At 41.3% G+C, this 72,089-nt stretch overlaps 1 protein-coding gene and 2 pseudogenes across 1 annotated transcript; 2 read left to right on the top strand and 1 right to left on the bottom strand.

The window, feature by feature from the left end:
* Positions 1–21,481: 21,481 nt before the first annotated feature.
* Positions 21,482–22,376, top strand: LOC125367306 (talin-2-like). Its single transcript, XM_048367974.1, has one exon. It carries the CDS (start codon positions 21,482–21,484, stop codon positions 22,241–22,243), a length of 762 nt encoding a protein of 253 aa, XP_048223931.1. The 3' UTR covers positions 22,244–22,376.
* Positions 22,377–46,386: 24,010 nt separating this feature from the next.
* On the bottom strand, positions 46,387–55,231 carry LOC125366924 (annotated as a pseudogene).
* Positions 55,232–55,685: 454 nt separating this feature from the next.
* On the top strand, positions 55,686–60,793 carry LOC125366923 (annotated as a pseudogene).
* The last annotated feature ends 11,296 nt before the right edge of the window (positions 60,794–72,089 follow it).

Here is a 72,089-nt window from a genome sequence, read left to right as displayed (position 1 = left end):
TAGATCTCATAGCAATAAGCAAACTCTACTCCGTAAGGACCAACAACAATGAAATTGAAACCCAAAGCTAACTTTGGTGAAGAACTTTGTGTTCTTTTCCTTGTATTCCTCTTTTCTGGTGTGGAGATTATCTCTGCAGTCTTATGCATGGTAAACACACCCCACACACTAGTACTATGCTACATCTGCTCTCCCCCACTGTACTCATACAGAAGAAATCATTCTTGGAGGTGCTGGAGCTGGATCCCTAGGCGCCTGAACATGCTAGGCAAGTGCTATAGCACTGAAACTTTAATTTCTCCCATCCCTGAGATTTTTATTCCCTAGACATAGAATACTTCAGGTAACTCTTAAGGAGCCCTTGTAGACGGACCTATCTGTACTTGGCCTCTCCCTGCACAAGTCCACTTGCAGGCCACCACTGATAATGGCTACTTTGCAATATAAATGAAGGCTGAGGGGCAGGAGTGAGGACTCTAGGGAAATGGGGAGACTCATGACGCTGGGGGGAAGAGGATGCAATGGAAAGGGCTCGACCATTAAAAAAAAGCCTACCTAAATAAAGGTCTGGGTTTTTATCTTTATAAGGTTGAAATTTTGCTGGATTTTGATGACCTAATCAAGGGATGTACCCCCTTGGTAGACCATGCATTCACCATACCTGGATGCAAGTACGAACAGGAAAAACTTTCAGTGATCAGAAAAGGAGTCTATGTGCAAAAAACCCTCTAACTTGATGTATCTGTCTAGACTATTTTTATCATTTGTATTTTATTTGTTTGCTTTTTTGCCAGTCCTGGGGCTTTGGACTCGGCGTGAGCACCGTCCCTGGCTTCTTTTGCTCAAGGCTAGCACTGTACCTTTTGAGCCACAGCACAACTTCTGGCTTTTTCCATTTTTGTAATGCTAAGAAATCGATCCCAGGGCTTCATGAATGCTAGGCAGCACTCTACTGCTAAGCCACATTCCCAGCCGCTATCTTTTGTATTTTCAAAAAATACAAGCCAGGAGCTAATAGCTCATGCCTGTAATCCTAACTATTCAGGAGACTGAGATCTGAAGATTGCACTGAGATCCAAGCCAGCCCAGGCAGGAAAGTCCGTGAGACTTTTATCTATAATAAACTACTCTGAAAAAGCCAGAAATGGTGCTGTGGCTCAAGTGGTAGAGCACTAACATTGAGCACAGAGAGGCTCAGAAACAGCAACCAGGCCCTGAGTTCAAACCACAGGACCAGCAAAATAATAATAATAAATAAGTCAAGCACTGTTTCTAAAACTTATATTCCTAACTACTCAGGAGTTTGAGATCTAAGGATTTTGATTCAAAGCCAGCTTGGGCAGAAAGGTCCATGAAACTTTTATCTCCAATTAACCAGCAAAAAACTAAAGGTGGGGCTGTGGCTCAAGTGGTAGGACACCAGCCTTATGAGGAAAAGCCAAGGGACAATGCCCACATCCTGAGTTCAAGTCCTAGTTTAAAACACACACACACACACACACACACACACACACACACACACACACACACACACACACCCAAGCTATTTAATTTCAAACCTAAGAAACATTGGGTTTTCTTTTCTATGCTTTTGTGAAACAGAGTTATTTAAGAAGATGTGGGAGACCTTACCTATTGTTCCAGGCACTAAGAAAATGATGGAAACACTGACAGAGTCAAGAGTCCACCTACTCAGGTTGAAATGGATATTTTAGTGACAGGGCTGCCCATGTACACTAGCTGTTGTATTTTGCATTTTGTTCAAACAAATAATTTGTTTTGGAATTTCCAAGGTTGGTTACAAAGTGTTAAGACATAAGAAAAATGTCTCAACTTTCTTGAACATACTTGGAGGGGTTTTCTCTGACTTACTGTACAACTGTCATTGTTGGGACAATTTTAGATCTCCAGAAATGGTGTTTACTGTGAATATAACCATATGGCTAGGTAAAGTGAGTTGGTGAAAACACTGTTTAGGGTAGGAGTCAGGATAGGAGGGGCAGAATTGATTGACTTTCTGTAGTTTCTTGCTGTTTAAGGGTCTTGATATGACTGTGATCAGTCATCTAGTGAAGGAAAGATAGGGAAACATTTTTAAAGACTTAAGACCATCAAAAAAAAATTTTAATGACATATTAGCAGAATGTATGAGTGCTTTAAAAGCTCAAACATTTGCTTACTCGAACTACTTAAAACTATTGCAATCAAAATAAAAACTGTAGCAATGAATATAATTTATGAAAACTGAGGTAAAGTATGACAATATTACAAAGGTATATTCTTGAAGAATTAACTTTATAGAGTAAGGGCAATAATTTTAGTTTAATATATTTGTTAGAAAAATGGAGAAGAAAGGAAAGAAACAGACAGGACTCCATCTTCCATGGGCTGGGACTGCTCATTGAGGAACAGTGGCCGGGGGAGGGGGCGAGGAGGGGGGAAGCACAGCCTTCCTGCCAGCTGCTTGGAGGCTGGTGGATGGGGGGTCAGAGTCAAGGGTTCTATGGAATCTGTGCAAGGTGACAGAGGTCACTTGAGTTTAGAATGGGAGGTGGGGGTGACTGCAGATGTGGTCAGAGAATAGGGTAAGTATTCCCTTATCCGAGGTCCAAGCTTTTTAAATGTTCAAACAGCTCTACATCTGTCTTGCCTAGACAGTTTGACCCTCACAGGGTCCAGTTCTGTCTTCCATCCTATTAACCCTTTCCAGACCTCACAGAAATCTGAAACTTAAAGGAAAGTTGTTACACAATCCTGGCTCCTGCTCTTCAGACTCTCGGCCTATGGCTGTGACTTTGAGGGACCAGTCACCGAGTTTCCTTATGGCATGAAAATTCTGTTGAGACCAAAGTATTTTTTAAAATTTATTTAAGAAATTACTTAAGTAAAATAAATTGATTTAATTTACATAAGTCGGGTAAAGAATAGATTTCTTTTTGGATAATGTCACCCCCTTCTTTTGCTCTGTCTTTTTTTTCCCCCATCCCCACCCACAGTTGTCTAGTTCATTTTCAGCATAGTGTCTAGTAAGTACGATTGCTGCATTTGTTCCTTTGTCCCTCCATTTCTATGTCCTCTCTTATCCTGCCAAAGACAGATAAATGAACAAATAAGACAAAAAGAAAAGAAAACAAAAACAGCAATGAAGAAAAAATCTGTTTCCATTTCCTGGAGTTCATTTTAATAAATATTATTTTATGTGATCAAATGGACATAGGCATTGTGCCTTTGTATTCATAGTCAAAGATTTATAAAGATTTCCAGCAAAGTGACACTTCTGGTTTAAATATAAAAAAAAGACATGGCTGGGGGCTGGGAATATGGTTTGTGGTAAAGTGCTCACATCATATACATGAAGCCCTGGGTTTGATTCCTCAGCACACATATATAGAAAAAGCCAGAAGTGGCGCTATGGCTCAAGTGGTAGAATGCTAGCCTTGAGCACAAGAAGCTCTGGGACAGTACTGAGGCCCTGAGTTCAAGCCCCAGGACTGGCAAAAAAAAAAAAAATTAAAAGCAGTAGAGTAAGTAAGTAACGGATAAAATAGCTGCCTTACAGAAGACCACATTTTGTTGTGGTTGTTTTTTTGTTTTGTTTTTGTTTTTTGGTGTGCCAGTACTGGGGCTTGAATTCAAGTCCTCCTGCTCTTAGCTTTTTCTTCTCCAGCTAGCACTCTACCATTTGAACCACCCCACTCCTGGCTTGTGGTAATTAGAGATGAGAATCTCACAGACTTTTCTGCTCTGGTTGACTTCAAACCTTGATCCTCAATGGAGGTGTGGCTCAAGTGGAAGAGGGCCAGCTGTTAGCATGTCCTCCCGTATTTTGGGTTCACTGCCTCTATCTTAGTTCCTCTGCCTTTTCCCTGAAACCAGATTACCAGGCCCAGCCTGGCCAAAATTGTTAACCACCCCAGTCCCAAAACTACATGTTCCACTACCCTCCAGCTGCATCAACGGAGTGCTGTTTGCACAGGTATGCCCAGCTGCGGAGTACTTCCTGCTTTCAGCAAAAATGCCCACCTCCCTGGCACTGTATAATTAAACCTCCTTCTCAAGGACAGGAAGCTCCTCTACATTTCAAGAGAGCTAGCCTGTCAGCCCCTGTTGACAACAAACACTTTCTGTGTGGTCTTCAGAGATGGGTGCTTACATCAGCCTTGAGCAAAGAAGCTAACGGACAGCATCCAGGCCTTGGTGCAAGCCCTAGGACTGGAACAACAACAAAGAACATCACCTTCACCTAAGTACTTCCCTTTGTTCTGACACTAGCACATTACATTGCTTCATCCATTGGTCTGAGAGATTTCCAGGCTGTCCTGCTAAACTTGGATAATTAATATCTGGACTTCCTTTTAAACTAAGGATGGATTTTGCCACATGCTCCCTTCAAGACAGATGTGTATCCTCCATACATATTATAATCACTTTTTGTGCCCAGTGGAGTCAAGCATCTTTTTAGGACTTCCTGGCTCTTTCCTACACATGCTAATTAGCAAGGCAAGAGGGCAAAGTCAGAGGAGCAGCACAAAATTCTCCTCCACCCCCTTCCTTCCAATTAAATATTGAAGCTTATGAGGGGTCATGAGGCTTAAAACCACAATAGGGCTTATGTGCTTTTAATCCAGATATTTCCCAATGAAGTGTTTGTTTCTAAACTCCTGGCTGCTATTTCCCATAGCTCACATTACTTGATCTGTCCTGCCTTGCTGACACACCAAAGATCACAATTAAAGTAGCTTGTGACCTACAACTGTGCAGAGCCTTGGTTTCCCCATTTGTTAAATGACAAAGAACTAGGCCTGCCTGATGGGTTGCGAGAATTATCTGAGAAATTACTTGTGCATCCCTTGTGAGTCCCAGCATGAGGGACACTGGGCCAGGAAGCGCTGTAGTACATATTTCACACATATGTTTGTGGGAGCTAGCCTGAAAACAAACCTGCTGATAGCACCCTGCACACAAGACCCTCCCAGACAATGCCATTAGCTGCCACCACCAAACTGGCCATGGGCACCTCTCAGCATGGAAGTCTAATGTGGTATCTACCTGATGAGGGGAGAGTAATGGAGGGATAGGATCATCACAGGAAATTTGTGCATGCTAGCCTCTGAGGCAGGATTGGGCTCCCCCATACCACAACTTGGAAATGGAGTTGCCAAAACCCATCCTGGATAATAAGCTGTAGTAGATGTGGGGTTTGAGTCAGGTCTTTCAGATCCAAAGGTACAAGGACCTACCTTCCTCCTGAATTTGTCCAACTTGAAGATTCTAGTATGCTTGGCAGAACGGTGTACATAGGACTGTCCAGTGGCTCCTGCCTATAATCCCAGCTACTCAGGAGGTTGACCTCCTCAGGAGATTGCAATTTGAAATCAGCCCAGACACAAAAGTGTGAGATTCAGTTTCCAAAATAACCAGCAAAAAGTCTGACTAGAGGTGTGGCTCAAGTGGTAGAGTACTTGCCTAGCAAATGTAAGGCTCTTGAGTTCAAATCCTCAAACAAAACAAGAACAATGAAAACTCAATATCAAAACCAAAAATACTGTAGATGGGAACACTTACAATATTCAAATACTACAGAATAATAATTTCGTATTGTTCAAGAAGGTTCTAGAATTCTAATTCTAAGATGCTACTTCTAAACAGAGTGTGACCACAATAATAATAAAAAAAAAAAGATGACAAAGATGACGATGACAACAAAGGAGGAGGAGGAGGCAGAGGAACAGTGGAGCCAGATGCTGGCAGATCATGCCTGTAATCCTAGCTCCTAGGGAGGCTAGGATCTGAGGATCCTGGTTCAAAGCCAGCCTGGGCAAGAAAATCCACGAATCTCTTACCTACAGTTAAGCACCGAAAAGCCAGAAGTGGGGCTGTGGTTCAAATGGGAGAGTGTTAGACTTGGGCACCAAGGTGCAGGGACAGCACCAACACCTGAGGTCAAGCCCCAGGACTGACACACGCACACACACACAAAGTTCAGTGGAAAAAACTCAAGATCACAAACAGAGATTGTCTAGGGGAATGGAAGGGGAGAGAAGTAAGTAAGCTAGGTAACTTTGGAAGAGAGAATTTTGAGAGAACTCACTTCAAATAGGTGTTAAGTGGTAAGCACAGACATAATGCTTCTCAGGGGTTAATAAACCTTATTTTTAACTCCTATTTTTCTTTTCCTGGGCCTTTGAAACCTTGTCATATCAAGCTTGGAACAGGTAGCTCACACCTGTAATCCTAGCTACTAGCTACTTGGAAGGCTGGGAGTTGAGAACCACAGTTCAAAGCCAGTGCAAGCAGGAAAGTTCCTGAGATGCTTATTTCCAAGTAACCAGCAAAAGGCTAGAAGTGGAGCTGTGGCTTAAATGGTAATGAGCCAACCTTGAGCAAAAAAAGCTCAGGCCTACTACTGTGGCCCTGAGTTTAAGCCCCAGTACTGGCACACACAAAAATTGTCACTGGGGGTGTGCCTCAGCAGTAGAGCACTTGCTTAGAATATGTGAAGCTCTGGATTCAGTCCACAACACTGGAAAAATGAATGAACAAGTCAAAAAGAATTGTAATGTCAATCCCCGAAATGCGTGAGACTAAACGTGAACCATTCTTAGTGTGCTTAATAAATCTCTGTGCTTATTGCTCCTCACTGTTCTGCTTACTTATTGTTATTATAAAGGTGATATATAAAGGGGTTACAATTACATAAGTCAGGTAATGAATACATTTCTTTTTGCACAATATTACCCCTTCCCTCACTCTCTCCTAGTTTTTCCCTCCTGTTCCCACCCACAAGTTGTGTACTTCATTTTCAATAAATTGTCTACTGAGTACCACTGCTTCATTTGTTCACCCTTTGTCCCTCCATTCCTGTGACCTCTTTGTTTTTTAATCCAAGCATTGTCTTTCTTTTTGTCAAATTTTAGTAGCCCTTTGGGCTATAATTGATATATATTGACATACTTGATTTGTATATAATATAATATAAAAGGCATTAAACTGTATTTACTTAAAGAAATATCAATATCACTGCTGAAAACGTTTAGTGTTAACATTGTATAACTTTGTAAATTTAAAATTACAAATATCAAAGTGTTAATATATTTAAAAAACACTATAATTGTTAGATGTTTATTAAATATTATTGCTTTAAATTTGCTTCTTTAAAATTTCATGACTTTTCACTACTAGTAGGTTTTTTTAATCCCTGTTAAAGTTTCAATACATAAAATATATTTAAGCTTATAAAACAATAAGGATTTAAATGATATACCATATGAAGTAGCAAGTATAACCTAGACATGAAAACTGTGAAATAAAGGTTACCAAATCCTTAACATAGTTCTTAGAGCATATTAACAGTGATAAATATTACAAAGTTTAAAAGCCAAATTATGTAATTGTTTGACTTCTATCTCTTCGAAGAATATAACTAAGCACACCAAAAACAATAATAGCAATGAAAAATGAAAGCAATAGAAAAATCAACAGGGTTCTGGGAATATGGCCTAGCGGTAAAGTGCTTGCTTCCTATACATGAAGCCCTGGTTCATTCCTCAGCATGACATATATAGACAAGGCCAGAAGGGGCACTGTGGCTCAAGAGATAGAGTGCTAGCCTTGAGCAAAAAGAAGCCAAAGACAATGCTCAAACCCTGAGTCCAAGCCCCAGGACTGGGGGGAAAAAAAAGAAAAGAAAAATCAACAGAAGGGCTGGGAATGTGACTTAGAGGTAGAGTGCTGGCCTAGCATGAAGCCCTGGGTTCAATGTCTCAGTACCATAAACAGAAAAATCTGGAAGTGGTTCTGTGGCTCAAGTGGTAGAGTGCTAGTCTTGAGCAAAAGAAGTTCAGGCCCTGAGTTCAAGTCCCAGGGCTGGCAAAAAAGAGAAAAAGGAAAATCAATAGAAATATGAGATCCAACCTGCTCCTTCCACTTACCAATTATGTGGCCATGGGTGTTACTTAAACTCTGAGCTTCATCTATTAAAACTTAAAGGAACTTCCTGACTCCTTCAGACATGTGGGGGACAAAGACTCAGCCTTGGGTTGAGAAGGTTCCTGACAGACAAGGAAGGAGGCAGAAGCAGAGAAACACAGGAGGGAAAGAGGACAGAGTGGGCACTACTGGCTTCTCTCACCAGACAGGTGCATGGAGGGGAGCCCCAGGTCCTCATTTCCCTTGCAGGACCCAGTGAGGCAACACCTTGTTGGGCTGAAGCAGTGCAGTGGCAGGGTATGGAGACCCAAGGCCTGAGGGGCGGTTTGGGGTGGGGGCGATAGTGGCCAGGTGCAGCTGGTAGATGATAAAGATGGTCTCCAGCAGGCTGGTACCATCAGGGATGGACAGGGCAAAGCAGACACCTGTGGGCAAATTCAGCTCCTAAAGCTTTCCCAAATCAACACTTACCTCAGAAGCCTGCTTGTAAGTGGAACATTCATTCTGAGCAGGAGGATGCTGGGTATTTGTTTTGCCTGTACAAAGGCTTGAATTCAGGGCCTGGGCACTGTCCCTTAGCTTCCAAGGCTGGTGTTTTATCACTTATATCTCAGCTCTATTTCTGGCTTTTTGGTGGTTCACTGGAGAGAAGAGTAAAATGGTCTTTTCTGCCTGGAATAGCTTTGAGATCCTCACATCAAAGCTTCCTGAGTAGTTAGGATTATAGGCATAAGCCACCAGCTGGGATTTCTCCTTCTCAAAGAGCTGTAGATCAAGAGCATCTCAGAGCAAGTGGGGTCAGAGGTCAAACAGGGAGTCCTGGACTCATGTAGAATATGATGACTTCCATAGAATGGGATGTGATCATCCAAGTCGTTGCTGTGGACATCTCATTGATGCCCAGGAGGTCCTGTTTCCAGGGGAGTCTGCCATCTTCCATGTTGGCCCTTGCCATGTCACATCGCACACTGTCCACAGTAAGGGAGGTCCATCAGCTCAGCACAGAAGGATCTCAGTCTCCCTGGGCACAAAACTTGATTCTCCCTCTTACCACTGAGCTTATTCAATCAATTTTCATCTCAGTCATTTAAAAGCAGGGCACTCATGGTTTCTTAGAAGTAGACAGCTGGACTAGAAATTCATATGTGTGTGGGCTGCAGCATTGATTTTTCTGTTGTTGAAAACAAGAGTGAGTCAACATCATTATGGGTATTAGCTATGACTCACACATGAGTCAAGAACAATTGGAGTCATTTCTATTTTCCTTCTCAATACTCCAGATGTATGAGGTTGCTTTAGATGTATGAAGCGTGAGCAGATGGGCATTCTTTGTTGTTGCTGTTGTTGTTTCTTCTGTTCCTGAAGCTTGAACTCCGGGGCTGGGCACTGTCCTTGAGCTTCTTTTGCTCAGAGTTAGTGTTCTACCACTTGAGGCACAGATCCACTTTCACCTTTTTTTTTATGTTTATGGGAAATAGAGTTTCATGGATCTTCTTGCCTGAGCTGGCTTTGAATGGCAATCCTCAGATCTCAGCCTCCTGAGAGCCACTGGAAACTAGCAAGATCAACATTCTTATATGTACTCATTATGATCAGTTTATCCAAATCTGTCATATCACTCCTTGTCATTCAGTTATATTAACTTTCCATTAAAGTTTAAACTCTATCTGTTAGGAAAATGGAGGAGAAAGGAAAGAAACACCTTGGACTCCAGCTTCCAAATGTGAGGGCACTTTATTGATCTGTAACAACAAGGGCACAGCCTTCCTGTGGGCTTGGAGTCTGTGCCAAGGGGTAGGACAGGAGTTGGGATTTATGAGGTCTGAGCAAGGAGGCATAGGTTAATGAAAAAGTCATTAGGTCTAGGGAGGTGGGGGGCTTTTTGGCTGGGCCCACAGTGGAATGTTTATAGCCAGTCTCAGGTAGATTGCCCTGTCTTTGTCAGGCAGTCTGCACATATCTTTGGTGACTTGCCTGATGTCTGTATACACCTTGGAAACTAGGGTGGGTGTTAATGCTTCACTACCAATCATCCATCTATCTATCTATCTATCTATCTATCTATCTATCTATCTATCTATCTATCTATCTATCTATATTTTGTGCCTGCAGTTTGAACTCAGCCTGGGTACTGTTCCTGGTTTGTTTGTTTGTTTGTTTTTTTTTGCCTTGAGTTTTTTTGCTCAAGGCTAGCACTCTACCACTTGAGCCACAACTCTACTTCCAGCTTTTTGGTAGTTTATTGGGGATAAGAATGACATAGACTTTGCTTCCCTTGGATGGCTTCAAACCATGATCCTCAGATCTCAGCCTCCTGAGTAGTTAGGATTACAGATGTAAGCCACTAGCACCTGGCTTCTTGCACTCTGTCATAGCAAGCCAGCTTTTCTACACTCCTCTTTAGGATTTTTCTCTGGAGAGTGAGCAGAAACCCCATACATAATGCCTTGAACATAGAGGAGCTCAGACCATATCTGAATTTGAATTCTGATCAACTTAGCTGGTCACTCTGTAGTGAGAAGCTGTGGTCAGAGAGGTCACAGCAGAGTGGGCTGCTTTGCCCTTAGTGAGCTACATCATCCAGGCTACAGGCAAGCAGACACTTAAACCAAGACTAGGGAAAACAAATTCTATTTGGAAGCTCTGTTTTGAGATCAGTAACAAAATAACTTGTTTTAATGAGAAACTGTCAAGGTTGGAGGTGTGGATCAGTTGGTAGAGTGTTAGCTAGTGAGTGAAAGTGTCAAGTACTGAGTTTAAGTTCTGGTCTCAGACAACAAAAAATTAGGCAGGGTGCTGGTGGCTCATGCCTGTAATCTTAGCTATTCAGGAGGCTGAGACCTGAGGATTGCAGTTTAAAGCCAGCCTGAGCAGAAAAGTCTGTGAGATTCTTTTTTTTTTCTTTTTTTTTTTTTTTTTGGCCAGTCCTGGGCCTTGGACTCAGGGACTGAGCACTGTCCCTGGCTTCCTTTTTGCTCAAGGCTAGCACTCTGCCACTTGAGCCACAGCGCCACTTCTGGCCGTTTTCTGTATATGTGGTGCTGGGGAATCGAACCCAGGGCCTCATGTATAAGAGGCAAGCTCTCTCGCCACTAGGCCATATCCCCAGCCCTCTGTGAGATTATTCTTTCCAATTAACCACCAGAAAACTAGAAGTGGTGCTGTGGATCAAAGTGGTAGAACACTAGCCTTAAGCCAAAAGGCTCAGGGGCAGTGCCCAGGCCCTGAGTTCAATCTCCATGACCAACAACCAAAAGAAGAAGTGTTTGAAGAGAAAAATGAGGTTCATATTTTTCCAAGAGAATCTGCAGATTTGGAAAGGTGATAATATTTGGTCATGGTTATGAATAGGAAAATATAGATTTTATTGGCATTGGGGATTATTATAAATACCAAAATACAAGGCTTGCTTTGTTGTCTATTTTCTGTATTTTTCCAGTAGCTTCTATGTAGATTTTTTCTTTCAAGTTTCTCTGCATTTCTAATTCATTCTCACCCAGCTAATGTTCTCCTTATTTCTTATGCTATGCATAATAAAAGACATAAAATCAAGGAAATAAAGCTGTTTTCTATTGCAGATAATGCCATGTGTTCTCATAAACTAGAAATGTCAACTGATAGCAATATTAGTGGCATTTGTTAGTATTGTGTCACATTTATATTTATGAAAAACCAATAAAACCAAATGGTAAATTTACATCTGTGTTTTGGGGGTTTGGTTGGTGCCAGTCTTGGGGCTGGAATTCAGGGATTGAGCATTGTCCCTAAGCTTTTTGGCTCAAGGCTACTGCTCTGTCACTTAAGCTACACCTCCACTACCAGCTTTTTGGGTAAATTGGAGATAAGAGTCACACAGAGTTTCATGCCCAGGCTGGCTTTGAACTGCAATCATCAGATGTCAGCCTCCTGAGTAGCTAGAATTACAGGCATGAGCCACTGGTGCCTAGCAAATTGCAACTTTTTTTTTTTGGCCGTGCCTGGGTTTGAACTGAGGACCTTGTGCTCAAGTCTAGTGCTTTACCATGTGAGCCACAGCACCAATTCCAGCTTTTTCTCTACCTGAGGAATCAAACCCAGAGCTCCATGCATGCTAGGCAAGCACTCTACCACTAAGCCACATTCCCAGCCCTGGAACATTTTTATATTAAGTATTTACATACAATTCCCAGAAGACTTGAAACTTTTTCCTTGTACAAACAAGAAGAATCGTACCTAGACTATAGAAAATACTTTGTGCAGAATGCATTGTGGCTACTCTAAATAAAGGGTGCTAAGAAAGGCAGGAATGAGACGCTCAAGTAGGAAAGCACAGGAGGGCTTCCCTAGGCTCACTTGAGGTTTGCCCTAGCAAACTACATGCTCTATAATTAATTTCTTCCCTGCTTTGGAACCTGGATAACCTAAGACAAAGGTTGAAGGGAAAGGAAGAAATGGAGAAAGAGACGAAGAAAGGTAGCTAGAAGTACTGGGGTCGGTGAAGAAAGGGGAGGGAGAAAGGAAACTTGGAAAATTTACTCCAAGTTTAAAGCCTGTTTTTGTGATTTGAAAGGGTTTAGCCAAGAAGAAAATTAGCATTTGGCAGCATAAAATAGTGACTGGTACTAGAAAGAAACTCTTTGGAACAACCACCCTGGTTATAGATGCTTTTCCAATCTGGGACGCCAGGTGGCGCAATGCTCAAAGTCCCTTAAAGCAAGCCAATGACAGGTGTGTTCTTGAACCTCTGTGGAAGGCCAGACACCACTGTGGCTTACCCAACAAGTGAGATCCAAACACTGACACAGGCAAATGAGATGTTATGATGTTTGATTTTTGAACAGAATGCAAGACAAGAGATTTAGGAGATGAACTAGAAAAATGGGTTATCCTGTAAGGGATAGTTCTCTGCTTCTGGAGAAGCTGAGAATGACTGAACAACATAGCCAAAATTGAGTACAAAATCTGCCTTTTAGATTGGTCCCATTAGGCCATGCGAGAACAGAGTATTGCCTGTCTGTCCACAGGAATACACCCTGGAGGGGTTGGGCTGACAGAGCAAAGGACTTCCAAGAAAGACATGCTGGCATGCCATAGGTAGATGGACTGTCAGCTGTTGGATGCAGGAAAGGAGAGTTAGCTTCAAGCCCTGCTGAAGGGGCTTCTTTGCTTTGGTTCTATGTCTTGCTTTTGTTCAGAGTGACTGAAGAACTGGATTGGATGTAATTCCATAGATTGGACTCAAAAGCAGAGTCAGTTGCTAGGAAATGGAAACAATGGAGGCCAGAAAAATAAGACAAGGGCCCTCAGCTTACTTCAACACTTACTGGGTTCAGGAAATCTCAAGTGTTATTCCTGTTGCTTCTGCTTCTGCTTCTGATAATAATGTTAATAACAAATGTGTTGAACACTCACAGTGCACCAGCATTGTGATCTCTGTACTAGCTTGTGTTCCTTGTCTGACTTAACTCTTTGAATAAGTGTACAATAGAGATATTGAATAGGAGTTGAGTTCTGATGGTGAGTGGGTACCTATGCACTTCATATTACTTCTCCACCTTCCCACTCAGATAAGAACCATTGGAATGCTTTCTTAGGCCACATGTGTGTATATATACTAACTCTCTTCATGCCAGAACAGAGGCCTGTAATATAATACAACTTAGAATGTGCCTGCCTCTCCTTCCCATCTCCAGCAGGCTCCCAGGAATTAAGTGGGACATGTCTATTTAATACCTAGAAAATCATTGTCTACAGCCATAAGAAGTACTGGTCCCCTACATCTTGAAGACTCATGGTAGGAGAGTCAGTGACTTTGTGTGTGTGTGTGTGTGTGTGTGTGTGTGTGTGTGTGTGTGTGTACTGGAGGCTTGAACTCAAGACCAGAGTGCTGTTCCTTAGCTTTTTCCTCTCAAGGCAGGTGCTCTGCCACCTAAGCCACAGCTCCACTTCTGGCTTTTTGCTAGTTAACTGGAGATAAGAGTCTCATGGACTTTTCTGCCTGGGCTGGCTTTGAAATGTGATCCTGAGATGTCAGCTTCCTGAGTAGCTAGAATCACAGGCATGGGGCCACCAGTGCCCTCCATGACTTATTTCTTTCAATATCACAGGAGCATCCACCTCAGTTCACTTATTTCTATGATTCTTGGGCTCTCACCTGGAACAATATCTAGATCAGGAATCTCTGGACTTGAGCTGTAGCTGCCTCAAATGTTGTTGATGACTCCTGTGCATTCCGAGTTACCTAAAAAAGATTTCTCAACTCAGTACCCATGGCACTTGAGGCTGGATAAATGTTAGGAAGGTTTCTTAGGACTTAAAGTAGTGTTGGAGGTAGGCTCCATTTGGAGTCATAAGCAAAATAAAAAGAGTTATAGGATGCATGCAGCATCTCTGATCCATCAGCCACAACCCTCCTCAAGATGTAATCACTAATAATGTCTGTAGACATTGCCATAATTCCCCTTGGGGAAAATTGAATATAACTGAGAACACCTAGTAACTTGACAACTTAAGATCCTAATCATTTAACACTTCATCTTAAATGAGAAAGCTCCTTCTAGATTTCAATGTATTAAACATGCCATTCATTCATCAAGAAAAGAGATTAGGGGGCTGGGGATATAGCCTAGAGGCAAGAGTGCCTGCCTCGGATACACGAGGCTCTAGGTTCGATTCCCCAGCACCACATATACAGAAAACGGCCAGAAGTGGCGCTGTGGCTCAAGTGGCAGAGTGCTAGCCTTGAGTGGGAAGAAGCCAGGGACGGTGCTCGGGCCCTGAGTCCAAGGCCCAGGACTGGCCAAAAAAAAATAAAAAAGAAAGAGATTAGGCATGTGGTTTATAGAAATGTTTCCTATGTGAAAGACGAAATAAGGAATTAAAAATTATTGCCAGAAATTATTCTTTTGTTTTTTTTTCTTTATTCCAATACTAGGGCTTCTTTATTCCAGTACTAGGGCTTGAACTCAGAGCTTGGTATTGTCCTTGAGCTCTTTCACTCAAAGTGTTCTAGCCCTTGAGGCACAGCTCCACTTTGACTTTTTGGTGGTTAATTGGAAAGAAGAGTCTCACAAACATTCCTACCTGAGCTGGCTTTGAACCATAGTCCTTAGATCTCAGCCTCCTGCATAACAAGAATTACAGGTATGAGCCACTGGCATGGAGAGAGAATTTTTTAAATCTCTTGTGCCCTGACCTAGCTGGCAGGACCATTTCTATCTTCTCTCCACGGAGCACCCACTGTGATCAGAGAGCTAGCACTTGAGAATCTGTTGGGAATCAGTCTTAAGATTAGCATCAACTGTCCCATTGGCTACACTCTGGTGGATCAGAAATGTTGGCTGAGCAATAAGCGGTGAAGTGTCATTGGCAGGGCTAGGACTCAATGCTGGGTGTTGGTGCTCAGGTGAACTACAATATCTGACCCAGAGGCAGGGGCCCAGTGTCCAGGCTAGTCAGCAGATCAGCCTTCCTAGGAGGGTAGAAAACTAAAGTAAGGAGGTTAAGATCTGAGACATAAAGCCAGACCAAGCAAAAAAGATCATGAGATTCATATCTGCGACTAACCAGCAGAAAGGCAGAAGTGGAGCTGTGGCTCAAGTAGCAAAACACCAGCCTTGGGACTGGGAATGTGGCTAAATGGTAGAGTGCTTGCTGAGCAGCATGAAGCCTTGAATTCAATTCCTCAGCACCACAGAAATAGAAACAGCTGGAAGTAGCACTATGGCTCAAGAAGTAGAGTGCTAGCCTTGAGCAAAAAGAAGCCAGGGACAGTGTTCAGGCCCTGAGTCTCCAAACCCCAGGACTGGAAAAAAAAAAAAAAAGAGTAAAGCATCAACTTGAGGAAAATAGTTAAGTGAGGGAGGGGATGAGGCTCTTGAGTTCAAACCCCAGTTATGGCACTGTTAAACAAATGAATGAATGAATGAATGAATAAATAACACTATTTCTCTGGAAATTGTTCAGTGCCATCAAAACCTTCTGGCTGGTCACCCCTTTAGTATTCTCATTCTAATGTGGTATTTTATAGATTATCCTTTGCCATGTCACCTGTGGGACTTCTTTGAAATGCAAATTAGGCCTCAAATGTTTCCTAGTTCCCAGTGTCTACAGCAATTTGTTATTCTGGGACAGGAGAATTCACATTTCCAAGTTTCCAGGTGCTGCTGGTGATAGTGGTGGTTCTGGGGTTGTGTTTAGGAGGTCCCCTGGGTCTCACAGGTTGAAACCCAGCTCTATTGCATGGAGTAAAAGGCATGTTCTGACCCTTTCCTCCTATCTCTTCACTGCTTTTTCCCTTGGATTTCATCTTCTAATTAGAATTGTTCATAAGCATTTTTAATATGCATCAAAATTACTACATGTGCCCTATATCTGGCCTTCCAGCCCTAAATTAAAATCTTCATGTCAAATTAGAATTACATGCAGTTGTGCTCCAGTTTAAACTAGATTTATAGCTGATTGTAATACTATTACACCTTGCCTCACACTGTATATTAAATGGCACCCTCCCTAGGTGATACGTGATTTTATGCAGGTATATTTCTCTCAAGCTGAAATATTACTTCTAACTATTGTTTTTCTAGCTTATTTGTAAATTCTTAAAGATTCAACCTGACTCAAGCATTCAATCTTCTATGAAGACTTCCTTTCACAGTCATTCAGGTACATGTACACATTAACTTTATTGTGATCTTTCTCTCTCTTTTTCTTTTTGGAGGTATTGCGATTTGAATTCAAGGCTTCACACTTGCTAAGTGAGTGGCTTGCTGTTGAGCCATGCTTCCAGCCCTGATTTTATTTGTGCCAGTCTTGGGGATTGAATTTAGGGCCTGGGTGCTTTCCCTGAGCTTTTTTGCTCAAGGTTAATACTCTACCTCTTGAGCCATGGCTCCACTTCTGACTTTTGGGATGGTTAATTGGAGATAAGAATCTCACAGACTTTCCTGCCCAGGTTGGCTTCCAATGAGATCTTCAGATCTCAGCCTCTTGAATAGCTAGGATTATAGGCATGAGCCAAGGGCGCCAGGCTTTCCAGTTCTGACTTTTGTTTATTGTTTTTGAAATAGGATCTCACTTCCACCCAGCATGTACTTGGGCTAGACCCACTTAATTCCCAGTGGCTTTCCAGGAGCTAGAATAATAAGTATATGCCACCATGTCCAGCTCTTCAATGAGAAATGATCTATTGAAACATTTTTGTCCAGTCTGGCCTCAAACTATGCTCCCAGCTATGCTCCAAACTAGCCTCCCAAGTAGCTAGGATTATAGGCATGAACCATCAGCACCAGCAATTTTGATCCCTAAGTTGAAAATGTCTCATTAAGTGAACATCTCCTTAATTCCTTTTTAACTTCTGAGAGAGCAGGAAGCACATCTTTTCTGGAACCTCCAAATAAAGAATGAATTATTAGAGGAATCTGTCAGCAAGTGTTTGTTGACAATCAATGTACTGTGTCAAGCAACACAAGTACCTTGGGCAGACATAAAGAAGATGATAGATGGGTCACATTTCTTATTTACTCTAAGAAAAGTTATCTGTATGCCCCCTCCCCCACCAACAACTCAAACCTGTATTATAAAAACTATGTTGAGTTTCTAACAAAATTCAAACTGTTTTGCTTAAATCCACCTTCACTAAGAAAAAAAAGTAAATTTAAAACCATCACTCGATTGTCCCTCACCTGAGTCATAAAAACACAAATATAGCAAGAAAGTGACCCATCCAGAAAGCCTTAAGGTGCCTGTTGGTGGGCTGGGATTGAATAAGGGAGCGATAGATTGTAAATGATTGATGTATAATTGTTGAGATAGCTGTCCATTATTTTGTATATTGGAATAAGAATGTCTATGACGTATCATAACTAAAAGTAAATATTCTAAAAATAGCTAAGTCCTGCTTCCAAGTCACATGGCTCCTGTTACATGTCTTTTTGATTGTTTTACCTGAAGAAAATTACTTCATATAGGAGCCAGGAGGCTTTGGGAAAATAGAAGAATGAAAATATTCTATATGGCTCTTGGGGACTTAACCAGCAGTATGGGTTTCTTTGTCTTTCTTTGGTGGCAGCATAATGACATCATTTTCACAACATAATGAAGTGCCAGACTTTGAAGTCAGGCCCCATTTTACCATGTGAACTCCATTTTACCACGTGAACCCCATTTTAGAATCAAACCCTGAGCCAATCAGATTTGTACCTGTGTCCTAATCTTGCTTGCTTGAACACCTGATTGTTGTAATCTTGTTCTTTGCCTTTATAAGCCCTGTGTAATCACAGCTCGGTGCTCCCTCCTAACCTCCGCTGTGTCGATGGGTAGGACAAGGCCCAAGTTGCAGCTCGCTCAAATAAAGCCTTGCCTTGCTTTTGCATTTCGGAATGTCTGAGTCTTGGTGGTCTTCTTGGTGGTGGTTTCGCGACTTGGCACAACAATACTACTCCTGAGACTTTCTTAAATGTACTTTTCATAGAAGGTATTTGGCTGGGATCTAGGAGGCTAAGGCACTTGAGTCCCAACTCTTTGGTGAACTAAACTGTGTGTCTTGGGCAAGTCATGTAACCTTTCTGTGCTTCAGTCCCCCTGTCTTGTAAAATGGCAAGAATACTTACCTCACATGGTTATCTCAAATTAGCATTTGAGATAATATCTGCAATGAACTCAAGGTTCTTGAAGAAGTTGATACATAAATATAAAATAAGCCAGGCAGCGGTAGCTCACGCTTGTAATCCTAGCTATTCAGGAGGCTGAGATTTGAGGACTGTGGTTGAAAGCCAGCCTGGGCAGAAAAGTTTGATTTCCACCAGAAAACCAGAAGTGACTCTGTGAAGCAAGTGATAGAGCAATAGCCTTGAGAAGAAGAGCTCAGGGACAGCACCCAGGGCCAGAGTTCAATCCCAACAATTGACAAATAATAATAATTTAAAGATGATTTATTTATAGGGGAAAAAAGTAAATGGCTGAAAGCCTCATGGGAATCCTGAGGCCATATGAAAGAAGTCAAAGAAATGAGTTCTTCTTGTTCCATGCCTTATACATACCAGTACATTACTTATAACATTCATAACTGAATGACTGCTCTCTCCTGGGAAATTAGTGCTATTACTCCCATTGTACAGAAAATCTAGGTGCACAGAGCAAAAATAATCTCATTCAGTGTCCATCAAGGTAGAAATTGGCAGAACCCAGATTCAAAGCCAGGTCAATCTGATTTCCATTCTTTTTCTCTTTGCTCTTTCCAATCATCTAGAGCTACATAGTCTACAGACCAGCTCACTAGGTTTCCGCCAGAGAACTCTTGAGCCTAGACAAGGCTTAGATCCAGAAGTAAGGCGTAGAGGCAATTTGCAAGTTTTGCAAATCCCAGGCACTGCTACATGTCTCTAGCTTTCTTCTAGATTACACTGTGAACTCTGTACTTGCTGACCCAGTTCATTTGGGAATCTGGAAGACCAGGTTGGGACATAGCTGTAATCTGTCTTAGGCAGAATATGATGGCAGAGAAGAAGATGAGAGTGGACCAATACAGCACAGAGGACAAGGGTCATAGGCAGAGGCCATTGGCCAGGGCTGAGAAACCAGGAGTTCAGAAGCCAGACAAAGCGCTCACACCACAGGATGGGCCCTGGATCAGAGCTGGCTAATGTAATGCCTTGGAAAGGGAGAGTGGAAGAGTACTGGGAATCTCAGAAGCACCTGAGAAATGAGTCCCATGGATTCTGTCACAGGCCCTGGCTCTGTAGAATTATAACAACCCCTCACTTGTCACTTCTTTCCACCTTATTTTTCCCATCTAAAAAAATAAGGGGATTAAGCTAGAAAGACTGCAATTCTTCACGTGTACTGCCTCCCACCTAGAAGTCTATTTTGTACTTTAGTACTCAGCCAGCATGAAAAATGGATGCTTTCTAGGGTTTCACATTTTGCTTTTTGAAAGATTCTATAAATTTATAAATGGTTTTTCAAACTAAAACATTTTAGTATTAGTCCTGGGGCTAGTACTAGAGCTGTCCGTCAGCTTTTTTGCTCAAGGCTAGCACTCTACCACAATTCCACTGCCAGCTTCTGATTTTTAATTGGGATTAAGAGTCTCATGGACTTTTCCTGTCTTAGTTGGCTTCAAACCTCTATCCTCACATCTCAGCCTCCTGAGTAGCTATGATTACAGGCATGAGCCACCAGTGACCAGCTCTAAATATAATTCTTATCAGCTCCACTTCACAAATGAAGAAATGTAAACTTGTAAGGTTATTTGCCCAAGGTTACTCCACCAGCAAATGATAGAGTTGGATTAAAATACAAGGCTGTACCAGGCACCCATGGCTTATGCCTATAATCCTAGCTACTCAGGAGGCTAAGATCTGATGATCTCAGTTTGAAGCCAGCCCAGGTAAGAAAATAAGTCATTGAGACCCTTATCTCCAATTACATAGACATACACAAAAACGCACACATGATGGAAGTGAAGCTATAGCTCAAGTGGTAGAGCACCAGCCTTGAGTGAAAAAGTTAAAGGAAGCTGGGTGCTAGTGGCTCACACCCATAATCCTAGCCACAGGGGGCTGAGATCTGAGGATCCTGGTTCAAAGCCAGAACAGTAAAGTCCATGAGATTGTTATCTCCAACTAAGCAGCAAAAAGCCAAAAGTGGAGCTGTGGCTTAAAAGGTAAAGCACCAGCCTTGAGCAAAGTGAGAATACAAGGCATGGATTTCAAGCCACAATACTGAGGAAAGAGAAGAAAAGGGAAGGGAAGGTTACAGAAGGGAAGGGAAGGAAGAGGGAGGGGAGGAGAGAGGAGGGAAAAGAAGGGGAGGGGAGGGAATGGGGAAGTCAGTCTATGACTTTACATCCTAGAGCAAACCTGAAAGAAAAGGAGGAAAGGAGAGGCAAAGTTGGTCATATTCTAATGTCAGGCTAATACAGAAGCAAAAGAAAATGTAGCCGATGTGTAGAAATGTTGGTTTATGGAACAAGAAAGTAAACAAAAATGTGTGAAGAAACTATAGGATGGTAGTATGGATGAATAGACAAGGTGTAAGGCAGTTGTTAGACAGAGATAGGATGTCAAATGCAAGGTGACATAGACAGGACCAAATGAGTTTTCTAAAGAGATCATAAATTACTTTGCAAAACCATTTTTGTGGGGAGAGGGGTTGACAGATAACAGAAGGAAAGTCCTTAGCACAAAGTGTCCCATCATCTGACTCTCATAAGTACAGCAGCCACATCTGCTAATTGGGTGGATGAGCTCCAGTTGCAAAAGGTTCTATATAAAATGACTATGACATTCAGAGTCAGCCTATAGATGGGTGGAATCAGGCTCCTTTTCTATACAAGGAGTCAGAAGAAGCCCCTCAGAGATCCCAGCAAGCCTCCTTCCATCCCGATGTCAGCGAGGAGGTACGGACCAGAGCCCTGCCCTACGGGACAGAATGCACCCTCGGCTACCTGGACCTTCTGGAGCATGTCTTGGCGATTCTTCAGAAACCAACCACAGAACTCAAGCATCAGCTGGCTGCTTTCTCCAAACGAGTCGCCGGTGCAGCCACAGAGCTCATCCAGGCAGCAGAAGCCATGAAAGGAACAGAGTGGGTAGATCCAGAAGACCCAACAGTCATTGCAGAAACAGAATTACTGGGGGCTGCAGCATCTTTCGAGGCTGCTGCTAAGAAGCTAGAGCAACTGAAGCCAAGAGCAACGCAAAAACAAGCGAATGAGACCTTGGATTTTGAAGAACAGATCTTAGAAGCTGCTAAATCCATTGCTGCTGCCACAAGTGCCCTGGTCAAGTCAGCCTCAGCAGCCCAGAGGGAGCTGGTGGCCCAAGGCAAGGTGGGCTCCATCCCAGCCAATGCTGCAGAAGATGGCCAGTGGTCCCAGGGGCTGATTACTGCCGCCCTGATGGTGGCAGCTGCAACCAGCAGCCTCTGTGAGGCCGCCAATGCCTCAGTACAGGGACACGCCAGCGAAGAGAAACTCATCTCATCCACCAAGCAGGTGGCCGCATCCACGGTTCAGCTACTGGTGGCCTGCAAGGTGAAAGCCGACCAGGATTCAGAGGCCATGAGGCGGCTACAGGGGGCAGGTAATGCTGTGAAGAGAGCCTCAGACAATCTCGTTCGCGCAGCCCAGAAGGCAGCATTTGGCAAAGCTGATGATGATGATGATGTCGTAGTGAAAACAAAATTTGTGGGAGGCATTGCTCAGATCATCGCAGCCCAGGAGGAAATGTTAAAGAAAGAACGGGAACTGGAAGAAGCAAGGAAAACGCTGGCGCAGATCCGCCAGCAGCAGTATAAATTCCTACCCACTGAGCTGAGGGAAGATGAAGGCTAAGACCAGGCTGGGATGGCCAGCCCCAGGAATGGCCCCACAAGCACTGGACAGATGGTATTCCTGAGAGCTGGGCACTTAACCTGGGAGCAGCTGCCTGCCTCCCTCTGGGGGAGGAGCCCAGAGCCTCTGATTCTCCTTCGAGCTCCTGTCCTGTGGGCACGGGATGCATAATCATGACGTCACACACTACAGTGTCCCGCCCAGAGCTCTGCTGCCGCCTCCCCTCAAACTTCACTATATCTCAAGAGAGAGGCGCGCACATTTTTTGTGGACTGTTACCCAAAACAAGAAGTCAGTATTATGACGCACTCAGAAACCTTTGCTTTTGTTCATCGTCCTTTAGGCCAGCTCTGGGGCCTCTGTGAAATAATTTTTGGGGGTTAAAAAAACATACAGTGGCCCTGAGGACCACAGGTACCACGGACACCCAAAGACATCCTTCTCCCTCGCAAGAGAAGATCGAAGTTAAGAGTTGGACATGGTGAATCAAAGCCAGGAAACACAAACCTAGGTGAACTCTGGGAGGGGCCCTGAGGTCCTCCCTTCCATGTCTCGAGCACTGGCTCACCCAAGGGGTAAAGAATCTTATCCGTTTGCATGCCTTCTTGCTTCCTTGTGTAAGCTCCTTGTACAATCACTACCCATCTTGTATTGTGTGGCCCAGAAAAATCAAGCAGTTCTTTTTATTTGTTCCTCCATCCTCCAAAAGGGCAGAGTTGCGGGAAGCTGGCAGGGCTTGGTGGGCAAGAGCTGGAATAAAACACATGGGCTCCATAAAATATAAATAAATAAATAAATAAATAAATAAAGTAAAATGACTATGAATTTTGTGTTAAGATTTTGCTTATAGAGACAATACCTCACTATATATCAAGAATTCTCTTCCAAAAGGAGATACAGAATTGTGAGAGCCTGAAAATCCAAGCTGTGAGACCCTGAAAGGATTGATTGGGAATTTGGAATGCCTTCTCCCTACAAACTCTCAAGACACTGAGAATTTTCTGGAAAGGTTAATCAGTCCTGGCTTAATGGGAATTCAGATTTCTATCCTGGGTGTGGGGGCAATTCCACCCTAAACTGTGTGGGAGCCTGAGAGTAGACTTAGCAAGTTGGAAGCTATTTACCGTTTAGCTCCCCTTCCCAGAATAAGGAGGTTATCTACCACCTTTATACCAAATATTGTCACTTGTTGATGTTTGTACTTTACTTTCTGCTTCAATTTACAAGACCAATAAAAACCTTTGTGAATGGAATCTTGGGGTCTGAAGCTGATGGAAGGCTACAGGTCCCCTAGTACCCCAAACCTCAATTCTGTGAAAATCAAGGAAGAGTGTAACACACACACACACACACAGACACACACACACACACACACACACACACACACACATCCCGAGCTCCTAGAAACAATAGGGCTTGTAAAATTTCACTGTCTTAGAGTTTACTCTTAGCTTCTATAACTCCATTTTGGTGACTCCATGCTAGAGGACTGCATACCCACTGACAATACTAGTTCCTTGAAGTTTGACATTTAAAAAATATATGTAGCCTTTGTTCCTCTCTGTATCTAGGTAGCAACCACAGTAACAATTGTAAAAATGATCATAGTAATCAATTATAGAAATAATCATAGTAGTAGTTACAGAAATGCCATGGCAACTGTCAGGTTGGTTCACTTATGATTGAGTACTGGATTGTTTTAACCCACTTATGCTTGCTTAGTTGATATTAGGGGAACATGGTTACAATTGTTCAAATAATGTTAATATTAGATCAGCCTGACCACAAAATTCTGCTTCTGTAAACAGCTTGCTTAACCTGTTTATGACTTGTTCTACCTCCTGCCTTGACACCTGCATCTGTGCAACCCTGACTGCCTGCTGTAGAATGCATACCTTCTACCTGTAAAAACCCAGCTAGCTTGTGAAGGAAAGTCCCTTAGGCACTTCTCTTCAATTAATCAGTAAAAGCCAAAAATGGAGGTATGGCTCCAGTGATGGAGTACCAAGCCTTGAGCCAAAAAGCTAAGCAAGAGTGAAGCCCCAGTTCAAGCCATAGTAGTGGTCCACGTGCATGCGTGCGCATGCACGCACACACATACATTTTTACAAAGACACAGACAGAGAAATAAAATAAAAACATACATGGAGAAATTTGGAGAAAGGTAGGGGATGCTGCAATTGCACTTTAAAATTTCAGTACACCTCCAAAGCTGGATAAGTGAGCAAAAGCCAAGGAAGAGTTGAGTTTCTAGAATGTAAACATGCCATAATAGAGTATAGGAGAAGATTCCCCCTTCCAATGATTGACAGCAAAAATGTCTAAATCTAGATGACTGCAGAGGAAATGTGGACTGCTCATATTAGACTTGGCAAGCTATACTCTCTAGAAAGGAATGCTGAAAGCATATTTTAGTTTCTTTTCTTTTGTCATAGCAGAATACCTGAGACTGAGTAATTTATTAAAAATTTTAAAAAATGATCTCAAATTTATGATCTGAACTTGGGGTATACAGGAAATAAATCATGCCTTAGTTCTCATGTTTAATGGTATTGGGGAGCCTCTCATTACTTAAGGCAGCTAAAGGGCAAAGTGGGTCAATAGACAAAAGATTTCCAAAAATAGTAAGAACAGAGCCAGGAAGGTAAATATTCCAATTTATATGGGTTCTCCCAAGTAGAAACCACTTTCAAATGTGCTTCCCAGATCCTAAAGTTCTTTTAGCATAAATAGGAAGGCCAGCTAAACTCAAATGGTGACAAAGACACCATTAATGGCAATTCTGGATTAGGTTAACACTGTAAGTTCTCAATGATGAACAAGTCATATGCCAGGCTGTGACAAAGGGTTCACTCTTTTAAGCAAGAGTTGTCTGGTTCTGGCTTAGTATTGATGTCTGAAGCTTACATCCAGGGAAGCTAGATATAGAAGGTTAATCTTTATCTTACTGTAATTTCATCAAAATAGATTTTTGCTGTTTTCCCTCACTTTCATGTATCTGATACTATTTAAAAGAATACACAAGAAATCCTTTCTACTTTGGTTAGTCAGGAGAAATCTCAGCAAGAAGAATCTCAGCCCTAAGACCTGGAACTATGGTAAGAGAATCAGGGGAGTGCTAGGGGAATCCAAGTTCTGGGAGCTGCCTGCATGCCTCCCTGCCTGCCTGCCTATCTGGAAGAAATGGGTTCTAAAATGCCATGCTGAACTTTTGATGGCCCTCAGTTTTACCTCATGAATGGGTTGTACCAAATCTAAGGGAGGGATTATGACATAAGATAAATATGGGTGGGAACTTGTTTTAGTCTTGCTCTCTGTCTTATACTGTACATTCCATTCCTTTACTCCCCACTTTATTTTGTCATCCTTCCACCTCCCACCTTCAGTGATGGTGACAGCTATCATGATGCCATTAACAAAGCCTTACTGGATTCTACTTGTCCTTTGGTATTCTCCAACCTTGAACTTGGCTCTGAAAGTGCTAGGATGGAGGCACTTAAACACTGGTTTCTGTGACCTTGGCTTATACCCACCCTCACTCTGAGCTCTGTCTCTTTCCTCCTAAATTTTCAGGATAATCAGGAAATTTTTGTTCATTTTTGGACTGGTGATTGCTTTTTTTCCCCTTCATTGTTCTTTGGTGAGTCTCCAAAAGCCTTTACTCATGGGTGTTCTTAGCTTCATCCAATGTGATCTTAAAGTGGATCCAGGAGTGGAATAAGGGAGGGACCATAGTAAAACAAAGGGAGAATGGAGCCCATCTTGCCACATTTAGCTACAGGAATAGTATCATCAGTTGAAGATGTGTATCCTGGAAAAATGATTATTCTTATAGTATCATTATTATTATTTGTGCCAGTTCTAGGGCTTGAACCCAGAGCCTGGGCACTGTCCCTGAGTATCTTTGGCTCAAAGCTACCACTTGAGCCACAGTGTCACTTCTAGCCTTTTTCTGAGTAGTTTACTGGAGATAAGAGGCTCACAGACTTTCCTGAAGGGCTGCTTTGATCTCAGATCTCATCTTCCTGAGTAGCTAGGATTACAGGCATGAGCCAACATTGCCTGCTTTAGAAAAAATTATTTTGAGCTAGGATCATTAACACCAAGAAGGGAAGTCCATCATATTACTCAGCAGGGGCATCTAGAGGAATATATTTCTCACTGAGTGTTCCAAAAAGAAAGATTTTTCTTACAGTGATGTCCTTGTCACAGGCCCTTCATGGCTCCCTCCTCATCCCATGGTATGAGTCATTAATTAGATAAACAACTTTTTTCCAACTTTGCTGTGACAAAAGCCATAATAAATAATTTTACTCTTTTAGATAGGCAGTTCCAGTGGCTTGTGCCTGTACTCCTACCTGCCTATAATCCTAGCTACTCAGGAGGCCAAGATCTGAGGATCTAGGTTCAAAGTCAGCCAAGGCAGATGAATTTGTAAAACTCTTACCTTCAAAGAACTGGCAAGAAGCTGGAGTAGAGATACGGCTCAGGTGGTAGAGTGCCAGCTTTTAACAAAAAGCCAAGTGAGAGTGTGAAGCCTGGAGTTCAAGCCCAGTACTAGCACAATAAGTTAAATACATAAATAAACAAATAGATAGCTATGATAAATATGTATACTTTGGTAAAACTGAAGATACCACATTGTCATGTAACTATCACTGCCATCCACTGCCACTAGTCTTGATACACTGAAACTCTTATAGCTATCAAATACTAACTCTCTGTTCTTCCTCCTACAGCCTTGGCAACCTTCTTTCTCTATGATTTTGGCTATTTAAAGGACCTCTTATGAATGGAGCCATATGTTTCTGACTTTTGATGGCTGTCTTTTTTCACTCAGTTTAACCCTCAAGGTCTCTGATTGTGTCAAATTTTCCCTTTTTTTCTAAGGTTGAATAATATTCTATTGTATGTATGTGCAGCATTCATCTTACCACCTATCTGTTGATGGACACTTGGGTTCCTTCTATGTTTTAACTTTTGTGACTAATTCTGGTATAATGTAAGTTTACAGATAACTCTTTTTTTTGTTTTTGCCAGTCCTGGGGCTTGGACTCAGGGCCTGAGCGCTGTCCCTGGCTTCTTCTTGCTCAAGGCTAGCACTCTGCCACTTGAGCCACAGCACCACTTCTGGCCATTTTCTGTATATGTGGTGCTGGGGAATCGAACCTAGGGCCTCATGTATGCGAGGCAAGCACTCTTGCCACTAGGCCATATCCCCAGCCCTACAGATAACTCTTAAGACTGTGCTTACAACTAAGTCAAAGCCTAACACAATGAGTACTAGGAAATGGGTACTTGCAGAGGAGTGGTCACAAGGAGGGGAGTAGAAAAACAAATACGAAATGAGTAGAATGCAGACAAGAATGCATTTTATGTACCACAGAACTGAGGAAAAAAGGGAAGGGGTAGGTGGAAGAGGGTGAAGATGTTGAAGGGATGACACAGATCAAGATGCATTGAATAAATTGCTTTGTTAAGTGGCAAAAAAATCAACATAGAACCTCAAAATTAAGAAAAATGAGGGAAGGGGTAGAGTGAGAGAGGTAGGTGAGAATGATAAAAGGATTGACACTGATCAAGAGGCCCTATATTTATAAACTGGTTTATGGTGAATGACAACTCCTTAGAACAACTACATGAAGAAAACAAAAATATATTTTTAAAAAACTTCTTTCAGTTCTTTTGTTTATAACCAGAAACAGCATTAGTGATCATCTTACTTTAAAATTTTTATTTGAAGGGATAGCACCCAGGCTCAGAGTTCAAGCCCTACAACCAACCAAAAATTTAAAAAATCATCCTTAAAACAGGATCTCACTATGTTCCTAAGCTGGCCTCAAACTTGTGATATTTTTGTTTCAGCCTTCCAAATGCTAGATTTTTTCCCCTCCTCCCCTCTTTCCTTCCTTCCTTCTTTCCTTCCTTCCTCCTGTCCTTCCTTCCTTCCTTCCTTCCTTCCTTCCTTCCTTCCTTCCTTCTTTCCTTCCTTCCATTGTCTCTCTTTCTCTCCTTCTTTTCTCTTTCTTTCTTCCTTTTTTCTCAGTACTGGCAATTGAACTCAACTTAATGCTGGTTAAGCAAGTACTCTACCACTTTAGACATGCTCTTGGTTTGGTTTGGCTTTGTGTTTTTTGTTTTTGTTTTCCCTGTCCTGGGGCTTGAACTTGGGGCTTAGGCACTGTCCCTGAGCTACTTTTGCTCAAGGATAGGACTCTCCCACTTGAACCACAGCACCACTTCTGTTGATGTGGTACTGAGGAATTGAACCCAGGGCTTCATGAATGTTAGGCAAACACTCTACCACTAAGCCACATTCCCAGCCCATGTTCTTGGTTTTTAACTTTGGGTGAGGGGCTAAAATAACTTTTTTCTATACCAGCTGCACCATTTTACAATCGTACCAACAAATCACAAGGAATTTAATTGCTTCTCTTCTCACCAGTTCTTGCTAGGTCCTGTTTTTTTTTCCTTTAAATAATAACTTTACTAAGGAGTTTAAGGTGGAATCTTATAGTTTGGATCTGCATTTCCTTAATGTGCAGTTATACTAAATTTCTTTTCATGTATTTATTGGCTGTTCACATACCCTTTTTGGAGAAGTGTCTCCTCAAGTCTTTAGTCTATATTAGAAATGGGTTGTTTGTATTTTTAAAAAGTATCTTTAAGTAGTTGTACAAAGGAGTTGCCATTCAGTAAAGCAGTTTATTAAGGCAATGCATCTTGATCAGTGTCACCCTTTCATCATTCTCCCCCATTCCTGGCTGTTTGGATTTTGGGTAGTGAGCCTCCAAGCTGGCCAAATACGACTGTTCACCACTAGGTGACTGCAATGGTGCATCAAGACTGCCATTTCCTGAGGGGGGAAAGCATTGCCCTCACACTGTTCAGGGTCGAATCCTCTGAGGAGGGTCTCAGGATTGGGGTGTGGAAAGTGTTTCTGCCCTGAGAGAACCAAGGCATTTCTGTACCAGAGAGGGTGGGCTGGCCTGAGTGAAAATTAAGAGAGCTGATGATCTGATGTGAGTCAGGGTTCTGTCTTCAGCCCTAGTTTCTGTCCCCTTACAAGACTTGCAAAAACGTGTATGCATACTCAGGCCTGTGCACTACTCTACAGTGTTTCCATATGTCCTAACCTTACCACAAACCCCTCCACTTGCACTAAGCATCCTTCTGTCGCTCACCTCTATCCTTGAGCTGTCAGGATGATGCCAGTGACAAATTTTGCAATCACAGTTCCCCTCCTTACTGTAATACTAAAGCATGGGTGGTCATGAATGAATGGTAGGGGAACTAACTAGGCAGGAACTGTGGGATATATGGGACCTTAAGGAAAAAAATCTGTTGTTTCTTTTTAACTCCAAGATCTAAAAAACAATGGTGTTGTGTTTGTTCTCTTCCAAAACTCAGTATCACCATTACTGAGACCATCCTAAAGAGACGTCCTGGACACCTACTATATACCCAACCCTTTCCTAATTCTTTCTGGTGCATGAACAGATACGTATGTTATAACGTTTTTGGCAAAGCCTTACTTTATCTAACTTTAATGTTTTACTGTCTCTCACTAGTCATTTCCTATGATGTGCAAGAAAAATAATCTCAGCTAGGAAAACCATACTGAAAGATTTCTTGCTCTTGTGACCTATCTGTTCATCCACCTCTTTCCCCTAAGCTCCTTCTGTGGCTCATTTTATTTGACTTCAAGAGAACTAGGAAAGAGAATTTTTTTTCCTTAACATGCATTGATGCTGAGAATTCACAAGAGTGCCTGGAAGAGGATGATATGGGGAAGAGAAACAACAATGGAAGCAGGGGATGGAGAAGCAACTAATGGGAAGCAAGTACCAAGAAATTATCAGATCTTAGGAGAGGTGCAAAGCAGTCAACATCACCGTTTTCCATGCTCTGTTGCACCCAAGTGCTGACTACTAACAGAGTGTAGCCCGGCAGCTTCACTGGTTCCCAGAGCTCTATGTCTCATTTCTCTTGTTCTTGTCCTGTTCTACCTTGTAGCAGCAGGTGGAGGATGGGTCAGAGAAGGAATCCTTCTCTGTGCAGCCAGCCTTTCTCTGCCTTCCTCAACTTAGCATTTCTCTATGTTCTTGGTGGTAATGTTAATCTTAAAATACCACAAGCCATATCTTGAGTCCGAGTTTTGAATAATGCAAGTGTTAAATAGTCTCCAAAACAATAGATTCCTTCTTTAGGAAGCTCACACTAGTGACAAGAGACTGTTTTGAAGGAACAATCCACCTGTGGCCTAAATGGGCCTGCAAAATTAACTGGCAAAACAATTTGGAGTGGAGACAAAAATCTTTGATCACTGGAGCAGAGCCAATGGCTTCTTCATACTTTAGAGTCACTCTGGCATATAATTGTCCTTAAGAAAGCACAGAATGTCTACCATTGCATTCAAGTGGTACAGGCACTTTTAAAATGTTGCTCTTGCTCTTGTTTTTCAGATAAAAGCATGTACATGAACAGGAGGAGTAAGGGAAGTGGGGGAGTGAGGTGCTTATAATCAAATTCAGAAACATATTTTAAGCACAATTTCACTATTGACAAGTTTTAGTGTGTGTGTGTGTGTGTGTGTGTGTGTGTGTGTGTATGCCTGTGTCTGTGTTTAGTGCTGGGTATTATTAAATCCAATGCGTTGGGAAGCCAGACAAATGTCCTCGCACTAAGCTAGATTGAATTCTCCCTTACCTTTTTCTCTTCATTTGTCTGTATCCACTCCCACTTCCCCTCACCTTCATTTCAAAGACAACATGGACCTACATGTACAGAATGGACAGAGTGACGAGTGGAACTCTGGGAAGGATGTAGCAATATAACAGTTCTGCAGGGTGGTACATGCTGTTTCTAGGAATCACTTTTGTTAATCCATATTCAATAAGTCTGAGATATGCTGATGTAAGCCAGGCTAACCAGATCTCATTATTGTGGGCTTCCTCAGAATATTTACCCAAAATACTAGTGTAACTTGTGAATGTTATACACATAATTGCCCAAATAGAGCTGACTTTGGAAAACAATTTATTTTTTTGCTCAGTACATCTTACAGTATTTGGAGGAAATACTGCTTTAGGCACATAGAATAAATCTAAAAGAAAGTAACTTGAAAATTTTGACTCAGGATATAAAACATAGAATACAAGTGGTATAATATAAATAAGTAAAGAAATTATAAATAAAACAGATAAGTACTTTAAAAGCCAGAGTATGATTAGGACTGTAGAAAGTACAAGCCATTGAACAACTACTAAAGGATAATAAAAAAATTAAAGAAACTGTAAGCAAGTAGAACATAAAATATTTAAATATTTGTAAGTGATCTCTATATCTGTAAGCACTATAATCTTAAACTCCTTCAAAAAGGTCTGTTTAACTTTTTCCCCCATTTTCTTTAGATCAATGACATGACAAAGGTTTTATGTGTCCATCTAGGTCTAATATTAAGGTGAGAGTTTTAAAAGATTCATTGGAGATTGGAAGTTTGGTACAAGTGGTAGAGCACATACCTAGAAATCACAAAGACCTGAATTCAAATCTCAAACTGCCACTAAACAAATTAACTGAAGATGCCTTGATAGACTTACATCTCCAATATGTCCACACAGTAAGTAACATTAGCAGTTGAAAAGCAGTGCTAATTTTCCTCATTGGTACTCTCTTACATAATCATTAATATACAGAAGTTGTGGGGGTCTCGGGGGGATTTTTTTTTTTTTAGCCAGTCCTGGGGCTTGGACTCAGGGCCTGAGCACTGTCCCTGGCTTCTTTTTGCTCAAGGCTCTACCACTCTACCGCTTGAGCCACAATGCCACTTCTGGCCATTTTCTATATATGTGGTGCTGGGGAACTGAACCCAGGGCCTCATATATATGAGGTAAGCACCCATGCCACTAGGCCATATCCCCAGCCCTGGGGGGGATTTTTTTTTGTTTTTTGGCCAGTCCTGGGCCTTGAACTCAGTGCTTGAGCACTGTCCCTGGCTTCTTTTTGCTCAAGGCTAGCACTCTGCTACTTGAGCCACAGTGCCACTGAGGAATCAAACCCAGGGCTTCATGCATGCTAGGCAAGCTCTCTATCACTAAGTCACATTCCCAGACCAGACATTGTGTTTTACGTATATATTTTCCCCCATGAGATTCAAACTACTTTGACTGAAAAGTAAATATAGCATGCATACATTTTTAATTTTCTTGAACTGACATTAAGAAAAAGAAGTTGGGCTAGAATTCAAATGGTGTAATTCTTTAGAAAGGCTAACTCACAGTGCACCTAAATATACACCAGGAAACTAGTATTCTAAAGTGGAAGTGGGAATGGATGTAGACAAATGAGAAAAAGGGAAGGGAGAATGCAATCCTAAGTCAGTGCACATCCTACAAAATTAAGAAAACTGTGGGAAGGGAATGGTCAGAGGGATGAGGGAGAATGATAAAAAGGGAAACACTAATCAAGATGTGTTGTATTTATAAACTACTTTGTTGAATGGCAAATCCTTTGTACAACTACTTAAAGATGTATATATATATATATATATATATATATATTTTTTTTTTTTAAAGGTTGGGCTAGAGGCATAGCTCAGAGTTCCTGACTAGCAAGTGTGAGACCCTGAGTTCAAACTCCAAACCACCAAAACTAGAAATACCAATTATTGTTAATATACACCAAAGTTGTTAATCTCTTCAGATAAAAAATCCTATCTTTATAGAGAAAAATCTTTGAAAAATTTTGGGGAATAACTAGGAGTGGTCAAAGTCTGTACTGACTTGTTTTTCTGGAAAGTTCCATTCAGACTGGTTTTCTTGGCTTTGTGAGATCCTCCTGTCTTCTATATTATAGCCTGATGGATGCTTGGTCCATAGTTGAAAATTCTGTGGAGAATTATCCACACATATCTCACCAGGAAAGATGATAGAAATACTATATAGTAATTCCAAACTGTCATTCTGGAAGGATTAAAATAAGGTCTACTTATTGACATGTTGCTAGATATTTTAGCTGAGTGGATTTAGGTTCTGTCAGGTGAATGAGACAGCTGGAATTAAAACATGGAAATGACAACGTTGTCAAAACATCCAGTTTGTGTAAGAAAGGAACAAGATGAAGCTGTGGTATTAGGCTAGGTCAGATCATGGAAGGCCTCATATGCTAAGGTTTGGTGTTATTCAATGTCCCAATGTTTCCCAAACTGGAATAAGATTCAGATCAGTTCTCTCAGACCTGTCTTAACCTCAATGCCTCAAGCATGTGGGACAAGCACTCTACCATTTGAGGCACAACTCTAGCTGTTTTGTTTTATGTTTTACCTTTGAGATAGGATCTCATTAACTTTGCAGGTACTAGCCTTGTAATTTGAGATCTTTCTGCCTCCATCTCCTGAGTAATTCCGTTAAAGACATATACCACAATGCCTAGTTCTAACCTTTGAAGCTAAGATACTTACATTTTAATATTTATATATGTACATTTATGAAACTATGTATAGGGTCCTTAAGCTAACAGGCCAAGTACTACAAAATTAAAACAAATCAACAAATTAGTTATAAATAAGACAACACAATAATGTAATACTAATCCAAAGCACAATTTTGTTGTTGTTGAAACAAGATCATTGTTAATTTGTGTGTGTGTGTGTGTGTGTGTGTGAGAGAGAGAGAGAGAGAGAGAGAGAGAATGCACACATGCATGAACGTACCTCAATTCTTGAACTCAGGGCTTGAACTCAGGGGCTGGCATTATTTCAACTCAATGTGAGACCACAGCATACACAGTTTCTTCTCTCTTTTTTTTTCTTTTGTGTCAGTCATGGGGCATGAGCTCTGGGCCTGGGTGCTGTCCCTGAGCTCTTCAGCTCTACCACTTTGAGCCACAGCTCCACTTCCAATTTTCTGGTAGTTAATTGGAGATAAGAGTCTCACGGACATTCGTGCCTAGGCTGGCTTTGAGCTATGATCCTCAGATCTCAGCCTCCTGAGTAGCTAAGATTACAGGTATGAGCCACTGGCACCTGGCCCACAGCTTCTTTTCTTACAGCATGTTTCTTTTCTGGTGGTGGAGGGGGCTGGTGAATGAGGTCCTAGGACTTGAACTCAGGGCCTGGGCATTGGCCCTGAGCTTCTTTTGTTCAAGACAAACACACTACCACTTGAGCCACAGCTTCTCTTCCAGCTTTTTTGGTGGAGATAAGAGCCTCACATCTCACAGATTTTGCTGCCCAGGCTGGCTTCCAACAGAGATTCTCAGATCTCAGCCTTGAGGTAGCTAGGATTACAGGCAGGGTTTTTACTCATGCCCTACTGTAACACTGACCTCCAGCCCCCCATCCCCCCACCCACGGTTGTTTTTTGTTTGTTTGTTTGTTTGTTTTTGCCAGTCCTGGGACCTGAGCACTGTCCCTGCCTTTTTGCTTAACACTAGCACTCTACCACTTGAACCACAGCACCATTTCTGGCTTTTTCTATATATATGCTGTTGAGGAATCGAATCCAGGGTTTCATGTGTAAGTGACAAGTACTCTACCACTAGGTAATATTCTCAGTCCCCTGGTTGTTTTTTTGTTTGTTTGTTCGTTTTTTAAAGATTTTTTTTTTTGTCATCGGACTTGAAGTCTGGGCCTCGGTGCCATACCTGAGCTCTTGTGCTCAAGGCTAGAGCTCTACCACTTGAGCCACAGTGCCACTTTAGGTTTTCTGGTGGTTAATTGAGCTAAGAGTCCTACACTTTCCTGCCCAGGCTGGCTTTGAACCATTCAGATCTCAGCCTACTGAGTAGCTAGAATTACAGGCATGAGTCACTGGCACCCAGAACTGTTCATTTTTTAATTTGGAACTCTCTAAGATACATAGTGCAGAACAAAGTGATCTGGTTCAACTAAGGACTGATGCTAGACTTGGCTGCCTTCCACCCTGGCTTAAATTCACAGACATGCACTTGAATTACAGTAATTTAGGTGCTGTGGAAAATAACAAGATTCTTTTGTCTCAGGCAAGGCTTCAGGAGGCCATTTAGCTGGAGGCCATTTGAGGAATAGGTAGGATTTGGAGAAATGAAGAACATTCTAGGTAAAACCAAGAGTTGTGAATAGGGATGCTGAAGCCCTAGTGGCTTTAGTCATAAAGTACACGAAGTCACAGACACAGAGGGGTTGTGGGTGTTCTTCAATAAGTCAGTACTTAGGCAAAAGCAAGACAGACTATCAGAAACCTTTGGGGTTGTGTGGTGGTTCTTTTTCTTAATGATAGTATGCCAAAGCTAAGAGTAACTTGTTTTTCACTGATTTAGAAAAGGAGGAGGCGTGGAAAATAAGCAGAAGTCAACTGAAGTTTAATGTCATTATGACTGTATTGTTTTCTTTTCTTCTGCCAAATTATTACTGGTAGGATTTTCCTCCAAGATAGAACATTCTGTATCTAAGAAAGGCAAAAAAATTAGTATTCATAAATCCAGTGATCTTTACTTAACATTTTTTTAGTTCTCTGTTAGACTGGCTCTTTAGCCTTAGTTGGAGATTTCATAATTATCTATTTGAAATATTCTGGTGAGCTCAAGTTCTATTTTAAAGATTAAGGATATGGTTTTAGGGATTAAGGATGTAGTTATAATCTCTTACCAGAAACGACTTTAAGATGTATTCTGGGACTTAAGCTCATTATAGAAATTGTGCAATGTATCTCAGATCAGTGTGAGAAAAGCCTCTTTTCTGTCAAAGTAGTTTACTTTCTTTGAATCTTGTGAGAATTGTTTTTCTGAAAAGTTTCTGCTTTGGCACCTGTTTTTTTGTTTGTTTGTTTGTTTGCTTGTTTTTTTATTGGTCATGGGTCTTAAACTCTGGGCCTGAGTGCTGTCCTTGAGCTCTTCAGCTCAAGGTTAGTGCTCTACCACTTGAGCCACAGCACCACATAGGAGTCTCTTGGACTTTCTTGCTTGGGCTGGCTTTGAACTGAGATTCTTAGATCTCAGACTTCTGAGTAGCTAGGATTACAGGCATGAGCCACTGGTGCCTAGCATTATTCATTTTTTTAAATTTAATTTTTCATTGTTATTATAGAGGTAATGTTCAAAAGGGATACAGTTAAGTAAGTCAGGTAAAGAATACATTTCTTTTTGGAGACTGTCACCCCTTCACTGTTCTCTCTGAGATTTTCCTTCCCATCCCCACCCACATGCTCATTTTCAACATAGTGTCTAGTGAGTACCACTGCTTCATTTGTTCATCCATTGCATTGACCCTTGCTCATTACATTTTAGTTTCATCTATTTCATGCAGCACTTTAGAACTCTTATTATGGCTGGGAATGTAGCTTACTCGTAGAGTGTGTGCCTAGCATGCATGAAACCTTGGGTTTGATTCCTCAGTACCACATAAAGAGAAAACTCCAGAAGTGGGGTTGGGAATATGGCCTAGTGGCAAGTGTGCTTGCCTCATATACATGAAGCCCTGTGTTTGATTCCTCAGCAACACATATATAGAAAAAGGCCAGAAGTGGCACTGTGGCTCAAGTTGGCAGAGTGCTAGCCTTGAGCATAAAGCCAGGGACAGTGCTCAGGCCCTGAGTTCAAGCCCCAGGACTGGCAAAAAAAAAAAGAAAGAAAGAAAAGAAAAGGCCAGAAGTGGTTCTGTGGCTCAAGTGGTAGAGTGCTAGCTTTGAGAAAAAGAAGCTCAGAACCAGTGCCCAGGCACAGATTTCAAGCTCCAGGACTGGCAAAAAAAAAAAAAAATCCTAATAGAAGTTCAGTAAGTATTAATTAAATTATATCCCATTATTTAAGCAACATCATTCTGCAGGTTGTGAATATGAGCAGAGGGACAGAGCCTGCTGGATTAAGGGTGAAAGTGAGCAGCCTGCCTGTTCTGCTCTGCTTGCCAGATTTTTGGCTCTGGAGCACCCTTCTGCAGAGTTTCTTGCCTTGAGTTCCTTTTGAGTTGGTGTCCTTATTCCTATGTGACACATAGGAGGATGTGTCACCCAGAGCCATTTCTTTTTTTTTTTTTTTGGCCAGTCCTGGGCCTTGGACTCAGGGCCTGAGCACTGTCCCTGGCTTCTTCCTGCTCAAGGCTAGCACTCTGCCACTTGAGCCACAGCGCCGCTTCTGGCCGTTTTCTGTATATGTGGTGCTGGGGAATCGAACCTAGGGCCTCGTGTATCCGAGGCAGGCACTCTTGCCACTAGGCTATATCCCCAGCCCCCCAGAGCCATTTCTAACAATAGCAAAAAATGAAAAAAATCCTTACTGCTTTTACCTATTTTGTTTAATAACTCTACTTTCAGGGTATTAGGCCCTGAAGCTTTTCAGACAAAAGTTATATGAATTTGTTTATGCTTTTTTTTTCATGCAGAGTATTGCCTGTAAATCTGCTTGCTGTTAGGAAGGAGGGCAGGATGAAGATTATTTTGTTGTTTGCCTTATTTTTTTTCCTGTATAGTTACCCAGTGACTCTGTAAGAAGGCATCATTAAAGCTTCGTAAGGCTCAGTGGTCTCCTAGGCACTGGGTATGATAGGGTTTCTGACCTGAACCAGTTCTTGGTCTCCTGTGGCAACCCAGAGCTCCGTGGTGTAGATGACAGCAGTGCAGTTATTGATATAGAGTCCAGGTGTCTCTGCTGCAGCCATGTGATTGCATCTATATTTGAAGTGTACTGGAGATTGAGGTTGACCTGCTGCCTTGTCGTGAGCTCACCATACCATCACTGCAGCACTACTGCCGCTGCCTACAAGGAAACCCTACTGAAGTGAAATATATACAGCCTGCTGGCATGTGTTAAAGAGCTCTCTTGTCAAGAAAGAAAGAAATCTGTTGGAACTAACTACCTTTTCAAAGCAGTTTTAAGTGCCCAAGCCTGTTCTGTTTAGAAACTTGAAAGTTCCAAATGGCCAGTGAAAAAACTTTTTCAATGAAACTGCTTTCTCTTTTCAGGTAAACTTCTGCTGATACTTTCTTTCATGTCTTAGCCATCTTTCCATCTCTTCTAATTAAAAGTAATAAGGCTAAGGATAAGAAATAACGTCTCTGAAAATCTTTGTTGTGGTCTAGCTGGTTAGTTTCAAACTTTCCTACTAATGTGAAGTTCATTTTGTAGACTGTTCTACTACTTAGTAGGGTTAAACTTGCCTGGCATTTCCCTTCTTGCTTTCCTTGAAGGGCTTACATATGTTTTAATTATTAACGATTATTTTCTGAGTTAAGATTGTGTTCTGAATTAGTTCAAAAATCAATTTAATTCTGGTAGTAGATATCAAATGAAAACTTTCTCTGACAAAGCCTGCATGTGGAGGCAGACAGCAAGACTCATTTATGAATTTATGTACTTTAAAAGGTGGATAGTATGATTGTAAAGGGTATCCTACCAGTTCTTACATAGCTTCACCTGCCAGTGCTGTTATTTCTGGAGTTAGATAATTCAGAACAGAGTTCTTGGCTTCCCTTCAAAGCATTAATTGCCCACTCTTCTGATGCAGTGTTGGTTGTAGGATGGAATAGCTAGGCACTGCTAACAATCTTGACAACTGTACTTAACATGGAGTTCAAGACATGTTTGTCTTCTAAAGCCAATCTTGCCAAGGGGAATTCATGTGTGTTCTGCGTCATGGACATAGATACATTCAGACTTTGAGAGTAAGCTACAGAAAGGATTGCAATAAATGGTTGTAGTTGTAGGTGTTTTAAGAATCCCATACACTTTACAACCTTCTGTGTACTCTTAGTATTGTAGAGAGCTATCAAGTAGTCCTTTAGTTTTCTTTTTCTTTTTAAATAATTACTTCTTTATTGTTAAAGATATATAAAGAGGGGTTACAGTGTCATACATAAGGCTGTGGGTACACCTTAGTTTTCTTAAATGTTGTGTCTCATAGTAGAAAACATCTCAGTTGCCAAGTAAGAGTTAGAAATATTGGGGTTGACATAGCCTAAGATATCATGTTGACAGAGTTTGGTTGAGTCCAAGAGAACAACATGCACAAGTTCCACTTCTAAATCAATAGTTTTTGGCCAGACTGCATATTTAAGTTGCTTAAAGAATGTTTTGAGATAATTCCCAGGGGGCAGACCCTACCCTGACAAAATAGATTAGTCTCTGAGTAGAATATGGACATTGGTGCTATTTTAAAGCCCCTTTGGTAGTTCTAATATGTAGCTATTGCTGGTCACTTCTGCCTTAGGTCTCTGTTCCCTCAACCATTGTTCTCTTAACAAATATTTCACCACCCTGTGTTTCATTGTAAATTTAATCCTTTGAAATCTTACCACATTATTTAAACTAATCTCAAACCACCAGTATAAGAGGAACTTTGAATGTGATGCTTGGAATTAAGTCTATGAAACAATTGAACATCCTCAAATTCCTTCTGATTATGGGATAAATAATAGACATGATTTACAGAAAAATTCCTCTTTTACTACAGTGATGTTCTTGTTGTAGTCATTGGCTTTATGTCTTTGTTCTTGTGTATTGAATTAAGTGATGGTCATCAATATGAGAATAGAACAGCACAACTATAGACTAGTGAGCTGATACCTACAGTAGTTCTTTTTCCAAGCATGGAAATGCCAAATGGTAGGGCCAAGATTAATGGGTCCCCTAATTCTCTTCAAATGTTTTGTGTTAAACTTTTTTTTCTGTGACAAAAGGGTAAGAAAAGCACTTTAAAGAAGTAAGCTTCTTTTGGCTCATGTTTCAGTTCATAGTTGTTTGATTCCATTGCTTTGGGCACGTGGAAAGGCAGAACATCATGGTGGAGATGGTATAGTAGAACAGACTTGCTCAACTGACAGCTGCCAAGAACTGCATAAGAAGGAGCACAAGACAGGAAATGGCGCCTAAGAACATGCCCCTAGGGAACTATTCTATTCAGCTGTACTCCTGAAACTTTCTACCACTTCCTAATATTTTACTCAGAGCATAAACTCACTTGGGTGCCAGTGGCTCATGCCTGTAATACAGCTTCTCAGAATCAGAGATCTGAAGACTGTAGTTCATGAAGCCAGGCTGGGCAGTAAAGTATGTAAAACTTTTATCTCCAATTAAGCACCAAGACTAGAAGAAAAAAAAATTATGAATGCATCAGATTTATCTATTAAGTCAGAGCCCTTTAGATCTACCAGCTATGGACCAAGCCTTTTAACACATGAGCATTTGTTTGGGGGTGGGGGATTGAGGGTGGCAGGAAGGAAGGAAACATGCTTTACATCTAAACCATACCAAGCTTGGTTAGCTGACCTCCTTGACTCTAGTGGCTGCTATTTGGAAGTTCTTAAGGGCAAAGTTTGACATGGTCAGGATCACGTTCACACACAGTGAGGGAGGAAAGTTGGGAATGATTGGGAGAGAAAATGTCATTAGTAGGTTTCTTTAACCCAGTGGAGGTAGCTGATGGAGGAAAACCTGAAATTAGCTGATCCTAGGAGAACTTTGGATGTTTAAAAAACTGAGTTTTTACTTATAAGCAAATTTTAATTTTCCCCTCCCTAATTAAACATTTTTAAATTTTATTTTCAAGGTGATGTACAGAGGGGTTACAGTTACATATGTTAAGTAGTGAGTACGAGTACATTTCTTGTCATACTTTTTACACCCTTTAAATTGAACTTTTAATACAGTCTTGAGTACTGTCTCTGGTACAAGAGGTTTTCCTTGAAAGTCTGTCTTTCCAGATGTTTGTTGTAAAGGAAGCAATGGGCTGGGACCTCTACACAAAAGCTTTTCTTTCTTGGGCTGGGCTGGAAGATTGTGTAGGAATAAGTTGCTTATTTTGTGTTTGTCCTAGGATCTTGTGAATTATGAAGATGAGTCCATGCTCCAGAACCACTGTTGGGGGCAGAAGGGGGAAGGGGCACGGGGAGGGGGGGACTTCAGGCAGCATTGAAACCCTTCATCCCCCACCCCCACCCCAAAGCAAGTGGTTCTTCTATATCGTCAGTCTGTTGCCATTTCTGCATTCAGGAACAACTTGGATGCCCCCTCAGCCCCAGAGCTTAGGAATGCTCCCCTGTTGTTATGCTGCTGTCAGGAAGGGATTGGATTGTTCAGCCTGGGGAGTGATTTCTAGGCCCAGATACCTTGTCCAAGGGCCTTAGTGCAAAGGGAAAGCCCATGATTACCCTGTCAGCAGATATTCCACTCTGGCAGCCTAAAATGAAATGGGAACTTGGATAAGCAGTAGCCATGTGATGTGATAGGTGCATTAATTATTACAGACACAAAGATATGGATGGCATCAGTGCCCACAGAGGATGGGGAGTCTCTTGTGCAAGTGGCTGTCTTTGCTTGTGTATTAATCCTCCTCAGATGACTGTATGCATGTGTTTCTGACTTTTGTTTGGGCCTTGGCTGAATTAAAGTCTCATGGTTCCTTTTAGGCTCTCTAGTGCCTCTACTCCTTCTTCATCACCACCATCTTGGTAGGTGGAAAAAAAATAATAGCTCAGTATCTTCTAGCCACATAGTCAGTGGGAGGATATAAATGACAGTATTTTCTTGTTCAATTTTTTTCTCACCTCTGGACCAAGCAGGACTTTTCCCTTGGAACAAGACTGCTTCCATGCCTCTCTTTTTGTTGAGCCATCTGGCTACTGAGGCAGCCTTTCACATAGTTGTGCTCCTTAAAAGACTTAAAGAACCATGGGTGCCCTTTTCTCATCCCCGGAGAAGCCTTAACAAGTTACTTCTGGAAAAAAATTGAAAGTATCATAAAGTAAAAAGCAAATGGCCTCATACAGTACATTTCCCTAGAACAGCATAATCAAGTACTGAAGCAGCTGTTTAAATAGGCTAGGTTACCTTAGCATTACAGATGTTTTGGGCCAGATAATTTTATGTTGTAAAGCTCTTCATTTGTAGGTCCTGAGCAGTGTCTCTGGAGCTGCTAGCACACCTCCAGTGGTGACAACCAGAAGTGTTTCCAAGTGCCTCCTGGCAAGTAAGCTATCACTCACTTGGAAATCGCCAGGTAGACTGCCAGACACGGCTATTGAGCACTTGAACTGTAGCTAGTCTGAATTGAAATTATCCTTAATTCATAAAACACATGTTAGATTTCAAAGATGAAATATAAACCAAATACTTCATTTGTTAAATATCTCAATAATCCACCAGGCAGCAATGGCTCATGCCTATAATCCTAGCTACTCAGGAGGCTGAGATTTGAGGATCAAGGTTCAAAGCCAGCCTGAGCAGGAAACTCTGTGAAACTCTTATCTCCAATTAACCACCAGAAAAATAAACCAGAAGTGGGGCTGTGGCTCAAATGGTAGAGTGCTAGCCTTGAGCTGAAAAGAGCTCAGGGACAGTGCCCAGGCCCAGTTAAAGCCCCAAGACCCAGAAAACAAAATACAAAAAACAAAAAACAACCCATCTCAATAATCTTATAATGATTATGAGCTTAAAATGGTACTTTATGCTCAGAGTTAAGGGTGCCAACTTTTACTTTTTTTTTTTTTTTTTTTTTTGGCCAGTCGTGGGGCTTGAACTCAGGGCCTGAGCACTGTCTTGGCTTCTTTTTGCTCAAGGCTAGCACTCTACCACTTGAGCCACGGTGCCATCTTCTGGCTTTTTCTACATATGTGGTGCTGAGGAATCAACCCTAGCACTTCATGTATACAAGGCGAGCACTTTACCACTAGCCATATTCCCAGCCCCCAATTTTTATTTTAATAAATACTTTCTGCGCTGAAAATGCATGCACACATATGCACAATGGCACAATGGCCCGGGAGCTTGAACTCAGGGAATGGGTGCTGCCCCTGAGATTCTTTTACTCAAAGAAAGCTAGCACTTCCGTTTTTTTTCTAAATAGTTTACTGGGGATAAGACTCCCATGCACTTTGTTGCCTAGACTGGCTTCAAACTGCAGTCCTCAGATCTCAGCCTCCTGTGTAGCTAGGGCTATTGGCATGGGCTACCAGTGCTTAGTGAGAAATATAACTTTTGCAGGGCTGGAGTTGTAGCTCAGTGGTAGAGCTTTTGCCTAGCTCATGAAAGACCCAGTGTAGCAAACACACAAAAAACAACAAAAAACCCAACTTTTAATGTAAAAGTGTTTTAGTGTTAAATTGAAATCCTAACTTTTATTTTAAAATGTAGATCCTAGAAAATTTTAAATTATATTGTATAGCTTTCATTATTTCTTTGCTTTGGTTAGTTGATTGATCTGGTGCTGGGGTCTAACCCAGAGCTTTGTGTATCCTAGATAGGTAGACAGACACACTATCATCAAGCTTCATCCCTAGCCCCTTGCATTACATTTCAATGGGCTGGCACTGAATTAGAGTTGATATCGGTATGGAATGCGTCCATTGCTCCTGTATTAGGCATTTAGAGCCCTTTGAGCCAATGTTGGTTGTTTCCGAGTTCTCACCTTGTAGACCACTCTTCCTGCCTCAGTCTCTTGAGTGCTGAGATTATAGGTGCACACCCCATGCCTGGCTAACCACTGGGTTTAGATAATTCTTTTTTTTTTTTGTAATATTTTCCTTTTTCAATACAGTAAAATTAGAGACATGGTATGCATATGATGTTAGCTATACCCATTTTTTGTTTCCCTACTGATGGTACAGAATCAGTTTGGTGTTCTTACAGTGTATATTTATTTACATTTCCTTCTTTCCCATATTGGATTTTGTCTCTCTTTACTAAAGTATATAATTATATCTTAATATTGAAGTTATGTTTTTTGATTGTTGATATTATATGTTTGTTTCCTGCGGTACTATGGACAGTGTTTGTACATCATAGACCTTCAGTGAATGGATTAAGAAATATTATCTCACCAAAAGCATAAGGTTTGAAATATATGAGATACCTAATTAATTCTTTAACTTTATCCTCTTCTTTAACACTAATTTCATTATGCAATATGTTTTCCTTTTCTATTTGTAAACATTTGTCTTTGATAAGTTTTTGCCTTTTGGAGGAAATGGAAGCTAGCTCCTTTCCCTAATTGTGCTATTCAGTATTTTTCTACTTATTTCATCACTTATGTCATTTTTTTGTTCTGTTTTGTTTTTTTGGCCAGTCCTGGGGCTTGGACTCAGGGTCTGAGCACTGTCCCTGGCTTCTTTTTGCTCAAGGCTAGCACTCTGCCACTTGACCCACAGCTCCACTTCTGGCCATTTTCTGTATATGTGGTGCTGGGGAATTGAACCCAGGGCCTCATGTATATGAGGCAGGCACTGTTGCCACTAGGCCATATCCCCAGCCCCTGTCTTTTTTTTTTTTTTTTGTAAACTTAATTTTAATTATACATTCATGCTGTGGTGACAACAACTTTCACATTATTTGTAGGACTAATTTTCTCAATTTAAAGGGCACAGTCAAGAAGACACATTAACATTTACATCAACAAACAAATGTAGAAATAGGACCCATCTGAAATCTTAAACAGAAAACATTTGAATATGGATGACTCAGAACATATTTTTGTCCTGACAAGTACTTTCACTTTTCAATAACTGTCTCACTGTGATGGCACTTTTAGGGTCCCAGTGAATTCTTAATATCTATTCAATCTGTAACAAATGAAATCAAGCATTCACATAACTGCAAAACTGAACATCTCAGGTTTTTACAAACATTTCAGATTTTAAAAGTAAATTCTATTATAAGTCCTACCTTAGTATTTCAGTTAGTCCTGTGAAAATCACAGCCTTTTCTTCCTGCTCATTGACCATTCAGTAATTTAGCTATTTTATATGAGATACATGGGAATTTAACCAACTATTATTAAACTGAGCAAAAGCCAGCCAATCATAGTGCTAAAATATTATCAAAGTGACTGGTTTCTGCAATGGGAATTTTTAGTTTAAAAAAAAAAAGCACATATATAAATAAAATGGAGTGAGGTAAAATTGCTTTGCCTTTAAAAGTTTAGTTACTCTTGTAGATTTGTGCACTTATTTTTAAGCATCTGGTCTGCAAGGATCCTTTATTTTGAATATGAATATTTGGAATGTGTTTATAGTCATCAAAATATAATTCTGGGAAGAAACCAACACATTTGCATTTTCTGTATTGTTTTATAAATTTAGGTCCTCGATCTTAAGACATCTTATTTTTTCAGTCCTAAGGCAGCACATTACTTCCTAGCTTATTTCATGACCTTCAAAGCTAATTATTAATTAAGCAAAAAAGCAACTGATTCCTGTTTATACTTCTACAGTTATGTTTCAAGGTTGGTTGGAATCCATTAGATCTTGGTTTCTCAAAATGTACTTATCTAGGTCAAGAAAAAAAGGGGCAGAAGGCAACTTCACCCAAATCATGCAGCAGTGTTAAACAAATTCAGCTTTTGAGCCAACATTAAATCATTTGTGTCTCCAAACTTTCCCTTTGTAACTTTTCTTATAGTTATATCACTTTGCATTTTGGCCAAAGAGAGCTATTTTCTTTTAGCAGACAAAGATCATCTTCTGAAGAAACACTATTTTACATCTGTGGAGTTGTCTCTGTTTCAGTAGAGCACTAACAAATCATTATGCATTTATTTTGCCTATGTTGGCCTCTTAGAGGCAACTACATTGCTCTGAGTATGTTTTTATTCACCATATATAATTATAGTCAACTAATTTTTTTTAAACTCGCTTATGCCCAAGATTCAAGAAGCCTAACAACAATCAATTAACTGACAAAAATGAAGCCATAGTTCTTAAGTGTAATGTTTTAAAACCAACTTTCTATTATTACTTGTTCTTGAGCATTTGTAAGTAAAATACTTTGACTAGGAAAAAAAAAAAATAGTTGGTAACACATCAAGAATAGATCCATGAATGTCAAAGTAACTAAATACTGTTAAGCCATCAAAATGAGTTTAGATTGTTACTCAAAAAGTTAGCTATTTCCAACAATTTTATTTTCCCTTTAAAGACTATATTTTTTTTTTCATTTTTAAGGGTCATATTTTCTCTTAGGATTATCATAAACCATCCTTATAGCTCTCAAGTTAATCCTAACCTAGCCCTGTGCTCATATTCACAAGAAAGGAATACACATTAGGTTGTTTTAGGAATGTGCGCTTCTCCTACCCCAAACTGACAATGCACTACAAATTATATCACACATTTTGTTATATGAATTTGTAGCAAAGTGCTCATGCTTTCCCATTAAACAAAGTACAGTAATATGCTGTAGACTTAAAATACTTCATGAACCCTGAAGTGATTCTCCATGGAAGGAGCTTCCTTTGCAAAGTGAATCTGGCTAGTCACCTGCACACCAAAATCTCTAAGTATCTGAACAAATGTCTTATGTTCTTTTCCAATCCAAGATCTCATTGGATCATTTACTTGTTAAGATCTTACATGGGTGCGAACAGTAATTCCAGTTTGTGCAAGTTCTTTTAAGACTTCTGGATATGTAACCCAAGTATTGCTTCCTCCAGAATGACCACCATCCAACCAATACATTGTTTTTATGCTTTTCATGAAAGCATCTGTGTTCTTGTCTTTCTTGGCTTCTTTTAATTCAAAAAGCAACTGATTCAAAACAACACAACCTTTACTGAATCCAATCAGAGTGAAAGATGCACCTTTTAGTGATGGTGTAGAACCACTATCACTCATGGTTGATTCATCAAATCTTTTACAGGTCTTCTCTTTTTCTACCTGGCAACCATTACTAGAAGAATTTGATCTATAGTCAGATGCTTTGGAGTCCTTATTCCAAACATTCGCATTCTTCAACAAACCATTCTGACTTAAGTTAAAAGCATTAACTAACAACATATAAAGGTGCTTAAAAGCTCCAAAGTCAGTATTATGTTCTGGGGCACCAAACATGTTGCTTTTCACAAAGTTGTCATAGCAGCTGGATTTGTGCAAATGCATCCGGGAGCACTTTATCACCAAAATATAACTATTGGGGAACCGATGAGCTAAAATGGTGGCAACGTTTTCTAGTCTCCAATTTTCCCACTGATAATTCTCAGGATGATGAGTCATAATTTCATGGTAATTCTGCACATCCCCGGGAAAATAGAGGACTTGATGCCGGGGCTCCTCGGCGGCCAGGTCCACGGGGAGGCCCCGCGGCTCCGGTCCTTCCCCCGCCGCCGGCGGCAGCAGCAACAGGTCGTTGCGGCGCTGCGGATCAGATCCGACCACCGAAGACAACCGCAGGCACCGCGGGCGGCGTTCCACCGCCATCGTGGCACACCCCGCCCCGCCGCTGCCCCCGGGTTCATGGGTTTGGCTTGCCGGCAGAACAAGGTGTTTCCGGTCCCAAACCGGTGCAGCTGGAGCAGCAGCGGCGGGGACCGCAGGAGACCGAAGCCACACAAGGGTGTCCGCAGCCAGAGCGGCTCGGAGAAGGTAGGGGCGGAGGGCGGGACTCGGGCCGCAGCCCAAAGGCCCGCGGAAATGGCCAGGGCGGGAGCCGGCGCCTCGGGACTGCTGCACCACGGACCAACGTCCTCGCGCCACTTATGTCATTTTTTAAAGGTTAGTTTCAGATGGATTTTTGTACAATATGAAATGTGGGTCTCAGTTCATTCATAAGCTGGTATTGATTTTCTCACAGTTCTCACTGACTCACATATTTAAACACTGCTATGTTATGTATGTGTTCACGTAGTACCTCAACTAGCTTGGATATATTAAATTTTTTTCAGTTGGTTCATTTCCCGTGTTTATAACTCACTTTGCAGAGTGTTGATTGTGGTAGTATATAAGTATTTTTACCTTTAAACAGGCCTTTTTTTTCCACCTGGTGTGCTGGGTCTTAAAAGCCCTTTTAGCTAGGCTAGAAGGAAAGAGAAGTTAAAGTTAGGAAGCACAGTTACAAATACAAGACATCTGTGCAGTTATTGGCAGGTTGATAGATGCTTTAATGTTATGTTTAAACATGAGTCTTTAATACATCCTCTAGTGTCTACTCATCTTTGGTTTAAAAACAATTTAGGATGTGCATTTTTGCAATTAAGTAAAGTGCTTTTTACATTCTATTGTGTTAAGTGCAGAACTGTGACTGACTTTGGAAATTTTTATTTGCTTATAATGAGGCTAGTTAGGAGAATCAGTTAAAATTTATTTTAATCCAGTACTTCCTCTGGGGAAGAGAAGGGAGCGCTTTATGAAGTTATATGTTTGACAATTAGAATTGATTTGTTTTGTTTTGTTTGGTCAGTCTTGGGCCTGGGTGGCCTGGGTGCTGTCCCTGAGCTCTTCAGCTCAAAGCTAGCACTCTACCACTTGAGGCACAGTGCTACTTTTGTTTTTTTGGTGATAAATTGGAGATAGAAGTTTCATGGAGGGCTGGGAATATGGCCTAGTGGCAAGAGCGCTTGCCTCCTACACATGAAGCTCTCAGTTCGATTCCCCAGCACCACATATATGGAAAACAGCCAGAAGGGGCTCAGGTGGCAGAGTGCTGGCCTTGAGGGGGAAGAAGCCAGGGATGGTGCTCAGGCCCTGAGTCCAAGGCCCAGAACTGGCCAAAAAAAAAAAAAAAAAAAAAAGATTGAGAAGTTTCATGGACTTTCCTGCCTGTGCTGACTTTGAACTGCAATCCTTAGATCTCAGCCTCCACAGCAGCGAGGACAACAGGCGTGAGCCACCAGTGCCCAGCTTTCCTTCTTCTTTGAAAAGCATATACATAGTGATTTAGAGCAACTTAAGCATGGATTCAAATATGTACTTCCATCTAATACCTATTTGACTCCATTCCTTCCAGCTGTAAAAGAGGCATAACATACAGGGTTGGTACAAGGATCACCAGGTTAATATCTACAAAGCAGTTAAGACAGTGTGGGATACCGTAACTGCTATGTTGGTTTGTTTTGAAGTAATAGCTGCCAAACCAGGTGTGATGGTCGACCCTAGCCCTCAGGAAGCTGAGACAGAAAGATCGAGTTCAAGGACAGCCTAGGGTACATAATGATTCTTTGTTGTTTTCTTCCCCTCCGTCATGGGGCTTGAACTTTGGGCCTAAGTGCTGTCCCTGATCTCTTTAGCTCAAGGCTAGTGCTCTTTTACTTGAGCCCCCTTGCCACTTCGGGTTTTCTGATAGTTAATTGGAGATAAGAGTCTCACAGACTTTCCTGGCAAGGCTGGCTTTGAACTGCGATCCTCAGATCTCAGCCACCTGAGTAGCTAGGATTACAGGCATGAGCCATCAACACCCAGCTTTTTTTTTTTTTTAAAGGAATTGGCAAAAATTCTCTTCTCATGTTCAAGTAAACAGTTTGCTATTTGATACATGCTAGTCATGAGCTTTGGCTATGAAATTTCCCTTGCTTCCTCTCTTTCTGGCCAGTGTCCCAGGGAAAGTTGGATAGAGGCAGCCTCAGGTCAACAAAATAGAACTGAAATACCAAAGCTTAATAGCAGTTGTTTTTTGCAATAATACTAGAATACATATTCTAATATTTTATAACAAAGCTATTGGGGAAAACTTGGTAAGTTTCCAGTAGTTTTTTTTTTCCATTCCTCTTTTGTAATATTGGTGTTTGAACCCAATTGACTCACACATGTTAGGCAAGTGCTCGAAGTTACACCCCTGCCCCTGCTCATGCTCTAGGAACCATAGTCTTAATCTTATTCTTGTTAGGGGGCTAAGGAATATTACAGAGTTTGAAGGAGGGGATTCCCCGTCCCTCCAAGAGTCCACTGTTCAGAGACAGTCTCAAGCAAAAAGATGGATTTATTGGGGAAGCATAAAGTGAACTGACCAGCAATAGATGCAGCACAGACTTGGGAGCTGCCACCGTGACCCCCAGCAATCCTCTAAAGGTAAAAGCATAGCACAGTTGTGGGGGCATGATGCAGGGTTACAGAAAACAACAAGTGAAGCTCACATGGCATAGATGTAGGAGGTTGACGCAGGGGGTAGAGCAAATAACAAGCAAGCCATTGACAGAAGAAGAATTTTGGGGTCAGGTTGACCTAACAATCAAGGTGGAGTCAGCTCTATTCCCCCCAACATTTCCTACCATGTTTCCCTAATCACGATGAAGTCAACTCTACAACAATTCTCTTACTAGTGGAGGAGTGTATCCATGGACTCCAGAAAGAGACAAATGAACTAATTATTTATTATACTCAATAAGTAAAAAAAACTAGAATGTCTTAACAGAAGTGAATGGTTAAGATATTGTGGTTAGTGATTCAGTATTAAAATGCTAACTACACATACACAGTGTGCAGAGCAACATAAAAATATTTCCATTGACTCTGTACTGTGCAAGGAGTCAGAGATCCAGATGAGTAGGACAGTTTGCCCTGCAAGTGTTCTTGCTGGAAGTATCCTGTTGCAGAGATATAGGGGTGAGAAGACCCAATGGGAAGGGGAATGAGGTGACCCTAGAGATGGGCCAGTTAGATGAAAGAGGAAGTAGTTGAGATGGGCTGTACAGTTTATCAGGGCAGCCCAGGGAGGTATTGTTAGTATGTATGAAATGTTTTCACTGTATTTTTCATTATCCCTTTAATTCCTTTCAATAATGTGTGCCAGGTATGTGCACCAAGGAAGTTGTGAATGAACGGAAGCTTCAGTAGCTGAAGGCTGATGGCAGAATGAGCATTCAGTCCCTATCTTTCAAAATCTGCACAGTTCACTTTTGTTTCCAGCTAAGGGGGAATTCTACCTACAGACATAGTACTAAGTAGTTTAATCCAAAGAGATAATGAGTTTTTGGAGTAAAAAAATCTGTGAAGTAGCAATCTGTGAAAAATCTGTGAAGTAGCAATAAATGAACTCCAGTATAGCAAGGGACAACTATCTAACACAGTGCTATTTTGCAGATTTTCACCTATTGTGGGGATCTTTGGAACGTAGCTCCCATGGTAGGTGAGAGATCACTATTTACCTATTTAAAAAGAAACCCACAATACAATGAAGTTGCAGTAAGTGAACTGTGATATATATAGTGAGGGACAACTGTGTTAAGTCCATTAGTAAGCTTCTTGCAAACTGTCACTGGGCATTTTGGAGATGACAAAAATGAAATTAGTGGCCAGGCACCAGTGGCTCATGCCTATAATCTTAGCTACCCAGAAGGCTGAGAACAGAGGATCACAGTTTGAAGCCTGTCCAGGCAAGAAAGTCTGTGAGATTCTTTATTTTCAGTTAGCCACCAAAAAGCCAGAAAGTGGAGTTGTGGTAGAGCACAGATTTGAGGGAAAAAAGAGAGAAAAGCTGAGGAGAGTGCCTCGGAGTAGCACATGCTGTTTCGTGCACACATTTTCGCTTGGGCACACATACATACACACACACACATACACACACACAAAGAAATTAGTGTGCTAGCCATGTCTTGTTCTTATTCCCACTATTGGGAACAGTCCTGCACATAGAAGGTGCTCTGTACATTGTTTTGAGAATGAAACTTGTAAAGACTCTTCCCATTACTAATATGTCACTCTTATGTAAGCATACTAATTAATGGGTGGCATACCAGGTTTTCCTTTTCTGATGCCCTAATGCAACATAATGTTGATAAAAAAAAACTCTCTAACTTTTGAGCTTTGTTCACTTGGAAAGGCAAAAAACTAGTACAACTAAATCACTTTTGAAAAAGAATAAAATTCCAAGTATCATACTACCCGATTTTTAGATTTAATTTATAGCTTGGGACCCAAGTCAGCAGTTCCAGTATTCACATGCAGAGATAAATCAATGGAGTAGACTCTAGACACAGACTCACACAGGTTTGGCCAACTTTTTCACATATACACAAAAGCAATTTGATGGAAAAATGAGGCATTTTATTATTTTTTTTTTGCAGTACTGCAGTTTGAACTCAAAGCCTTGAGCTTATGAGGCAAACCCCCTTCCACTCGAACTGTGCCTCCATGCCAATGTCTTCTTAATAAATTAGGTTAGGACAATCAGATAAGCATAAGCAATGAAACCAAACTTTTACCTAAACTCCACTCCTAATTTTTCTGGGTTACAGAAAAATTATCTAAAAATTTATGATAGATGTAAATGTAAGATGTCAAACTACAAAACTTTTGGAAGAAAACATATAAGGAAAACCTTCTTGACTTAGGAGTACAAAAGCATTCTTAGACAGGATGCTTATCACATAATCCATAAAAGGAACAAAATAAATAAATTAGACTTTATCAGAATTACAACCTTTTTTCAGGCATGGTGACAATACCAGCTATGTAGGAAGGAAAGATGGACTGATCATGGCTCAAGGTCAGCTCAGGCAAAAATCAGTAAGCCTTGTTTCAAATAGTAGACTGGGTGTAGTAGCACAGACTTGTAATCCCAACTGTGTATAAGGCATAAATAAGAGAATCATAAGTTTGAGGCTGGTGCTGGGAGAAAAACCCTGTCTAAAAAAATATATTAAAGAAAAAGGGGTGGGTTCCTGGTACAAGTAATGTATCCAATGTACAAGTACTGTACAATGTACAAGTAATGTATCCAATGCCTAACGTATGAAAGTGTAACCTCTCTGTACATCAGTTTGATAATAAAAATTTGAAAAAAAAACTTGGGAGAAAATATTTGCAAATCTCTTAGCTGATAAATGACTTGAATCCAGTAGACATAAAGGACTATGTGAATTCAATGCTGAAAATCCTGTTAGGAAATAGATAAAAGACTCAAAAGTTGCACGTGGTGGCTTACTCTTACATCCTAGCTACTTGGAAGGTAGAGAGGTTAGAGTTGAGGCCAACCTAAACAAAAAATTGTGGAGACCCATTTCAACCAACAAGCTGATTGGGGCTTGGTGGAACATGCCTGTCATTCCAACTATGTGAGAAGCCTTGGGTAGGAAGGTATGGTCTGATCCTGAATCCAGCCCAGGGAAGAAACGTGAGATTTTAACCATAAAATAACTAAAGCAAAAAAAAATAGAAGAATAAGACTTGCCAAAAAGAGTGTGTGGGAGAAAGGAACCACAGATGTCAAATAGCATTCCATTAGAGCAGCACAAATACACCAGTCCTGTTAAAAAGAAATTAAAAGAAAACTGATGTCACCACCAAGTGCTGGCAAGAACATAGAAAAACTACGTACATTGCTAGTAGGATATAAAATGATACTATGGGAAAGTAATTTTATTACAACTAATGTTTGAATCATAAAAAATATTAAACTACTTTCTAAACTTCTGTGCTGTCAAAAGGTAAAACTCTTCCAATATACATTTGTAATGGATGTATTTTCTAATTCAGATAATGGCTCTAACAGTGCCTTTTGAATCTCATTGATGTACAGAGAACATTTCTACATTTTAAAATCCACTGGGCTGGATTAGTAGCCTAGTGGTAAAGTGAGTGTATACTAAATGCAAAGGTCTAGTTCAATCCCTAGTGCTGAATGAAGAAAGGGAGAAGGAGAGAGAGAGAGAGGGAGGGAGGGAGGGAGGGAGGGAGGGAGGGAGGGAGAGAGAGAGAGAGAGAGAGAGAGAGAACACCAATAAAGCAGGAAAGGAAGCAGTAGAATACCATCATGCCTTCTGAGAGATGAGTGTGGCCAGTTCAGACCACAGGCTCCTTCTGAAAGATGAGTATGGCCAGTTCAGACCACAGGATCCTGGATCAAATTAAATATTTGAGCATTGCCTTTCTTTGTGAAGGTATTCTCAAAAATGAAGTTGCAGACTTTTATTCAAATCAACATTGGTGCATGAAGATTTGCAAGATTTCAGTGAAAGGGGAAAATATTTTAAACCTTAATTAAGTAAAATGTTTCCTCATTAGTAGACCTGTATTACAAAAACCCAACTCTTTCTATAACCTGAATTTTATTAAATGTTTTGTAACGCTCTATTTTGCTTTATCATCAAAATACCTGTATAAAATCCTTGATGTTTTGGTCTCTTGGTCCACAAAAGTCTAAAAATATTTATTATCTGATCATTTACAGAAAATGTCAATCCCTAACTTAAAGCACTGATCTTCAAGCAATCAAAATTTTACTTTGAATCCCCTGTAGTTACAGCCCATAAATTTTCATACAATTTAGCTAAAAACATTTTCTAATTTCCATGTCATGTCTTCTTTAAGTTATATTATTTAGAAATTGGTAGAGCTAGCCAGTGAGCAAAAGTGATAGTTAGGTACTGAGTTTGAGTCCTGATCTTGGACCAAAAAAGTATATTAGATAACTTTTTTTTTTTGGCCAGTCCTGGGCCTTGGACTCAGGGCCCTGGCTTCTTCCCGCTCAAGGCTAGCACTCTGCCACTTGAGCCACAGCGCCGCTTCTGGCCGTTTTCTGTATATGTGGTGCTGGGGAATGGAACCTAGGGCCTCGTGTATCCGAGGCAGGCACTCTTGCCACTAGGCTATATCCTCAGCCCCAAGATAACTTTTAAACATGTAGAAAATTCCTTGTGACCTTTTATTCAGAGTCCTAATTAAGTTCCAAAGTGTCAGTCTAGAAATGTGTTGAAGTTTGCTTTCTATCAGCATGTAGCACATCTTGGCAGCTATGTATTGAACACTTGAAGAAGTGTCTTCTGAGCAGGGGGTATGCAGATCACAATGTTCCTCTAATTTTTTTTTAAGTTTTTATTATAAAACTGATGTACAGAGAGGTTACAGTTTCATACGTTAGGCATTGGATACCTTTTGGTCCTGTAATTTTTTGTACCTACTCTGTAGAGTACCAGTATCAACTAAGATCTAGTAAGTGTCTTGTACTTTTTTTGTATATCTTTCTTAATGGATCCAATACTTTGTTTTTTCTTTTTTTCTGTGATTATGAGCAGATTAAAGGTAAGAAGTAGCTATGTTGAATTCTGGTTTCAGCAGTCTCTCTACTTCACTATTTTGTACCATAATCCCTAGCAATTAAATTATGTCCACTTATACATGAGAATTTATATAAGAAGGAATTCTTTTCCTAGCATTGGGTCACTGCTTTTTCCTCTTGAAACCTACCTTGTTTGTAATGGAAGGAATGAGTGTGAACACAGAGCAGTGTACTCTCAGGTCCACCCAGGTGTTTCTGAAGTTGCATAACTGCTGTGAACCAAAGCTTTTGTTTGATGGGTGCAGCCGGCAAGCCTGGGACCATGTGCACACTTTCTACCTGTATGGTTGTTGTGGAAAGACAATAGTCTATAAAAATAGAGACTTGGCTGAGCACCAGTGGCTCAGGCCTGTAATTCTAGCTATTAGACAGGCTGAGATGTGAAGATTGTGGTTCAAAGCCAGTCTGGTTTCCAGTTAACCACCAAAAAGCCAGAAGTGTGCTATGGCTCAAGTTCTTGCCTTGAGCAAAAGGAGCTCAGCAACAGCACCCCTGCCCAGAGTTCAAGCCGCAGGACTGGCAAAAGCAAGCAAACAAACATTACATTATACAACACCAAGAGTGAACCTAATGGTCTCCTGACTGTTGGGATTTCTCAGTTTGGGTGAGGTAATGTGTGGTTGAGCAGTTGGCACTTGGACTTGCCTCTTCTGTGTATGTAATATTTGTTAAGTGCTCATGTCTCGTTCCCTTTCGGTCGAGCAGATGAATTACCAGGATGCCTTGGAAAACAGCAGCCTGAGCTGAGGGCCTTTCCCTGGATGTGTCTATATATTCCCAGCTCAGAATTCTGGATGATGAACATCCCAAGGGGAAGTACCATCATGGCTTAAGTGCTTTGAAGCCCATCCGGACCACTTCCAAGTAAGAAGCTCTGAAGGTTCATGAGTCATCGACAAAGCACCAAAAGCATTTTTGAAAATTTGGACTGAGATGAGGCAGTTGGGGAGATGTACTTTTAATCAACAGAACTGTTTACTGAAGTGTATTTTAAATATTGTCTTCTGGGTGTATGTTGAAGTTTTGTGACTTGGTTTCTCTTTACAGAAACCAACACCCAGTGGACAATGCTGGCCTCTTTTCCTGTATAACATTTTCATGGATTTCTCCTCTGTCCCACGTAGCCCACAAGAACAGGGAGCTCTTAATGGAAGATGTGTGTCCTTTGCCCAAGTATGAGTCTTCTGATGTGAACTGCAGAAGGTAGGCATCTCTGGTTCATCCTGTTTTCCACATACCGGATGCTAGGCCTAAGACAGGAGGGTGTGAATTCTGCAGCTGTCCTGGGTGGGGCGGTCTCCTAGGGGTGGCTTCCCCTTTGCTCTTCTGCTTTATTTCCTATTTCACTATCATACTATTTTAAGCATGGGCTCTCTCTCTCTCTCTCTCTCTCTCTCTCTCTCTCTCTCTCTCTCTCAGCCCTGCTTCTCTTCCTGAGTCTGAAGGGAGATTTTGTGGCTGCCTTGTGACAGAATACATTTTTGTGGTAGCTGATTGTATGATTAAAATCTAGTTTGCTACTTTGCTTTTTACCACAGCATCCTTCAGAAAGGGCGGGGGCCCTGACAAAGGAAGTTATCCCTAGACTTTATTCAGGGGTAGGCCTTTTGGGGATGGAAGGAAGGGCTCTTGTTCTCATCATTTTCTGTACCTTGGAATGCTCCCTATCTGGAATAAATATGCACATACACAGAAAGGGATTTTTCTCTAGAAGGTAAATACTATGTGTATAATTTTAAAGGAGAGACTTGTATGTGCTATTTCAGAGCCTTCAGACAAAGAAACTATGGGAGGGAAGCTAGGGTGTGTCTTTTTCTCTGAGGAGATGTGTAACAGGAAGAGATATGCTTTGTTAAGACTAGAGAGACTGCGGCAAGAAGAGCTGAATGAAGTTGGACCAGATGCTACCTCCCTGAGAAGGTTTGAGTGTATCTTCTGCCTCACCAGGCTCATCCTGTCCTTCATGTGCCTGATGATCACGTAGCTGGTGGGCTTCAGTGGACCAGTAAGTTCTAACCATCCTTTCTGATGGTCTCCAGGAGCCCAGCCCTGTTCAGCTCTTAACTCTCTTGTGCAGTTACTGGGGTTATGCTCAACTTGGGGTAGTTAGCAGCTTTAGAGATACCTCCTTCTCTGTTGGAATGGGTCAGTGGATTTGGGAGTAATGGTGGCTTCCCAAGCACTGAAATGATGATGGGCTGTACTGGGAGAGAAGAAAGAGCTAATTTGCATTCCTAGGGTGGGAGTGAAACTGAACTGATCCTGGTTCTGCACAGGACTGTGCTTCTTGGTTATATGTTGATGTGAAATAACAATCTTGATCTGGGCAGATGTGTCATGGCAGTATTGTGAACATAGTCTTACTTTGTATGCACTGTGAACCAGCATGGTAACATACCAAATGCCTGGAAGCAGAGTATCATGATTAACAGTTGGCAAATGAACCCTCAAGGAGCTAGAGGATTGTCAAGGTTTTCAGAGTTTGACTTGGAGTCCATTTCAAGCTTTGGTGTATAGGGTAAGCAATGGCAAGTGTTGGGGTGTTAATCTTGGTATTTTCCTAGTCTAACAGAAGCAGAGTAGGTAAGGGAGTCTTTGACAGTTTTCTGGGCATCTGTTTTTTTTTAATTAATTAAATTTTGTTGAGAAGTTGTTGTGCAAAAGGGGTACAGCTACATAATAGGGCAGTGAGTACATTTCTTGTGATATCTTACACCCTCATTTTTCTTTCCCTTCCCTAGATCAGGTAGGCATATATACAATACCCAGTGTACCAAAAACCATATACAGTAGCCACATGGTGTACGACAAAGGAAATTCACCTAGAACTTTAAATATAGCATCAATAATAGAGTTTGCTTATCCTTGTCTTATATGATCATACATACATAGCTGTTGAGCTATTGTGATCCACTGAGAGGTCTATTTTACACCTGTTTATGTTTAGTAGTTGTTTCGTTTTAGATACGTAATGTAAGGTCGCTGACCCAAACCTGTGGAAATACCATTTGACAAGATTTTTTTGTTTCACAGACCTGTCCCCCCCCCCAACCACATTAACAGTCATATATCAAGGAGACCATACCCCTTTGTTCTCTGTGTTCTAGGTTTGTAAGACTTTTTTTTTTTTTTTTTTTTTTTTGCCAGTCCTGGGCCTTGGACTCAGGGCCTGAGCACTGTCCCTGGCTTCTCTTTGCTCAAGCCTAGCACTCTGCCACTTGAGTCACAGTGCCACTTCTGGCCATTTTCTGTATATGTGGTGCTGGGGAATTGAACCCAGGGCTTCAAGTATACAAGGCAAGCGCTCTTGCCACTAGGCCATATCCCCAGCCCTGTGTTCTAGGTTTGTCTTGCTAAACATTATTTGTCCCAGTTCTGATCATTTCCCTGCGAATAACAATATTTTATCATTTCTAATCGCTATGTAGTATTCCATTGTGTATAGGTAACACACTTTTTTAATCCATTCATCTGTAGAGGGGCATCTGGGTTGTTTCCATATTTTGGCTATTGTGAATTGTGCAGTGATAAACATGGATGTGCAGATGTCCTTTTGATACCCTGAGACCTGTTGTTCAGGTGCCTAGGAGTGGTATGGCTGGGTCATAGGGTAGGTCTATGTTGAGTTTTGAAGAACCTCCATACTGTTCTCCAAAGTGGTTGTACTAATTTTCACTCCCACCCACAGTGGAGAAGGGTTCCTCTTTCTCCGCTTCCCCTCAAGCATTTGTGGTTGGCTGAGTTCAGAGTATAGGCCATTCTAACTGGAGTGAGGTGGTATCTCAGGGTTGTTTTTATTTGCATTTTCTTTACTTCCAGGGATGTTGAACATTTCCTCATATGTTTCTTTGCCATTTTTATCTCTTCTCCTGAGAAGTCTCTCTTTAGCTCTTTGCCCATTTAATAATTGGTTTACTGGGTTTGGAGGGGGTTAGTTTTTTGAGTTCTCTGTAGATGACAAATATTAGGGCTTTGTCTGTTGCTGTGCTGGTGAAGATCCTTTCCCATATGTTTGGCTGTCTTTCTAGTTTGGTGGCTATGTCTTTAGCTGTGCAGAAACTTTTTATTTTGTGGTAGTCCCATTTGTTGAGTCTCTCCCCTATCTGTTGTGCCCCTGGGTCTATATTCAGGAAGTTCCTTCCTATGACTATACGTTCTAGCTTCTTTCCTACTCTGTCCTTCAGTAGTTTCAAAGATTCAGGTCTGATGTTGAGGTCCATGATCCATTTTGAGTTGATCTGGGCATCTGTTTTTTACACCTTCTGTGTTGCCTTACATTGAGTTTTTTTTATTAAATCTATTCTCTACATATTTGCCTTGAGGTATCAGAGCAGTAGTACTGATTATGCTGTGCATTTTCCGTGTGTGGGTAAGCTGGAGGCTCATGGTTTGAGTAAGTATATGTTTAAGATGCATGGTGACTAGGTAGAACTAATTTATAGTTTTGATTTTTCTTTTCTTTCTTTTATGTTTCCCTCCCTCCCCAACGTTTGATGCCTTTTAAAAAGTTTTGATCTCTTTTGCTGAGGCAGAGAACACTATTTTTCTGATATTTCTGGGGTTTTATATTAATTGACCAACTAACACAATTTTGTATAATTTTTATGTAAATGAAACCTTGTAACTGAGATACTATTTTATGTTATTACTGATAAAAATGTCAAACATTTTCTTAGAGCCATCTTTTCCAAGAAGAGCTTCTGTCCTTGTTTCATTACAGAGCTGGTGGCTGCTCTGATCTGTAATCAAATTCTTTCATCTGGATAGCATGGCATGGAGACAGGCTTTCTTGATTCCACTCTCCTCAAAAAAAATTCCATAGGTTTTTGGGATTGTTAATTTTTTTCCTTGAAAAAAATGCTACTTATGCATGTTCAGCTTGGTGGCTTTTAAGGTCACTCCCTTGAGCCTCAGCGGTTCAATCATGAAACAACTGGAAAAGCAATGCACACATCTATTATAATAATAATTCAAAAATTATTGCTGCAGCTGTCTTTTTGAGACCTCTTTTCTTTTTGACTGGAAATAAAAGAATTAGGCCAGTTTGAGATTAGTACCAACAGTGAGCAAATTTCCTGTGAGCAAACTTGGATCCTTTTAGGAACATTCATTTTAAATTTTTGCAGATTTTCTAAGCTGGCATGATTTCAAACTGGCTTGCCCTGTTCTTACATAAGAACACCTTCCCCAGATTACAAGCTTTCCAAGTTATTTCTTGTTTCCTCGTAGGTGTCCTTGTGACCTGTTAGCCAAACAGACCAAATAAAGCACAACCAAGCCTGTGCTTTGTGTGTGTGTGTGTGTGTGTGTGTGTGTGTATGTGTGTATGTGTGTTTAAATTCACTGGCCATCTGATGGTGGGATGATCCAAGGGTCGGGCAATGCCAGGGAGTCAGTGACCCATGTACAGTTTACATAATCACAGTGAACAGAGTACCAGAATCTGTCCAGTTAGAGATGAAGAGTCAAAACTTATAAAACTAACAGAGACATTTTGGGGTCCTTTTAGACTCAGATAGTTCTGAAAAATCCAGGCCTTTCCTAGATGTCTCTGTACAGTTGGCATCTGCCTTAGATCCAGCCACAAGAGAAAGCTGCCTCCAGCAGCACTGTCTCTTGGTGAATGTGAACTGCCCCAAGGCCCTGGGGCTAAAGACAGTGAAAAAACGTTTGAGTAGGTAAGTTCTCACCCTCCATCCTTCTCTCCATCTGCAGCTTGCTTGGTGCTGTCAGGATCTGGACTTGAGGGGAGCCTCTGTAGTGGAACCAGTGACAGAAGCTGTTCTTGAGAATTTTCAGGATGGCTGTATTCTGTGCTCAGAATGAGAGAGTCAAGCTGGGCAGAATCTCTCACCAAGAGTTCAGGTATGATAATGTTTATTCACTGGGAATCGCTTTCCACAGCCAGACAGCTATGCTGATAACCTGGAGTTTTCTCCCAGTTTGTTTAGACTTAAGTGATAAATGTGTAACTTTTTTTAAACTGAATTCTGTTTGGATATTTCAATAAAAACCTGTTTTTTCTTCTCCCATACAAAGTCATATCCACTGTCATTACTTTTGTTAAAACCCTGAGTTGGAAGTTCTTTAATCTACTGTTTCCTCTTTCCCTCCCTTTAAAGTTTTACATAGTGTTAATATTGGTTCTGTCCTTTGCCTTCCCTGCCCCTCCCCTCTGGGAGAGGCTGGTGCTCTTACTCAGTGCTGAAAGGGGCACTGTAAAGGGATGGGAAGGAAGAAGCCCAAACAACAGCCTGCTGTCCTTGCAAGCCTTTCCTGGAGACTGGTCCACAGTTCCTTGGTGTGTGAGAAAGGGCTTCATCTGGTGCCATCTCCTGAGTGCTTCAGGGGAGGAGGAAGGGCTCTGTGACTCAGGTCCATATTTTGGATGCATACTGGAAAAGAAGCCAATCTTCTTGGTAGTAAACCAGCAACCCATGCATGTGTGCAATGGGGAACCAATCATTGCATTTAAACCTAAAAATAAAAATTGGAGGGAGGGCAGAGAGAATATAGTAGTTCTCAGAATCAGAACTCCTCTATAGATCGAGTTATAGAGTATGACATAAGTCTCATTAATGAGAATATCCTAGGGCCTAGGAGACATGTGATATTAAGCTACTTTTGGGAAAACAGAAAAATACAAATTAGCTCAGAGTCTGGCTTCTGAAGATCAGCATTAGATACTTGAAGATAATTGTACCTCTGTTTCTGTCTGTGGTTCAGTGCTGGCTTATACCTGTGTTAACCTTTGCTGTAAGAAAACAAGGTAGATGGGTGGGTGGGCTTTGAGTTTACTCTTTTTCTTCCTTAGGTTGGGGGATTGGTTTGGCTTTCTTTTGCTGTGGTATGTTTTGCTTCATTTTTGCCAACCTCAACCTTAGTATTAGCTACAAGGACTTGAAAAGACTCCAAAGAATGCCAGCCCTTTTTCTTCAAGGCCTAGAATTTTATATTCCATCATGAACAGACATAGCTTCCACATAGCTTCATGTATCAACAGCACCAGTAATTATAAACAGAGTGCCTCTTTAGGGACTTTTTAGGATATTTTGTGTTTTAATTCTCTTTCCTTAGCAGCAACGTCTTTATTCCTAGAGCTTCTACTCCGGTGGAGAATCACTACAGCTTCAGGACCTGAGTGGCATCTTCCTGACGGACTGCTTTGGACTCTGGAAACATATTGCTTCTGTTTTGTATTTCCAATGTGTGTAGTTATGACAATAGCCAGAGACCAGATGACCTGTTAGATGCTAGCCCTCTGTAACTGAACTCTGTATGCTCTTGCTGTCGTACAGTGTTTGTGAGATGGTCTTTGAAGATGGTATCTTTATATATTTTTTCTTTCATTTTCAATAAAAACACATTATCTCCACCTCTTGGTATTTAATACTGTTGTTGAATGTGCCTGTGTGAGTGTGTGCCCCAGCATTGCAGGACCTCAGAGCTGGAGGTGGTCCTTAGTGGTTCTTGGGGGCTGGTGGTTCCCTCCCTGCAGGTGGTGTTAGACATATGCTACCTGATGTAACATGTTTTTGTTCTTGGGAGGGAGTGGTTGTAGGGAGGGCCTGAGGGAGGGTCTCTAGAGTTGTTTTGGTCTGCTTTGATTACCGCTTCTGTACTATTAAACTGCTGATGTTTATTTTCAGGAATGTTTTGCAAATGCACTTCTCGCTCTTCTTTTTTTTGAAATTTAATTTATTAATTGAACACATATTTTTGACAAGGTGTTGTGCAAAAAGGGTATTTTATCAAATAAACATGTTTGATAGGATACTGTTGGACCTGGGTTACTGCAGCTGAAAGTCAGGACACGGAGGACGCCAGGTGAATGAACCAAATGCATATTTTATTTTAGGAAGGCCAAGGTTTTTATACCATTTCAGAAATAGGATCATAAGACATCAGTTTACAACTTCAGGAGTAGAGATCAAGTGGAAGGATATTTTACATATCAAGGCATGTGGTATTTACTACTATAGTACTACTTACTGTAGGCACACTGTTCCTTTTTATCAAATAAGTATGTTTGAAAGGATAAAAAGAAGGGTCTTAATTTTATTTAAAGAAATGTATCCATGTGTGGAGATACTGGAATTAGGTCAAATATATACTTTTGAATAAACATGTATTTAGAATGAATTTCAGCTCATAGACAGGTCTATGTTACATTAGAAAGAGTAATGGTCATGATGGTGTCCTTAAGGAAAAAGTTTCTAATCTTGCCTGTACAATATCCTGGGTCAGTTATAGTGGGCTGGGTATCTGTAACATTTGGTCTTCCAGGAAAGATTTTTTTCATTGCTTGAACCCTGATGACTGTGGTGTGAAGCAGACTACTCTTTCTATCCTAACATAGCACTGTGACATTGGGTATGGTTGCTGTGGGGATGTTGACAGCTATGTATATTTCTCCCTATTGGCCTTTGTGGTGAAATACCTCTTGGAGTATACCCAGGCAGCAGAGTCTTATCTGCAGTATAGATTGCTGTTGGTACTAGGCCTCCTTCTGACAGAAGTTGTGCGCTCTTGGTCACTTGCACTGACTTGGGCATGGAATTACCGAACTGGTGTCTGTGTACAGGGGGCTATCCTAACCATGGCATTAAAGAAGATCCTTAAGCTAAAGAACATTAAAGAGAAGTCCCTGGATGAGGTGAGTATGTCCTACACAAAGCCCTCTTAGTGAGGACTCCTTTCCCCTGGGGTCACTTTTTGCTGAGATCCTCCTGAGACAAGTGGCAGTAGCCTGTGTCCTCAAAAGGTCTCCTCACTGCTCTTTGTATCTTTAGCTCATAAATATTGGCTCCAACAATGGGCAGAGGATGTTTGAGGCAGCTGCTGTTGGCAGGAGGACCTGTTGTTGCCATCTTGGGCATGGTTTACAATGTGATCATTCTAGGACCAACGATCTTACTAAGCTCGGCTGTTTTCATCCTCTTTTATCCAGCAATGGTGAGCAAGCCTTCTAGCCATATTAGGACAGCAATTCCTCCTTGGGAAACTAATACCTTCAAGGGAATTATAGTAGATCTCATCCTCTGATTGGAAATTTCCCCAAATCAGCTCCTTGGTTTGGAGAAGTCCAGAACTAGGCAGTATAGTCCCATGTGGGTAGGTAATCACTTGTGGGGAAGAAGTTACCTCTTGCAAAAAGCAAGTGGCATTGGCTTCTAGTAACATTACAAAAGAGGAGTCTGAGGGAAGGAGAAAGCCAGCAGGTGAATGTTGCCTGGATAACATAGTAGTGTCTGAGTTATGTCACCTCCAGTTGGTATTTTCAGTCCTCCTGCCCCTGCTTTGGTAGCCCTCAAAATCTTCAATCATAGTGAGAATAAAGAGTACTTTGTAGTCACTGCCTTACCAGAGACAAGAATTAAATAATTCTTGATTATAATGAAGTCCCTTTTATTAAAGAAAAAAGAATACAACTACATAAGAGCCAGCCTGTCCCAGAAAACAGAATTATATGCTCACAGAGTGATTTCCAGCAGGTCAGGCAGTCCATTTTGAATGAGATATGATCTTGCTTTTCCTTTCAGATATTTCTGTCATGGCTTCAGGAGAAAATGTGTGACTGCCACAGATAACTGTGTCCCGAAGATGAATGAAGTTCTCACCTATATTAAATTTATTAAAATGTATGCCTGGGTCAAAGGATTTTCACAGAACATTCAAAGTGAGTTTAAAAAGTATCCTGTGGGGCTGGGAATATGGCCTAGTGGCAAGAGGGCTTGCCTCATTTACATTAAGCCCTAGGTTCGATTCATCAGCACCCCATATATAGAAAACAGCCAGAAGTAGCACTGTAACTCAAGTGACAAAGTGCTACCTTGAGCAAAAAGAAACCAGGGACAGTGCTCAGGCCTTGAGTTTAAGCCCAAGACTGGCCAAAAAAAAATATCAGTTGCTCATGCCTGTTATTCTAGCTGCTGAGGAGGCTGAGATCTGAGGGTCAGGATTCAAAGCTAGCCCTGGCAGGAAAGTCTATGAGACTCTTATCTCCAGGTAATCACCAGAAAAGCAAGTGTGGTACTGTGGCTCAAGTAGTAGAGTGCTAGTCTTGAGCTGAAGAGCTCAGGGTCAGTGCCTAGGCCCTGAGTTCATGCCTCAAGGCCGACCAAAAAAAAAAAAATAAAGAAGTGTGTGTGTGTGTGTGTGTGTGTGTGTGTGTGTGTGTGTGTGTAGCTACTCAGGAGGCTGAGATCTGAGGATCACATTCAAAGCCAGCCTGGATAGGAAAGTCTGTGAGACTCATCTCCACTTAATCACCAGAAAACCGGAAGTGGTGCTGTGGCTCAAGTGGTAGAGCACTAGCTTTGAGCTGAGGAGCTCAGGGTCAGCACCCAAACCCAGAGTTTGAGCCGCATGACCCAAACACACACACACACAAAAGAAAAGGAATGAAAGTTTCTGGGGGAGAGACAGAAGATAGCACCAACACAATAGGGAGGCACCCCCGAACACTCCAACCAAATAGTGAGATGGGAACTCCAACACCCAACGCCCCATCAATATTCCAGCAAACTCAGAAACAAACTGAGAAACACAAGAAACAAAAAAAGAACAAACAAAGAAAAGCCTACAATCTGCACAAAACTGGAAAATCTCTGGGGTACACCCCCTCCATCCCGGCCCGAAGAGGGCCAGGCCTGGAAAGTGGCCCCTGCACTGGCGACGGGACTGCAGATCTTCAGCAAGCACGGAAGCAACAGCAGAAAAGTCCGGCCACAAGTGCAGAGACCAGACAGCAGGAGCTCTATGGGACCCAGACCATGCACAGACTGGGCTGAGCCAGAAGGCGATGTAGGACCGAAAGGAACAGGACCAGACAACAGTGAGGGAGGCCAGCACTGTGGATGGGGAGAGCCAGGGCACAGCTTTGCCACACCTCACCCTGGAAAATCTCACAGCCTTGCAGGACATACACACACTCCAGGACCAGTAAGTTCCCCATCCCCCCCAACCCTACAGGAGATGAGCTCTGGCAGAGACCCAAAACTTGACATGGACCTCATTGCCAGGGGACAAAGAATCTAGAGCTCCCTCCCTCCCCTCCCGGCCCTGAGGGAACACAAGAGCCCCATATCTAGTGGTTCTAGGTCCCTACATCTCCTGGAAGAACACAGGAGCTACCAGTGGGCAGAGCAACTCCCAACAAAGTTGCTGGGGAGACACAATAGGTTAGCAACCCCCAAAGCCCCAGCTGGGGTGCCTGACTCTGTATACACCCCCCCCACAGCAGGGACCCAGGGACTGGTGGTCATTTGTCCTCTGCTTGAGGCTTTCCCGTTTGCACAGACTTTTTGAACAACAGATGCACTCATGCTCGTGTGTAATACCAGGGTCACCTCGGCCCAAACACGCACCCCTCAGGGCAGAGGCGGATAGATCGTAGGCACCAACCCCCACCCAGACACTTGAACCTGCTTGGGGCCATGCATACTGCCCCACAGCAGAATCAAGAGAGAGCAAAAGTACTCTCCAACAATCTGGGACAGCACACCCCCAAAAGAAGCAGGAGAACTTACACACATGCACCCCCAGAAGGCCAGTGTGGGTCAGCATGCTAGCCCTCCAGCAGTAGGTCCCTGAACCCACCCTCCCGCAGGAGTGCACAGGTGGACAAGCCGCCCATCAGTGGCAACACCTGCTCTGATAGGCACACTCCACACAGGTGGGCATGCCATCCAGCAGCAGCAACACTCACTCTGAGAGGCCAGCACTCCTGATCCACAGCAACTAGCAGGGAAAGAAACAAAAAAGAGAAACGTTTCCATGTCACGCTAAATCAGTGACCTGCAAACACCCAACAGTGGCTCACAAGCGTCAGGACAACATGGCAGCTTAGCACGGATCTGCAGAGAAAGCCACAGAACCTACCCACCCCTAACTGTGGCTAGGGTAACTGTGTTGGCAACTATCGAGATGGTCACCCTCACCCATAGGGCAGGACGGTTCAACAGCAGAACTCAGAATACAAACAAGTCCCCACTGGCAGACCAGCAGGAACCAGCACAAAGCCAAGCCAAGGCCGCCACCTAAAGGCCCCTGAAAGTAAGTGCAAATGGAAATCAAGAATCCCTAACTCCTTCAAGCCAGATGCATAAATCACAAAGAAATATTACAAATTTTATGAAAGGTCAAGCCAACTCGCCAGCTCCAAAAAACAGTACGACCGAAGAGGAGATGGAGAATAAAAAATCACCTGAGGCTAACACAGCAGAAATGTTTGAAATCCTCAAGAAAAAATTCAAAAACAATTCCAGGAATTTAGAATGGAAGTTTTGAAGGATCTTCAGGAAGTCAAGAAAGAAATGGAAGCAAAAATTGGTACAGTCTACTCCTCATCTAAAGACCTTAACATCCTGAGAAACAAAATGCATGAAAAAATGGAAGCAAAATACAACTCATTAAAAGAAATTACCACACTGAGAGCTGATCAGGCAACCATAAACAGCTCACTTGCCTCAATGCAAACCACAATCAAAGCCACTTGATCATTTTGAATCTTGTGTCTCTCTTTTGGATGATGATACAGCTGATAAGGACCAGAAGATTATCGTACTTCAAGAAACTGTCAAACTCGAGGGCAGACTAACCCAGGAGATAGAGGACAGGGAGAAGAGATATAATCTGCGTATAATCAGAGTAGAGGAAGGAGAGGAGTATCAGCAGGGGTATACAACACATATTCAATAAAATTATTGCAGAGAATTTTCCCAGTCACAAAAGGGAAAACCTCACCCCACCCTCACCCAAAACAGAAGCATATAGAACACCTAGCAGACAGGACCCTAGAAGAAAAACCCCCAGATACCTCATAGTGAAGGCCTCAAATTTCAACAACAAGGAGTATATTCTGAATGCAGTCAAAACAAAGAAAGAGGAATACTACAATGGAAAAAAGATCAGAATCATGGGTAGACCTCTCCACACAAACTTACAATGCATGAAGAGCCTGGAAGAACAATATCCAAGTCCTGCAGGCCAACAACTGCTAACCCAGACTTAAATACCCAGCAAAATTAGAATTTACTTTTGAGGGAAAAAACAAATCTTTCCATAGCAAAGAGAAACTAAAGGAATATGTGAACAAGAAAACAGCCTTACAGAGAATTCTAAGAGGAGAAACCCACCCAACAGAAAATGTACAGGACCTCCAAACAGAAACAGATAGAAATTACAATAGCCAGAACCCAATAGGAAAAGCAGCTCAAGAAACACAAGAAAGGAAGGAAAGGAAAGAAGCAAAACGCAGCCTAACAGGAAAATGGAAGGGGAAAAAAAAAAAAACTACACCTATTCATGATCTCTATAAATGTAAACGGGCTGAACTCTCTGATAAAAAGGAAAAGATCGGCAGAGTAGATTCACAGACAAAACAGAGTCATCTGTTGTCTTCAAGACACCATCTTACAGCAAAGACAAAAACAGGCTCCAAATGAAAGGATGGAGCAAGATCTTGCAAGCAACTGCATCTACCAAAGAGGCAGGGGTAGCCATCCTGATTTCAGACAAGCTAGACTTCCCATTAAAATTAGTTCAAAAAGATAAAGAAGGACACTACAAATTAATACAGGGTAAAACCCAGGAACAAGATATCACCGTGATAAATTTATACTCACCAAGCAAAAGAGGCCCTAAATATGTCAAACAAATTCTTTCAGAATTACAGAATAAGATAGACCCAAATACAGTCATAGTGGGAGATTTTAATACTCCACTCTCTCCAAGAGACAGATCCAACACACAGAGGATTAGCAAGGGAGCCGAAGACTTAAGTAACACCATATCAAACATGGATCTAACAGATCTGTGCAGTTTTTCACACTACAGAGATTAAATACACATTCCTCTCAGCAGCCCATGGAACAGACTCCAAAATAGACATACATACTCCATAGTCCACACAAAGAATCTCAGAAAATAGAAGAGTATTGACAGTATCCCCTGTATTCTATCTGATCACAGTGTGCAATCAAGGTATCCCTCAATAACAAAGGATACTACAGAAACTACACAAACTCTTGGAGACTAAACTCCTCACTGTTATCTAACATTTGGGTCACAGAGCAAATTAAGGATGAAATTAACGAGTTCATAAGCTACAATGACAGTGAAAATACATAAAAAAGAAACCTATGGGATACAGCAAAGGAAGTGCTGAGGGGCAAGATCATTGCTCTCAGCGCATACATTAAAAGAATCGAAACAGAACAGGTGAATAACCTCATGATGCAGTTAAAACGACTGGAGAAACAAGAAAAAATTGAATCTAAAACGACTAGGAGGAGAGAGATCACAAAGATTAAAGAAGAGATAAATCTGACTGAGAATAGGAAGACCATTCAACAAATAAATAAAAGTAAAAGCTAGTTCTTTGAGAAAAATAAATAAAATTGACAGAGCCCTAGCAAGACTTATCCAAAAAAAAAAAAAAAAAAGAAGAGACTCATATCTGTAAGATCAGGGACTCCACCAGAAAAATTACAACAAATACACAAAATATTCAAATAATTATAACAATTCAAAACAATTATAAGGAACTATTTCCTTTAGTCACTAAAGAATGAAAATTTTACAGCAATGGATCAATTCTTAGAGAAGTATAAACTGCTCAAACTGAATCAAGAAGAAATAAATCAACTTAATAAACCAATAATCTACAGCGAGATACAGGATGTAATCAAGAGCCTTCCAACAAAGAAAAGCCCATGCTTGGATGAATTCACCAATGAGTTCTATAAAACCTTCAGTGAGGAGCTAATACCAATACTCCTCAAACTCTTTCGCAAAATAGAAACAGGGAGAAATCCCAAACTCATTCTATGAAGCTAATATCATGCTCATCTCCAAACCAGGCAAAGACCCAACAAAAGGAGAATTACAGACTAATATCATTGATGAACATAGATGCAAAGCTCCTCAATAAAATATTAGCTAACAAGATCCAGAAACTGATCAAGAAAATTATACATCATGATCAAGTAGGCTTCAGCCCACAGATGCAAGGCTGGTTCAACATCCACAAATCAATAAACGTAATTCACCACATCAACAGAACTAAGACCAAGAACCACATCATCATCTCAGCCGGTGCCCAAAAAGCTTTTGACAAAATACAACACCCATACATGTTAAAAGCTCTGGAGAGGACAGGAATAGAAGGAACATTCTTTAAAACAATAAAATCCATATACAACAGACAAACTGCTAATATATTAAACGGGGAGAAACTAATACCATTCCCCCTAAACTCAGGAACAAGTTAAGGTTGCCTACTCTCCTGCTTCTATTCAACATAGTGCTGGAATCCCTAGCCATAGCAGTAAGGCAAGAGGAGGACATCAAAGGGATCCACATTGGTAAAGAAGAAATCAAACTATTCCTATTCACAGATGACATGATCTTATATCTGAAGGACCCAAAAACCTCAGTCCCCAAACTCCTAGAAGTACTAAACCATTTTGGCAAAGTAACAGGATACAAAATCAACCCAGAAAAATCAGCAGCTTTTCTGTACACCAGCAATGTACAAGCAGAAAAGGAAATTGTGGAAATAATACCATTTGCAATAGCTAAAAAAAAAAAAAATTACCTACGGATTAACTTAACTAAAGACGTGAATGACCTATTTAATGAGAACTATAAAAATCTAAAAAGGGAAATCAAAGAGGACACCACGAGATGAAAAGACCTCCCATGCTCATGGGTAGGCAGAATCAATATAGCGAAAATGGCCATATTGCCCAAAATGTTATACAAATTCAATGCAATCCCCATCAAGGTCCCATCTACATTCTTCACTGAAATAGAGAAAACACACAGATTCATATGGAACAGCAAAAGTCATAGAATAGCCAAAGCAATCCTAGTCAAAAGCAGCACAGGAGCAATCACAATACCAGACTTCAAGCTCTATTATAGAGCCATCATATGAAAAACAGCCTGGTACTGGCATAAAAACAGACCTGAAGGCCAATGGAATAGCTGCATTCTTACAGTCAGATGATATTTGACAAAGGAGTTAAAGACATACAATGGAAAAAACATAGCCTCTTCAACTATTGGTATTGGGAACACTGGGTGGCCACATGTAGAAAACTCAAAGTGGACCCTAGCCTATCACCATGCACCAAGATGAACTCAAAATGGATTAAGGACCTCAACATCAGACCTGAAACCTTGAAACTTCTGAAGGACAGAGTAGGAGAGATACTAGAACTTATAGGCACAGGTAGAAACTTTCTGATCAGAGTTCCAGGGGCACAACAGATAGGGGAGAGGCTCGACAAATGGGACTACTACAAAATAAGTTTCTGCACAGCTAAAGACATAGCCACCAAACTAGGAAGACAGCCAACCACATAGGAAAGGATCTTCACCAGCACAGCAACAGACAAAGGCCTAATATCTGTCATCTACAGAGAACTAAAAAAAAAAAAAAAAAACACTAATCCCCTCCAAACCCAGGAAACCAATTATTAAGTGGGCAAAGGAGCTACAAAGAGACTTCACAAGAGAAGAAATAAAAATGGCAAAGAAGCATATGAGGAAATGTTCAACATCCCTGGCAGTAAAGGAAATGCAAATAAAAACAACCCTGAAATACCAACTCACTCCATTTAGAATGGCTTATACTCTGAACTCAGGCAACAACAAATGCTGGAGGGGATGCAGAGAAAGAGGAACCCTTCTCCACTGTTGGTGGGAGTGCAAATTGGTACCACCACTTTGAAGAACAGTATGGAGGTTGCTCTAAAAGCTCAACATAGACATACCCTATGACATAGCCATACCACTCCTAGGCATCTATCCTCAACAACAGGTCTCAGGATATCAAAAAGACATCTGCACATACATGTTTATTGCTGCACAATTAAAAATAGCCTAAATTTGGAAACAATCCAGATGCCCCTCTACAGATAAATGGATCAAAAAATGTGGTACCTGTACACTATGGAATGCTACATAGCGATTAGAAATGAGAAAATACTGGTATTTGCAGGGAAATGGTCACAGCTCGAACAAATATTGTTCAGTGAGAGAAGCCTAGAGCACAGATACCAAAGGGGCATGGTCTCCTTGATATATGACTATTGGGGGCAGAGCAGTAGAG

The sequence above is a fragment of the Perognathus longimembris genome, chromosome 18 (assembly GCF_023159225.1).
Source record: "Perognathus longimembris pacificus isolate PPM17 chromosome 18, ASM2315922v1, whole genome shotgun sequence".
Lineage (NCBI taxonomy): Eukaryota > Metazoa > Chordata > Mammalia > Rodentia > Heteromyidae > Perognathus > Perognathus longimembris.
The sequence above is the reverse complement of the archived record's forward strand: the minus strand, read 5'-3'. Positions and strand labels throughout refer to the sequence as shown.

Bases quoted from the DNA above. Each gene is read 5' to 3' on its own strand.
- LOC125367306 (XM_048367974.1), top strand. From the start codon at position 21,482: ATGAAAGGAACAGAGTGGGTAGATCCAGAAGACCCAACAGTCATTGCA.